The 72,089-nt window shown below is 45.8% G+C and overlaps 1 long non-coding RNA gene across 2 annotated transcripts; it reads right to left on the minus strand.

Annotated features, from left to right (window-relative positions):
* Window positions 1-7,351: 7,351 nt before the first annotated feature.
* LOC125408872 (uncharacterized) lies at window positions 7,352-41,246 on the minus strand. Of its 2 annotated transcripts, XR_015735914.1 has the most exons (4): window positions 41,107-41,246; window positions 40,575-40,695; window positions 21,257-21,460; window positions 7,352-7,564 (listed from the first exon to the last, which is right to left on the minus strand). It is a non-coding gene; the product is annotated as an uncharacterized LOC125408872 (long non-coding RNA). The 2 variants fall into 2 exon arrangements; XR_015735913.1 differs by lacking the exon at window positions 41,107-41,246 and having other exon boundaries at window positions 40,575-40,864.
* Window positions 41,247-72,089: the final 30,843 nt, after the last annotated feature.

Genomic DNA, 72,089 nt, shown 5'->3' on the forward strand with positions numbered 1-72,089 from the left:
AAAGTCGAAGTCTGCAGAGCAGTGTGTGTTTAAAGAAAGCCAGCTTCTAACTAGGCAGTGGTGGCACACGCCTTTAATCCCAGCACTTGGGAGGAAGTGAGTACAAGGTCTCAAGATCTGTGAGTACAAGGTCAGCCTGGTCTACAAAGTGAGTTCCAGGACAGCCATGATTGTAATACAAAGAAACCATCTTGGAAAAAAAGAAAGAAAGAAAGGAAGGAAGGAAGGAAAGAAGGAAGGAAGGAAGGAAGGAAGGAAGGAAGGAAGGAAGGAAGGAAGGAAGAAGGATGTAAGAGGGAGGAGAGAGAGAGAGAGAGAGAGCGCCAACTTTTGTTCATCCCCATGTGGTTCCCTCTTTGCTCACCTCTGTCTTTCACCCTCTGTAGTTTTAGGTACCCAAGCTTTGTGAAGGACAATTCCATGTACAACCAGGATCATGATGAACGCTGAAGCTTGAGGCTTGCATCCCTAACTAAAGACGTTGTCTAGGCCTGTTACATGGCACTGAGGGGCTGAGGATATGACTCGCATTTAGAGCCTGTCTGGTATGTCCAAAGCCCAGGATCCCATCCCAGCACTGCGAAAACTGAGCACATGGCTGCACACCTGTAGTCCTAATCCCAGAGGTATGGGCAGGAGGACCAGAAGGCCGGCGCCATCCTCAGCTACAAAGTGAGCTTGAGTCCAGTCTGGACACATGAGACCTAATCTCAAGAAAAAAAGTGTCCGTGAGCACATAGCCCGTGTCTTCTGTCTACATCCTGGCTATTTGAAGTCTATCATAACTGATAAACGAAGGGACCCCATATTATGCAATATCCCGAGTTTGATTTTGTAAAAGCAGAGCCTGAGATAAGCACTCTTTTCACTTGAAAGAAATATTTGGAAAGTTATTCCCAGAAGAGAGGAAGAGAGAGGAGGGGAGGGAAGGGAAGAGAAGAAAAAAGGAGGGAAGGAGAAAAGAGGGAAAAGGAGGAGAGGGGAGAGGAGAAGAAGGTAGGATTGGAAAGGAAGCAAAGAAAGGAGGAGAGGTGAGGGAGGCAGGAGAGGCACTGGGGGAGCTAACATGGAAGCCATCCTAAGGACCACCAGTCTCTAGACACTGACATCCTTGGCCATTGAACGCTACTAGAGTGGAGCTTGTTTGAGGATAACGGTACAGTGTCCTTCCCTGCGGTCACTGAGCGAGTTTGTGAAGGTGGGGACAGATACCACGGCCAGCGCCTGGGCTGAAAGAGCTGGGGGAAGCACAGGAAACCGTCAGCAGCCACCCATCGGCACGTGTCACAGTGACCCAGGGAGGTGCCAAGTCAGCAGCCACCCATCGGCACCTGTCACAGTGACCCAGGGAGGCGCCAAGGCATCTCCACTGCTTTTCTCAGTGAATCTTAGTGGAAAGATGACAGGGGCCACTGTCCCCTGAGCAGGAGTCTATACCTACGTTCAGGTACGTTTTACTTCCTGTGACTCTCCCCTGAGGAGCCCCAACGTATTCCCTGAGCCCAGACACAGAAATCTGGGACTTAAGTGGAAAACGGGGGTCAGTTGACAGCCTGAACCAAGCCAAAGCACATCTCCGTCCTCTCCAAAAGAGGTTTTAAAAAGTGCTAAAGTAAATTTCACTCTGCAAATGTGTTTTAAAGATTGCATGTTGACCGTGGAAGGGAAATTGGGCGACGGCACAAGTTTGAAGTGTCATGTGAAATTGTAGCAATTTCCCATTAACTAAAAAAACATTTATTCGCCCCCATCTCAACTGCCCTTGCTTTCCCGTTAGAACCGGAGTATACAGGCCAGAGCTGTTCACTGCCCTCCTGCATACCGCCATCGCAGCCTGGAACATCCCCAGCCATCCTTTCTACAACTGAAGTATTAACAGTCTTCTATACTTAGGTAAATACAGCATAGGGCGTTAATGGACAGTCTGGGTGAAGATGGAAATTAGCTACAGAGCGACGGTGTATGCATAGAGGCTGGAGGTGTCATCACTGAACATCATTTTTCTGTAATTCTCAGCTGTACTTCAGCTTGCAAAAGAGTCGGAGAGTGAAAGGCAACTCCACCATACTCCTGGGTTCCCTGACTGAGCTACAAATTAAATTCACATAAAACCAAATTCACGAGAGAAAAATAAATAAATAAAAAAGGCTCAGTCAGGGTCAAGTTAAAGCTTACGCAGCATCCTGCACCAGAGAAAGGAATGGGGCTTGGGGCTGCCGCGAGGGGCCTGTGGGGACAGTTCCTCTGGGGCGGAGCGGAAGGCAGTCTCGCTATGCAGACACCGCCCTTCAAGCAGGGAAGTTGTCTAGAGCAGCTCCTGGAAAAAGAGGTGACAGTCCGTCTCAGTATGGGGTCAGCCTCCAGTTTCCCCCTTCTGGTACCCTGAGGTTGAGGGTCCAGGGAGCAGGTCAAGATAACTTTTGGAGGGTCGGTCTCAAGGCAGATTGGAGGGGCTAAGGGAAAGCAGCTGTCTGAATCCTGACCAGTGACCTCAGTTCAAAGGAACCCATGAGACCCAACTAGGCCCTTTGCATGTGGGAGACAGCTATGTAGCTTAGTCTATCTGAGGGGCACCTGGCAGTGGGAGCAGGGTCTATCCCTGGCTAGCTTGTTGGAGCCCACTCTCTATGGTAGGATGCCACGTTCAATCCTAATACAGTGGGGGAGGGATTTGCTGTTGCCCCACATTAATGTGTCAGGCTTTGTTGACTCCCCATGGGAGGCCTGACCCTTTAGGAGAAGTGGATGGGATTGGGTGCATGGGGGAGGCGAAGGGGAGCAGGAGGAGGGATGGGAGGGAGAACTATGGCTGGAATGTAAAATGAAATTTAAAAAAAATAAAACAATGATGTTATAAAGAAGTTTTATAAAAGGTACCCATGCACTGAAGTGTCTGGAGTGGCACTGCTCCAACTCCATCAACATTTTAATAGATTTGAATAATGAATGGGGAGACCATTAGGGAGTGGCACTCTTTGAGAGGGATTAGGAGGTGTGGCCTTGTTGGAGCAAGTGTGTCACCGAGAACGGGTTCTGGAGTTTCAAAAGCCCACACCAGGCCCAGTGGCTTTCTCTTCTTGCTGCCTGCTGATCTAGATCTAGAACTCTCAGTTTCTCCAGCACCACGTGTGCCTGCATGTGTTACTAGGTTCTCCACCATCATGACAATGAACTAAACCTCTGAAACTGTAAGCAAGCCCTAATGGTCATGGCGTCTCTTCATAGTAATAGAACACTAAGGCTATTATTATTGTTACTATTATTATATTTGACTGGTTTTGTTCTTGTTTGTTTTTTAAGACAAGGTTTCATTATGTACTTCTACCTGTCATTATGTGCTCTATGCACCAGGCTGACTCTGAACTCACAGAGATCCACTGCCTCTGCCTCCCAAGTTCTGGGATTAAAGAAAGGTGTGTGCCACCACACCCAGCTTCCTTTAATGTTTTAAATTGGCTGGAACTAGCTCTTGACGTCTTCCTTTTCCTGTCGATTTAAGACAACTCATTATCTAACAGTAGACACCTGGTACTTTATTTACTTACATTTTTAAAAACTTTTTTCACTTTTGAGACAGGGTTTATTGTAGTTCAGGCTGACCTCAAACTTAGCTACACAGTTGAGCTACACCTTGAAATTTTGACCCTCCCAATTCTACTTTCACAGAGCTAATATTGCTAAGCTCTGCTACCACAAGTGGCTTTTTAAAACATTTATTATTATCATTATTATTATTATCAATTACTATTATTTTGTGTGATGCATATATGAAGTATGCACATGCCATGATCCCTATGTGGAGTTCAGAGACCAGCTTTGTACAATTTTCTTCTTCTATCTTTACATGGGTTCTGGGGGATTGAATTCAGATCATCAGACTTTTGTGGCAAACTCCTTTACTACTGAATTATCTTGTTGGTCCCATGTCTGGGTTTTTCAATAACTGTTTTAGTGTTTCTACTGCTGTAAAGAGACACCACGACCATGGCAACTCTTATAAAGGAAAACATTTAATTGAGGCTTGCTTTCAATTAGGAGGTTTAGTGGTGGGAAGCATGGCAGCTTGCAAGCAAATATGGTATTGAAGAGGTTACATCTCTGTCTACATCTCTATCTACAGGCAATGGGAAGTGAGCAGTGTATGGGACATGTCTTGAACATATGAGACCTCAAAGCCCGCCCCTCAGTGACCCACTTCATTCAACAAAACCACACCTCCTAATAATCCCATTCCCCTATGGGCCAGCACTCAAACCATCACAACAATTGATTTAGAAGTTTTTCCTATAACAATACGGTGATTCCTTAAACAATAAAAACAGCTGTGACTATTGACCCTAGCTTGCCCCATTTGTGGGGTCGAAATCCAAAGAAAGTAAATCAGCATATCAAAGAGATGCTTATGTGTCCAGGTCCATTGTCTTTCTATTCATGATAGCAAAAAAAAAAAAAATGTGGAATCAACCTCAGTGTCCACAGGTGCATAAAGAAAATGTGCCGTGCACCCACAATGGAGTATGGCTCAGCAATTGAAGAGAACACACATGTTGAAACAGCACGCTGGACTCCAGAAATACGCGCAACAACTACATGTTACAGTTTTGAAGTTTAAGAAGACAGTATTCGGGATGTGTCACAAGCTCGAGAGAAAGAGGTAAGAGCATAGGAGTTCAGAGCCGGCCTCGGCCACATAGCAAGTTTGAGGCCAGCTTGGGCAAAATGAGACCCTGACTCAAACAAAAACGTTTAAGGCAGTAGTAGTGTTAACTAACCTGACTTGATCATTAAATACAGGCATGCACTTATCACACAGTACTCTAAAAACAATTTAAATATTTGAGGAGAGCAGCAAGATGGCTCAGTGGGGAAGAAGCACTTGCCACCAAGTCTGATGATCTAACTTTAATCCCCAGAACCCACACAATAGAGAGAACCAATCCCCACAGCAGTTCTCTCTCCCTCCCTCTCTCTCCCCCTCTGTCTCTCTCTCCCTCTCTCTCTCTATTTCTCTCTCTCTCTGTCTCTGTCTCTCTCTCTCTCTCTCACATACACACACACACACACACAAAAGAAATGCATAAAAATTAAGAACAAGCTTTTTAAACTATTTCAGAAGGCTGGGGAGCTAGCTCTGAGAGGAGGAGTGCTCCCTATGCAAGCATGAAGCTCTGGGTTCAAATCCCCAGCACCAGTGTAAAAAGCCTGTTGTTACCTCACGTGTAGTGTGGCCCCACCACTCAAAGGAATAAGGACTCTTGACCTCTATGAACATGTGTAGGTGCATGTACCCAAACACACATGTGCACATACACCGTCCATATACACATAAAAATATTTTTAAAAATAAAGATATGTTCCTAAAAGATTGATGCATAATACAGATGTGTAACTTTTATGTTAAACCCAAGAGGCTGCAGAGAAGGCTCAACAGTTAGGAAAACCAAGCTGCTCACAGAGAACCAGTGTTCAGTTCCCAGCTCCCATGTGGATCGGCTCACATTCCTATAACTCCAGCTCCCGGAGATCCAACGCCTTCTTCTGGATTCCACAGGTACCTATACGCAGCATGGGCATATACAACACACACATATATAACAAAACTAAAATAAACCTTGTTTAAAAATTTTTAAATTAGAGCAAAAATATGATAAGTGTCTCACTTTAATAAAGATAGAAATTAAATTTAAAAGCCCTCCCCGCATCATTGTTTATGTGTGTTTTTGTGTTTGTGGCTAAATGTTTAGGACTTTGATTATATATTTTGGACGGCTCTACGCACATGTATGCATGTTTGCAGTGCATTGTAAATGCATTCATCCACTCTGACACCCCCCCAGTCTTAAGGTCCCCTCCCTCTTCCTAACCCCACCTCTTACTTGCATGTCATTTCCATGCAGATGGCCACTGTTGCTGTGTGCAACCTTCTTGTTTTTCTCCACACGTCCTTTCTAAGCGTCTATTCCTTCCTCTGCATACTTTAGTCTGTCCTCCATGCTGGTGCCCAGCGACAAACCCATGGTAAACACACTTCACTGAGATGACTGTTCCTGTTTCTGTTTGGACTAGAGAATGAGAATGGGGGCATAAATTTCCCAGTTTCCCATCGCTGGGGGAGAGTTGTGTTGCATTGACGAGGTCAGGGTCTCCGTGATACTTTTTAAGTGTCGTTTCCTTTGAATAGGGCGAAGTCCCAGGTGCCTCTGTGTCCCTTGGGTTGGGCCTGACCAATACATTCCTGCCATTCTCGTTCTCCTTTCGGTGAGATCAGCACCACATCTGCTCCCAGACCTTGCGACTTTGGCACTACTTAACCAGAGGCAGAAAATGGAGACCAAGGGGCTATCCCAGGCACCTCAGACTTCCCTCAGCCAGGGCCAGCCATGGTCACTGGCTTCCTGCTGGTCATTCTTCGGTCCAGGTGTACAGTGGCTGGTTCAATGTCTTTTACTGGTGAATAGAAGAGAGATGCTTCTGTGTGGCACTTAAGTGAACATTCCTTCCTGTCAATTACTAAGACATTCAAAATGGATACTTGGTGAGATGTTTCTGTCATTTACTCATAACTATTATTTTGTCATTATTTTGGAGTACTTATCTCTATTAGGAATATTTGTAATATTATTCTTTGCAAAGAAAATTTACCAAAAGTAGTCACAAGCAATGATTCAATCCAACCCAGAAGTCACTCAGAAGAGACAAGGAGGGCCTCTGTATGGAGATGCATCTGAATATATATATAAATATATATATGGTAAGAAATATATATATATATATATGTGTATATATATATATGGTAAGAAATCACTCCAATCATTTACGTCTAAAAGTCAGTAAGAGCAGTTTTATAAACCGCAGGCAAAGGCACTTAACAGATGGCCTTAGGAATGTTACCTGTCCCCACAGAATAGCTTGTCAAGATTTGGGAAACACAGACTGTTGCTACTGTCGAGAAAATTGGGATTTCCACACAGGATGAGACTGTCAGCATCCTTCTGTGACATCAGGTAATGAGGGAAACAAAGGGGCTGGCACTATATTAGGCATCCCGGGAAGCAGAGGGTCAAAGACCTGGCTCTCTAATTCTTCTGGTGTGGAAAAACAACTTCCTTCCCCCTTCCCGTTCTATTCCTTTTCATTTCCTTCCCTCCCCCCCCTCTTTTCATCCCCATGCCTCCCTCCCTCTTCCTATTTAATGTGGCCCAGCTATGGAGCCCAGGCTGACCTTTGACCTGAGATCTAGGATTGCCACCATGCACCACCACTCTCGGTTTAGAAAGTCAGGTTCCCTTCTGGAAACGAAAGCAGGGGTCTACTGTCCCACCAAGAGAAACGGGGTCCGTGGAGGAGGAGACCGTGTGACAGAAGCAGTTTATTCAGTCAGCGAGGTGGGGAGACTCAGCAGGACTTCAGAGAGACCCCTCTCTGGATTCCCGCAGTGGCTGTGACAGCTCACAGCCCGTCAGCAGCACATAGAGGTTCCTTCTGTTTAAAGAAGCCACCAAGTAAGTAGTGTAGATCCGCTGCAGCAGGCCGGTTTAACATCTCCGAGTCAGGGCCCTCTGGCCTGAAAAGCAAATCACAGGGTGAGACAATTCAGGAGCAGAAGAGGCCAGGAGAGTCTGAGAGAGTAGGCCAGGGCGATAGTTGCTGCAGTTCCTCCCCAAGTCCAGCAGATAAGACAAGTAAAACGAAAATGGCTTTTTATGGACCGAGGGGCTCTGCCAACCTCCTTTTGTGGATGTGTTATGCTCTTCCTAAAACTCTCCTGTCCGAGACCCTCTGTGTTATCATCACGGAAACAGACGTAAAGGAGGCTTTAGTCACTTGTCTCGTTGCCATGACAACAGCAACTGGGTTTGGGGTCTGACAAAAGCAGACGGGTTGTTTTGGCTCACAGTCCGAGGGTGCAGGTCTGCCATGATGGGGCAGGCATGGGAGCAGGTTAAGCGACAACAGGGCACAGAGAGGAGGGTGTCGGTACCCAGCTTGCTCTCTCCTTTATATTCAGACTGGGACTCTACCCCCTAGGAAGGTACCACCCATACTCATGGTGTCTCTTGCAGCTGACTATTTCCTGAAGCATCCTCAAAGACATAACCACACGTTTCCAAGGTGACTAAGTCTTGTCACATTGACCATGAGTGTTAATCATCATGAGTTGGATGGGCTGTCCTGATTGCTGCAATGGTGCCCCAAACTTTTTCCCATGGACTTCTTGATTAAAGAGGCTATATCTTTGAGATCTTTGCGTTGTGTTATGATGTATATGTGTACAAATATGGGCTCACGTGTGCCGCAGCACGTATGTTAATATGGGCTCACGTGTGCTGCAGCACGTATGTTAATATGGGCTCACGTGTGCCACAGCACGTATGTTAAGGCCAGAGGATGACCTCAGGTATCCACGCTCACCTTGCATCTTGGTTGACAGAGTCTCCTGTTCACTGGTTATGGACTCCAAACTAAATGGCCCACCAGCTCCCAGGGATCCTCAGTCTTCCCTTCCTACCTCTCTGTAGGAGAGCTAAGATTATAGACATGTGTTCCATGGGTTCTGGGGATCTAAACTCAGGCCCTTACGCTTGTTTGCTTTGTCACTGAGCCATCTCCCCAGCTCATCAACGAGTTTTTGATAAAGCTTTCACCCTAAGAGGGTGCGTTGCCCGATGAGCTGGTAAGACACAGCAATCCTTGGGTCGGGTGGGTGTTCGCAGGGACACTTTTGCAGAGAAGTAATGAAAGTTGAGTATTCCCTAAGAATGACAAGACGGTCATGAGCAATGGAGATGAAGGCAGCATGCGATAAACCTTCACTAGAATTTAGCAGAGCAGGAAAGTATGTCACTATAGAACGGTTGCCATGGTTTCCTGTGTCCTCTCAACAGTCCAAATTTCTGTTATCTGCTGAGAGAGAATGTCATAATATTGGTATAGAGAACAGAATAATAATTGCACCAGTTCAAAACAAGGGGAAACAAGAGAAGTTTCCATCAGGCCGCCCAGCTTGAGGCTCCTGGCTCAGGCCTCCTCAGTGGTGAGGGGGCGGCTCAGCAGCTCACCTGCTCCTGGCCTCCCTCGTCTTCCCAGAGGGCCTCTCTGACCACCCAGGCTGTGAGCTCTGTTCTGCTTGGGAGGGAATGCCTCTGGGAACCGTCTGTGGCCACCTACATGGAGAGAAATGCCTGGCTTCTCTAGCAGCTTTCGTTAGGCTTGGGGACTGCTGAGAAGCCAGGGGAAGAACAGGGTCCTTATTTTTATTTTTCATTTAAGAAAAATATTCTTTTATCTTCCCCTGCATTCTTTGAAGGCTTGTCCTCTGTAAATGCAATAGAAATTCAGGCCCCCCAAACAGCCATTCCCTAAGTCCGCAGCCCATTCTCTTCTGGCAGTAATTGTATCAGAGAGGTTGAGCCAAAAGCAATATGGCAGAAGCCAGGCTAGGAGGAGTGAGGGTGTGACAGTTTCTTAGGATGCCTAAGGAGGTTCCTCACTGGGTCAGAGGAGGTACCCAGACAACTGAAATGCATTGAGAATTGGATAAACCCCAGGGACTCTTCCGATGTTAGAGGAAGGAGAGGAAGTGCTACGGACCGGCTCAAGGGCACCACTCAGACCGTAAGGGAATCAGGGCGAAGGCACAGGAGAAATCAGGATATGGCGAGGAAAAGTGACACACAGACACTCTCAATGTTTTTGAGACATGCTGTTGCGATTTACTTACTTCAATGCAGGATTATATATTATTACAAACAAAGAACTTGGCAAAGGCATACATCATCAGATCATAAAATAGAAAAGAACAGCATAAAACAGTTTTACAAAGAGAATCTTTAAAGATGCTTTGGCATGAGTACAAGGACTTTTGCTTCCTTACATTTGTAAAGTTACCCCTTCTTTTTTCTTGTTATTAGAGAGACCATTGTTCTTGAGTTAGCCCACCTTTATCAGCTTGTACCAGGTGGCTGACTTGGGCTCAGCTAAGTGACCTTGTGTGTCTGGGTGAGAAAGAAGAAGAAGGCTACTATCTTCCTGGAAAAACTTTCTGAGACTCATTTTGTACCATTAATCTCAACTCCTTTCCCTTCCCGACTCTCAGGGTCAGATGTTGTAATTAGCCTAGGTTTTCTGGCCATAAGGAAGGTTGCATAGGCCTCCTGTTAAGTTGCACATAAATGCCTAATGCTGTTTTCCTGTAGAAGGCTTCAAAGGTTTTTTCTGCTAAGATTAACTCCTTTTATTCCACATCATCAAGGGATTATCCTAATGATGATTTTGGCAATTCCCAGAACTGGCTACTTTTTTAAGGCTTTAATTAATAGTGGAGCAGAATTCAAAAATGTCCTCAGCAGTCTTGTTTATATCCACAACTGCCTGGAATAGTCTGATCTGTTAGCAATATGTAAGGATCACAAAGAACACACAGACAAGGGAAAAGACACACATATGGCTCCAAGGACAGCCAGGTCGAGTCAGTACTAATGGCGACTCAGGCAGCATTACACCACAACTGGTTGCCAAGGGACCACCTGGAACACACAGCTCCTAGAAGCACAAATCCCAATCCTTCCGGCAATATTTTCCCATCCAGTCAGCATTTCTGCTACACTGGCGAGACAGCCGTGGATGTAGCAAGGAAGAAGGCAGGAGAATATTTATTTTAAACAATGCTCAAGTATCTGATATGAGGAAGCCTGTGTTTAGAATTCCTAACACATTCAAATATATTTTCAATATAGAGGAGAGACTGGATGTAAGTGAATAGTATTTCTCTTTTCAACACATTCATTTTTCCTCAATCCAAGGGACGACGTGCTTGCACTTAGGTTTTGTTCTCCTTATATAGCATAGCTGACGACTAAGGATGGATAGAGTCCTTCCCTCTTATTAGTCTTCTGTAACCATGAGTGACAGGTGAAGGAGGCATGGAATCAAGGGGCTGGAGCCTGCAGGCTGAGCAAACCTAAGCAGAGTTATGTGGCTATAAGAACCTTTTCGCGCAGAACTACTGAACAGTGAAGCACAGGCAGGTCTCTCTTGGTGTGGGACAATTCTGTATTCTGTCAATTATGCTTTAAATAAACACTGATTGGCCAGTAGCCAGGCAGGAAGTATAGGTAGGACAACCAGATAGGAAGTAGAGGCGGGTCAAGAAGAACAGGAGAATTTTGGGAAGGAAGAAGCCCATTCCTTCTCAGTCTTGTCCAGACACCAAAGAAGCAGGATGTGACCTGCCCTGCTGAAAACGGTACTGAGCCATGTGGTTAACATAGATAAGAATAATGGGTTAATATAAGTTATAAGAGTTAATAAGAAGCCTGAGCTAAGGGGCCAATCAGTATATAACTAATGCAGACTCTCTGTGTGATTTTCTTTGGGATTTATAGGCTGTGGGAACTAGGCAGGACAGAAACCCCCAACAAGCAGGCCCTCATGTTACACTCTGTCCCTGTCAGTTCCCCATGTGCTAGTTTAATTCCACATCTGCCATGCTGTGTGGATAAACACGTTAGCACAACCCCAACTCCCACCAAAATGAAAGCAAATGTGTGAGACTTGAAGGTGGCTGGATTGCTTCTAAATAACAGTTACATCAGAATGAAACTTGGAAACCAAATTCTCTCTGTCTATCTGTCTCTTGGACACTCACTCTCTCTCCTTACCATGGGATTTATAGTACTACCCAGAGACCCAGAAATTATAGCATGCAGGAAGAAAATCACAAAATCTGAATTTCAGCAGATAATATTTTTGACACCTGATATTTTTTTTATTTTGCTTGTTTTTTTGCTTTGGTTTTGCTTTCCAGATGCTCACCATATAGCCCAGGCTAGCCCTGAACTCATGATCCTCAGCTCAGGCTCTGGGTAAAGTATTGGAGGCATGGCCCAGCAGAGGTACCGGATCCTGGTTTTTACAAACTCCTCTCTAGCATGTACCTCACACTGACACCACTTGCAGATTGAACCACTGGAGTGGAGCAGTGGAGCATTCCAGAACATTCCTGTGACCTGCCAAGGACCACAGAGCTGTGAGGGTCTCCAGCAATCTCTCCTTATACATCAGAAGTCTGTATAAGATAGCTCAGAGGTTCCTGAATTTGGTTCCCCAACAGCCTGTCAAGTGGTTTTAGGCACCCGGAGTTCCAGACCCAGGTATTCTTTTTTGGCCTCTGGGCAGCTGCACACGCACAAACCCAAACACAGGGACAACACGAACACAACTAAAAATAAATCTTTTTTTTTCTTTTTGTAGAAGAAGCATTTCTGATTTGTCTGATTATTACCCTCAAAATAAACCTGAGGGCTTGGGAAGTGATATAGTCTTAAAGTGCTGCCTCATAAGCAAGTAGAAACCCTAAAGCCCACGTTAACGATAAGCCAGGAGCTGTGGTAACACCCATGCTGGTAATCTCTGCACCATGAAGGCGACTGACTGGCCAGCTGCAGGACAGCGAGACCCTGTCTCAGAAAAGGCAGTGGGAGCTGGGAAGCTGGCTCCACAGAGAAGAGTGCTTCCCTGAGCCCGAGCTCAGATTCCAAAAGCTCATGTAAAAGGCAGGCATGACAGTGAGTGACTGGTTCACACCCATGTGTGCATAACATACACATTTAACATGTGGCAGAAGCCACCCCCACACACAATTTATAAAGGAAGAAACAGTCCTCAATTCTACTGAATTCCACAAAATCTGTATTATTTCCATGTACCTTCCAGATCTTGTCTACAATTTAGTCATAATACATAGTGTGTGTGTGTTTGTGTGTGTGTGTGTGTGTGTGTGTATTTTGATTTTTCAAGACAGGACTTCTCTGTGTAGCCCTGGCTGTCCTAGAACTCTCTTTGTAGACCAGGCTGGCCTCGAACTCACAGAGATCCACCTGCCTCTGCCTCCCAAGTGCTGGGATTAAAGGCGTGCGCCACCACTGCCCGGCCCACATATATTTTACTTTAAAAAAAACAGTTATATCACACTTTCTATAGTCCTACCTTGTCTAAACAATGGATATATATATATATATATATATATATATATATATCATTTTCCCTCTTGTTGATACACTAGAATTTAATTCTAAATTCTCTTACTTATTGTATATTTTTCCTGTGTCAGTTTCACTTCCTACTATAGATAGAAACATCTATTCCACATTTCCATAGCTAGAAAGTTCTGTCAAAGTATTTCCTTAGTATGAATTCTCTGGAGCAGTAGTGCTTGGTCAAAGACCTCGATATCTTCATAGCTCTACTATATGTTGCCTGCTGCCTTTAGAAGGTGGCGCTGTGGATTTGAAATGTCATTGACTATGTATCTAAGCCCAAGCTTGCCTCTGCCTCATAAGCTGTCAGTTCCTTTGTAAGCAAAGACGCCCTTCCTTCAATTGAACTGGGCTCTAATTCTCACACTGTTCTTCTGTAATTATTTGCTTTGTTGCTGTCATTTGGAGAGACAGGATCTTGCCATGTAGCCCAGGCTGGCCTCAAGCTCACACTCTTCCTTCCCTTCCCTGCTGAGCACAGGCATGGGCTATGACACCCAGCTTTGCCTTGCTTTTTGAGTCTTTTGCAAAGCTTAGTGTGGAACGGTAGCTGGTGAGCTTATTGCTCCCTTTGCGTTCAATGTTGAGTTAAAATGAGAGGAAAGCATTAAAAAAAATGAAAAAGCAGTGTTCACTATTCGTATAGGGTTAATTTTCCTAAGTTCCTCCTATGTTGAAAAGAAAAATCTTTCCAATATGTTGTAAAAGGCCTCTATAATAAGTTAATGTTATTTGAGGTTACACAAAACAGAACTTTACTCCAGTTACCCAGTGAGGAAAAAGAATACATTTTAAAAAGTATTCTGATGAGCTGGGCAGTGATGGTGTACACTTTTAATCTCAGCACAAGGGAGGCAGAGGCAGGTGAATATCTGAGTTCAAAGCCAGCCTCATCTACAGAGTGAGCTCCAGAATAGCCAGGGCTTTGCAAAGCCTACCTCAAACACACACACACACACACACACACACACACACACACACACACAAGTATATTGATGAGCTCTGTGTCACACATCCATAATTCTAGCTCCTATATTCTAGTTCCTAGAGCTAGAATCAGTGGGATGATGAATTCCAGGCCAACCTGGCCTCCATAGCTGGCCCCTGTCTCAGTGCCCTAAACACACAATGTTGACTCCAATAGAAAATTGCGCAAAATGTCTAGGCCATCTGCTCCATCATTAGGGATTTTTTTTTTGTAGTGCCAAAATCCAAAAATCTAATGCCTTTAAAAGCAAAAGATTTTTCTTCTGTGCCAAAATAATATGGAAAATATTCCCAAGACTGATGAGACCCCCACCCCCCCACACACACACACTCCTGGAGGGTCTGTGGGCAGCTGATGGTTGCTGGGGAGAGGAAAGACATTTTCTTCACTGGTGTAAACACAGGTAAGGTGCCAATGCTCCTGCCAGTGGCCTGCCTTAGTCACTTTTCTTCCGAGGTGATAACCACCATAACCAGCAGCTCACAGAAGGGTTTATTTGTGGCTATGGTTTCAGGGGGATAAGTGCAAATGGAGATTATCTTTTGTTTTCCAGTCACCCAGACCCAAATAATCACAGAAAAACTATATTAATTACAACACTGTTTGTCCAATGGCTCAGGCATATTCCTAGCTAACTCTTGCGTCTTAAACCATTTCTATTAATCTGTGTATCGCCAGAAGGCTGTGACTTACCTGAAGGTTCTGGTGTCTTTCTCCTTTGGCAGCTATATGGCATCGCCCTCCCAGAATCCTCCTGCTTTCCTCTCTATCTCTGGCTGGATTTCCCACCTTGCTATAGTCTGCCCTGCCATAGGCCAAAGTAGCTTCTTTATTAACCAATGGTAATAAAACATATTCACAGCATACAGAGGGGAATCCCACATCAGATAAGAATCTATCATCCCTGGGTGGTGCTGGCGCATGCCTTTATTTCCAGCACTGGGAAGACATAGGAAGGCAGATCTCTGTGAGTTCAAGGTCAGCCTCGTCTACAGAATGAGTTCCAGGACAGCCAGGGCTACAAAGAGAAACCCTGTCTCAAAAAACAAGACAGAACAAAGCCAAAAGAGTATACCATCATCACAGCAGGAAGCGTAGGGGCAGTGAACATGGAGTCTGAAACAGCAAGCTGGGATTTCACATCTTAAATAGCAGGGAGGAAACCAGCACAAACTGGGCATAGCAAGAGTCTTTTCAACTCTCAAAGTCCGGCCCTCGGTGACATTGTTCCTCCAGTAAAGACACATGTCCTAAACCTACCCCAACAATAACCAACTTGCTAAATACCAAGTATTTAAACATCCAAGAATCTGAAGGCAATTCCCATTCAAAGTACCACATAACCTAATGAAACCTCTTTTCTCTCTCTCTCCCTCGCTTGCCCTCTGTGTCTCTCCCTGTCTCTCTCTCTCTCTCTCTCTCTCTCTCTCTCTCTCTCTCTCTCCACACACACACACACACACACACACACACACACGCACACGCGCGCGCACACACACACACACACACACACACACACACACACGGTATGAGAGTAGAAAGAGTACTAGAAAAGGAGAGGGACTAAAGAAAGGTAACAGGCAAATATGATGAAAACATATTATATTCAGGTATGGAAACGTAGAAAAACAGCCCCGAAGTTCCTGACCAGTGTTGCTGAGAACCAGACTCGCACCATCCTTTCGTTCAGCCAGGTGCAGTGGGTCAGCCATTCTTTGACTGTCTCATGGCCACAAAATGGCTGCCTTAACTTTAAGGGTGCACTCCATTCGAAGGCAGGGGATGAGAGACGGTGGAGGCCGAAGGAACATCTTCCCTTATGCTTTCATTTGTTAAGGGACAATCGTCTTTCTCAGAAGTCAACAAACTTCCTATCATGTTTCTCCAATAGGACTAAGTTGACAATTATTGTGAGGTAGCACATTGTTGCATAGCTAGAAACAGGCCACAGCTCTGTCAACATCCCTAGACCAGGAGCTGCGGTTGTTTACTAAGCATTTTCACTGGTACCGGGGAAACTCTGATCATGACAATGAGTAAAATCAGAAGCTGGCCCTCTGCTAGGCAGCTACTGTATGTGTCCTACATGTGACCCAGAAAATTCATGAAACGCTTAGTCTTTCATTCATGGGTTGTTGTTTGATTGGGTCATTTGTTTTTTTTGTTTGTTTGTTTTTTGTTTGTTTTTGTTTTTGTTGTTGTTGTTGTTGTTGTTTTTTAGACAGGGTTTCTTTGTGGCTTTGAAGCCTGTCCTGGAACTCGCTCTTGTAGACCAGGCTGGCCTCAAACTCACAGAGACCCACCTGCCTCTGCCTCCCGAGTGCTGGGATTAAAGGCGTGTGCCACCACCGCCCAGCTTGGGTTTTAATTTTTGAAACAGGGTCACAAGTAGCCTAAGTGGGTCTTGAACTCTGAACTCTCCTGACTCCAGTTCCCAGGAGCTGCGATCACAGGTATGCACCACCGTACCAGTCTCACAATGGGTTTTCACGGGCAGGACATTTACATTGCCTTCCTCTCAAGTTCATATTCCAAACGTCTAAAAGCAAGAATCTTTTTCCCCTTGCTCCTGAGGAGAATCCCAAAACAGAGTCCTGGCTCTGGTGGACGGTCTCTGCCAATCTACAGGATGTTTCTTCCAGGAAAAAGACTGTCCATTCCTCAGTGGGGGCTGAGAGAGCAAGAGGCTTCAGCAGGTAAAGGCGCTTGTCACAGAATTGTGGCATTGGGAGTTTGATCCCCGAAATCCATGGAAAGGTAAAAGGAGAGACTTGAATTCATAAAGTCATCTGCTCATCTCTACATGTATATGCCATGACATGTGTGCTCCAACACATACACACACCCCAATCATAATAAATAAAACTTTAAAAGTATTGGTGGGGATTGCCCCAAGGTAGAGACTAGAATCACATATGTGAGTTAAGTAAAGCACCAAAAAGGATGGGTTGGCGTGCTATCGTCACAGCCAGTGCTGACCAGTCCATGGGCTGTCCTCCCCATGAGCAGACACAGACCTAGGAAACACTGAGGTACACGCAGTAAGTGACCTGCCGCTTACAGGCTTGTTCAGACAATATTTCAGACGGAAGAAGTCTCTGGGGAGTTTAGCTCATCCAGTCTTCGCACAGGCAGCTGCACGGCACCTCTCCCGGCGTCACAGCCTCTTCTAACGTCAGCCATCTTCGTGCCGTGGACCATGTGAGCTAAGAGACCGCCTGCAGAGAGCCTCTTCTGGCTTGTGGGCTTTGTTTGTTTTGTTTTTTTAATAAAAAATGTATTTTCATAATTTTCCCTTTAGTTCTTGTATTTTTACTTGTTTGTTTGTTTGTTTGTTTGTTTGTTTGTTTGTTGGAGACAGGGCTTACTTTGTAGCTCTGGTTATACTAGAACTCACTCTGTAGACCAGACTGGCCTGAACTCACAGAGATCCGCCTCCCTCTGCCTCCTGAGAGCGGGGACTAAAGACACGCGCCACTACTGTCCAACTTATATTTTTATTTTGTTCTTGTTGTAGCAGTTAATATTGTTGTTGTTTTGAGACAGGGTTTCTCTGTGTAGTCCTGACTGCCCTGGAACTCACTCTGTAGACCAGGCTGGCTTCAAACTTTGTGATCCGCCTGTCTCTGCCGCCCAAGTGCTGGGATTAAAGGCGTGTGCCATCACCGTCCAACTTATGCTTTTACTTTTTAAAAAGTGCTTTTATTTTATTGCATGTGGAGGTCACAAAACAGCTTATGAGAGTCATTCTTGTCTTCCATTCAAGTAATGAAGAAGGAGCAAACTCAGGTCGCCAGGGTTGGTGGCAATACCTTTACTTGCCTTGTTTTCTCTTGCCTTTTTGCAGGATATTAATTTTGACTTCTTTACTTCCACCCACATGCATTCATTTTCAGTGGCTAATGAAAATTCAATTTTTCAGTTCTCCATGTATGTGCACATGTGTGTGCGTGCCTTGCGCTGTGTGTGTGCACATGTGTGTATGTGTGTGCATGTGTGCTTATGTGTGTGTGTGTGGGTAAGCCAGAGAAGCTGATGTCAGGTGTCTTCCTTAGCTGTTTTCCTCCTTATATTCTGAGCAGGATCTCTCACTAAACCCGGAGCTCACGAGCTCACCTGGAGTGACTGGCCAGTGAACATTGGATCCTGTCTCTGCCTCCACTCCTGGGATTACGGCACACATATCTATGTTTGCCGTTTGCACACCGACGCTGGGATCCAAATTCATAGCCTTGTTCTTGCGCAGCGCTCCACTGAAGGACTCACGTCCCCACAGCCCTCATTTCCAGTCACTAAACAGAGCACAGTGACGCGTCCACCACTGGTCTGCTATTGACTAACAGCAAACTCGGTAAACTTCGGCATGGAAGAAATTACTTAAGAAAAAATAACAGCTAATTTTCCCTGCGTTTGTTTCGCAGTTAGGTTCCTGCTGAAAATTAGTGGGAAATTCCCCCCTAGAAGAATCTGATAGAATTTTAAGGGACTACTTTATGGAAATGAGCTAAGAGATTTGTTGTGTTTTTTTCTCGTCGTGAGAGTTAAAAGCCTTTCTGTTGGAAAATGCAATCACTGAGTTCTATATCATTTCTCTCGGTCATCAGAGAATTCAGTAACAGCAAATATAATTAAGGGTCAGGAAAGTGTTCACACCCCTCAAATGAATTATAGTGGCGGGGCTCAGATCCAATTAGCAAGCTGTTACCATCTGAGGTTGCTCATATGCCAGAAACAAACTGCCAAAGCCCAAACAGAGATTCCCAAAGGCCCTGGGACAGTCTTTGAATTGAAAATTCAGTTAACACTTTTTTTTTCTTTCCTGACTGAAGCGGGAATCTGGACCTTTATTATCACACAGGGCTTTTTGCTTTCTAATCACCAAAGGCTATTCAGGAGTTTCTGCAGGAAGCAGCCCCTTAGTAACAGGAAGGTTTTGTTAAATAAATAAATAAACAAAAACTAAAAACACAGAGGAAGAGGAGCCTCTCCTTTCAGGAAAAAGGAAGAGGCAGACTAGAGAAGGAAGCTCCTCTCGCTGCAGCGCCTGTCTGCAGGCCGCCAAAGACCACCTTTCCAACACATTGCCCTTGGTCCCAACCCCTGTTGAAGACCACCAGCCTGGCCATTTTAATCTCTTCCTAGTATTTATTTAAATGCTTGATATTGTCATTAGCTGTGTAAGCATTAATCTTCCCCATCAAAGTGGTGAGTGTTCTTGGGGGCCATCAGCAGCCCTTGCAAGTTTTCACTCCTCGCCCTCAGGGTCTTGGCTAGTCAGGGTGTTTCTGAATCTTTTTGTTTAGGTTTGGTTTGGTTTTTGGTACTGAGAGTGGTTAAGAGCACTGCCTGCTCTTCCAAAGATCCTGAGTTCAGTTCCCAGCAACCACACGGTGGCTCACAACCGTCTGTAATGAGATCTGGTGCCCTCTTGAGGAAGAGACCTGGTCAGTCGTCCTCATCAACTTAGACCATGAAACCCAATATGCACAGGTTCAACAGAACCGCCATATACGGGCTGTCTATGCATGCTTCAGCATGGCCAGGGCATAAATTTCATTCATTTTCATTTATTGAGGACCCAACGCAAGCAGCCTTGATTCTGTTGGCAAGCGCTCCATCCCAGAGCTGCATCCCCAGTTCTGAAAGACTTCACTGTTCTTCAAGATGGGAAGCTCATCTTCCCCAGCTTGCCAGGCTTTGTGTCGGGGCAGGGGAGGGTAGGCTGGGAGGTTTGGCAGTCTTCTCCTGCTGTGTATGGATGGGTAGGCAGTGTGGTTGAATAAGCACAAACCTTGGCAAGTCGACCTCCCCTGTTGCGAGGGCTTGAGTTGGCCTACGGCTAAATGAGCAGTGCTGGGTTGGTTCAGGAGCAGTGTGTCTCCGGTTGAACAGAAGACACTGTTGACATCAGACACATTGATACTATTCAATAGTGTCAGTTAGGCAGTCTTAGGAGTCTTCACAAGACAAGCAGGTCACAAATGGCCTAGACTAACAGTGCCTCCCTGAGGTATCCACAGCATGAAGTATGGAGAGGAGGAGCCTCCTTCCTCGGATTCCCAAAGTCAATGACATATGTGTGTGTTTAGGAACCTGTGCTTTTGATATGTTCCTAAGGCTAAATGTTTGCTTATTCTAGCATGTGTGTGATCTTCAGCATTCATGACAGGGTCAGTCAGTGCACTGGTCCAGAAAATTAAAACATACAGCCAGAGCACATGACCTTGTTTCAGCATGAATGAGCTGAATGGTAATTTTTTTAAAATCACCTAAATGTGGGGAGAAAATGGGGTTAAGATATACCACCAAGGTAAGATCACAAATATGTCAACTCGGTCATTCATCTCAGGTGATGACCGCCCCACACGCAGGTCTACATGCCTGCCGTCTGCAGACCCCTCCCCTCCACACGCAGGTCTACATGCTTTCTTCAGACCCGCCCACACACGCAGGTCTACATGCCTGCCGTCTGCAGACCCCTCCCCCCCACACGCAGGTCTACATGCCTGCCGTCTGCAGACCCCTCCCCTCCACACGCAGGTCTACATGCTTTCTTCAGACCCGCCCACACACGCAGGTCTACATGCCTACCGTCTGCAGACCCCTCCCCCCCACACGCAGGTCTACATGCCTGCCGTCTGCAGACCCGCCCCACACACACAGGTCTACATGCTTTCTTCAGACCCGCCCACACACGCAGGTCTACATGCTGTCTGCCCCACATACACAGGTCTACATGCTTTCTTCAGACCCGCTCCACACATGCAGGTCTACATGCTGTCCATAGAGATGATTCACTGTTAATTTGGAGAGACTCTGCCTGTACTATGGAAGATAGAAAAGATGACACTTTCCTACACATCTTGGGGTGTTTGGGAGACACAGTAAGCCCAAAGAATACTGTTCCAGTTGCACAAGCCTGGTGAAAGGCAAAAAGACTTGGGGGGGAATACTTGAAGCGCCCCTCCAGGTGGGGATCGACTGGGTCATCTGTCTGTCCGTACAAAACCTGTCAGCATGTATAAAGCCCTAGGTTCAATTCCCAGCTCCACATAAACCGGGCACGATGGCACATGCCAGCAACCCCAAGAGTAGGAAGTCTGAGGCAGGAGGATCGCAGGTTCAAGGCCAGCCCGGCTGTGTTAATCAGGGTTCTCTAGAGGAACAGAACCAATAGGGTGGAAATACATTGAATTAGCTTATGCTAAGACAGTAACAACGGGTGTCTTACCCTGCTGTGTGGTCCTCGAGGCTGGTTCCTCAGTGGTTCAAAGCCGTCCCACGGTGGCTTTTTCATCCCAGAGAGGCTAACAATGCAATAGTTTCTCAGTCCACAAGCCTGGGTGCCCCAGCAGTTCCCGTCTGATGTTGAAGATCATCAAGGATCTGTTGGTCCTTGGTTCACAGTGGAAGCCTGGGGGTGCTGGTTCTGATGCTAGGAAGAACCAGGAGGGAATCAGTCAAAGCGGCAACAGGTTAAATTAGCCCGCTGGCAAGAGGGATGCCCAAGCACACGGAAGGGAATCATCTTCCCTTTGCTACACCTTTCTTTAATCTGTGCCCGCTCTACACACACACACACACACACACACACACACACACACACACACACACAATGAAGGCAGTCGGGGCCATGACTAGGTAGGGCTCCCTTCTTGGTGATTCTAATGTGTGATCAAGATGACATTAAAACCTACCATCCTACTGGACTACATTAAAAAAGAGAGAGCGGAGGGGAGGGAAGTCTGAGATAGACAGAGACAGACAGACAGACGGATGGACAGACAGACAGGCGGATACTGTGCCTGCTGGTAATCCTAGAATTTGGAAGAACAAGACAGGAGCACACGTAGTGAAACTATGTCTCAAACAAAGTGGGTAAGGGAAGAAGACAGCTAACCGACTAAAGTCCAGAAAAATCAAGCGGAGAATGAACTTGGCAAGGACTTTAAAGCAGATATCATACAAATATTTTAGCAATCAAGAGCAAATTCTCTTGAAACAAATAAAAAATTGAAAATCTCAGTAAAGAAACAGAAGACATTAACAAAGGGAAAATATTGACAGAAATGGGGAGAAAGGTGAAATTTGGCAGGGTTGGAGTGAATAGAGAGGAGATGGCAAAGTGTGGACGCTTGGGGGTCCACCTACAGCATCCACATCGCTACAGTTCTGGAAGAATCCACTGCAAAAGCATTTAAAGGGATGATTTTTGTTGTTGTTGTTGTTTTGAGACCCGGTTTCTCTGTAGTTTTGGAGTCTGTCTTAGAACTAGCTCTTGTAGACCAGGCTGGCCTCGAACTCACAGAGATCCACCTTCCTCTGCTTCCCGAGTACTGGGGTTAAAGTTGGGTACCATCACTGCCTGGCAGTGATAATATTTTAAAATCCCCTACTGTGGTGGTTTGAAAGAAAATGGCCCCCAAAGGGAGTGGCACTGTTAGGAGGTATGGCCTCGTTGGAGTAGGTGTGGTCTTGTTGGAGGAAGTGTGTCACTGTGGCGGTGGGCTTTGAGGTCTCATATGCTCAAGCTACTCCCAATGAGACAGTCTACTTCTTGTTGCCTGTGGGCCGTGTAGCACCAAGTCTGCCTGCATAGCATCAAGCTCCCCACCATATCGCAATGAACCAAACCTCTGAACTGTAAGCTGCCACCCCAATTAAATGTTTCTTTATAAGAGTTGTTGTGGTCATGCTATCTCTTCACAGCGATAGACACCTTAACTAAGACACATACATTAGGTAAAAGACTCAAAGGGACATGTAGAAGAGAAATACTCAGAATACAGAGTAAGCTCAGAGTCCTGTCAAGCCATTCATGAAAGGAAACACTGGCAAAGCAAGGTGCAGATGGTGGAAAAAAAAAAAAAAACAAAAACCAAAAAAAAAAAAATCTCTGCAAGACACCTGAAGAGGGGAAATGGCATTGTGCATGACTGTGACAGTTAGGCAGTGTCAGGGCTGCAGAGATGGCTCTGTGGCTAAGAGCGCCTACTGTTCTTGGCTACCACCTCACAGACATTTGTAGGCATGCACATGGTGCACAGATGCACACATTGAGGCAAAATACTCACAAACTAAATCTGAAGAAATAACAGAAGAAAAGATAATAGATTGACTGTCAACTTGACAGGATCTAGAATCATCTACAAAATAAAGCTCCAGTCAGGTCTGTGAGAAAGGCAGGCTGTGAGGTAGGTGGGTTTTGGAGGCCATGTCTTGGTCAGGTTAATACAGGACTCTCCACCCTGAATGTGGGCAGCACCGATTCCAGTAGTTGAGGACCTCAACAGAATAAAATGGAGAAAGCAGACTGATCTTCAGCATTCATCTCTCGGCTTTCTTACTGGATGCCATGTGACAAGTCTGCTCATCACTGTCCCTTTCCTACCATGTTGAAATGAACCAGCCCCCAACTGCAAGCCCAAAGAAAATCTTCCCTCTGTAAGTTGCTTTTGTTGGGTTCTTCATTACAGCCATAAAGAGAGAAACCAATGAAATGTTTGCATGACGCATATTCAGCAGAGGGCTGAGCCTAGGACATCTAGAGAGAACTCTTGGAATGGTTTGAGTGAGAAGGGTCCACATAGGCTCATATGTTTGAATGCTTGATCCCCAGTTGGTGGAACTGTTTGGGAAGGATTAAAAGGTGTGGCCTTGTTGGAGGAGGTGTGTCATTGAGGGTGGTGGGCTTTGGGGGTTTTTTTGTTTGTTTTGTTTTTCGAGACAGGGTTTCTCTGTAGCTTTGGAACCTGTCCTGGAACTAGCTCTTTAAAAAAAAAACAGATTTATTTATTTATTATGTATACAACATTCTCCCTCCATGTATGCCCACACACCAGAGGAGGACTCCAGATCTCATTACAGATGGTTGTGGGCCACCATGTGGTTGCTGGGAATTGAACTCAGGACCTCTGGAAGAGCAGCCAGTGCTCTTAACCACTGAGCCATCTCTCCAGCCCCGGAACTAGCTCTTATAGACCAGGCTGGCCTCAAACTCCCAGAGATCCGCCTACCTCTGCCTCTGGAGTGCTGGGATTAAAGGCACCTGGCACCGCTGCCTGGCTGGCTTTGGGTTTCAAACGCCCACTTCAGACTGAGTCATCTCTCTGTCTGCCACTTACAAATCACATTAGTTCTCAGCTACTGTCCCAACGCCACACCTCCTGCTTACTGTCTGCCCACCTCCCGCCACACTCCCTACCATGATGATCATGGACTAGCTCTCTGGAACTATAAGCAAGCCCCAATTTAAATACTTTTTATAAAAGTTGTCTTGGTCATGGTGTCTTCTCACAGCAGTAGAAGAGTAACTAAGACAACTCTCAAAATTCAACGGAAAAAAAATTCCAAAATGAGCAAAAGATGTGAACAGGCATTTCACAGAAGAGGATTGCCAACATCATTGGTTATTAGGCAGATGTTGATCAAATTGCAGTAAAATACTATTGCATGTCTATGAAGCTAAAATACTATTGCATTCTATGAAGCTAAAATACTATTGCATTCTATGAAGCTAAAATCCTATTGCAAGTCTATGAAGCTGAAACAAGGCCACTGTGTAAGGTGCTTGCTGTAAAGTCTGACGAGTTGCATTTAATGTCAGGAACACACTTAAAGGTAGAAGGAGAGAACTGTTTCCACAAAACTGTCCTCTGACCTTCACATGTATGCTGTAACATACATGTGATCACACACCCATTATTCACAGAACAAGGAGAAGGAGAAAAGGAGAAGGAAGAAAAGAATTTGTTGCTTAAAATAAAAAAAGAAAAACTGAAATTAAATTAGGCGTGGTGTGGGATACAGTTGAGGAAATCCTTGCTTCGCCTTCCAGACACCCAGAGTCGGATAGCAACACCACGGAAACCAGGCTTGATGATACGGGCAGCTAATCCCAACACTTGGAACCTGGAGGCAGGTGGTTTGGAAGTTCAAGGTCAGTCTTGTCTACACAACAAGTTCTAGCTCAGTTTGGGCTACATCAGATCCTGTCTCAAATAAATGAAGAAACGTGAGAATAGTGACAATAGGAAGCTGTCTGTGCTGCTTAGTGGTTAGCGCTTGCTTTGCGTGTACAAGGACCTAACTTTAATCTTCAGCATAACCCCTTCCCCCCAAAATAAAAATTCTTGAAAAAAAAAAAAGAGTGGCAACATGAAATTCTGGTTAGAATGTATCGCTTACATATTTTGTAAACTTTGAAAATACCATTAGCTGTTAATATGTTGATTAAAAGCTCCAGCTGGCTGAAACAGGAAGTCACAATTAGTTTTTTTGCTGATCCTGTCAGCTAAATCAGGAGACAATAAAGTGAAGGCTCCCTCCCCCCGCCCCTTTCCTCTACCAAGCTACGAGCAAGTAGAAAAGACTGCTTAAGTATCCAGGAAATACCTCAAAAGATGAAGACACCAACTTTGAAAAATGTGCAGAATTCATCTGGGGCAAGAGCACAGTATCTAGGTCATAGGTCGTGGAGGTGTGGCCAAGAAGAATGGGGATTTCTCCAGCGTGAGCTTGACAAGCCTCTGGGGTTGGGAGTGGGGGAGGGCAGCCTCGCAGCAAATCGGGAAGGCTGACCCCCAAACTCCAGCCCGTCAGAGAGCGGCAGAAAGTCAGGTTCTCCGTTATTCAATTTCTATGAATCAATTAAAACTCCATAATTTCCCAAGTCTTACAAAAATGTGTGCACACACATGTAACACACGGCCGCGAGCCGTCTTGTACACATCAGTTCTGCACATGCGCTCCTTCCTGTGTGCAACAACGGCTACAGTGAACTGATTCTCATCCTTCTTGCCCACAGCAGCGGAGAGTGCTGGGCGTTGGCTCAGAGCACCGCGCCCCTGCCTGTCATTCCATCTTCCCTTCCTTCCTTGCAAGAGGAGAGCCCTGATGGTGTCTGTGCCCCACGTGAGCCCAGGAGAACTGGAAGAAAGAGAATGGGAGGGCACGCAAGGGTGTCCCTCAAATGGCAGAGTGCTCCCTGGCATTCGTGAAACCCTGGGTTCCATCCCAAGCACCATAAGCCAGGCGTGATGGAACCGAGCCTGCCACATCAGTCCTCAAGAGTTAGAGGTAGGAGGATTCTTGGCTACACAGCAAGTTAGCAGCCAGCCTGGGAGAGGTCTATGAGATATTGCCTTAAAAAAAATAAAGAAATAAAGTAAAGAAGCCGGGCAGTGGTGGCACACGTCTTTAATCCCAGCACTCCAGAGGCAGAGGCAGGCCGATCTCTGTGAGTTCAAGGCCAGCCTGTTCTGCAGAGCAAGTTCCAGGACAGGCTCCATAGCTACTGAGAAACCCTGTCTCGAAAAACCAAAATAAATAAATAAATAGGAATTTTTAAAAAGCCAGAATGAGTTGTTCCCCTCACAGTCTCCTCCCTGTGATCCTGGCACAGTGGGGTGACTTTCCAGACGTGCCCCTTCCTGGCTTGGTGGGATGGGGGTGGCTTCCCAGCTGCTTCCTTCTGAAGTAACTTCTCAGTCCGAGCCTTCCGTGGGGCTCTTGCCTGGGGCTAGACAGACAAAGAAGAGTCTCCTGGTCTACAGTAACAAATGTTCCAGGCATTTTCTTCTGCCTTTTCCTGCCAGTCCTGTTGTGTGCCAGCTGCATCCCTGACAGTTTTCCGGTTTTCCTCTGTTCTCACTCGGACACAGTCCTCTAGCGGTCGCTTCTCTGATTTCTGACTTGTGAAAACATAAGCAAAGATGTCTTTATGGTACCGTGGGTAACGCGCACTACATGCCTTGTTTTATTTTGTTCTTTTTCAAAGGCAAACTATTGATTTAATTTGCTTTTGTAAAAATCTTTAGGTGGGGGGACATAGCTGAGTACATCCAGTGTCTGCCTAGTATGCAAAGAACACTGTGTTTAGTTTTCCACACTGCACAAACCCAGGCAAACTGCAGACGTCTATAATTCCAGCACTTGGGAGAGGAGGGCAGGAGGGTCAGGGGTTCAAGGCCATTCTCACCTGTGTTTCAAGTTCGAGGCCAGCCTAAACTAAGTGGAAAATTTTTCTTTTTTCTGTTGAGAATTTTCTGTTTAGTTTTTTTTTAATTTTTTGTTTGTTTATAAAAATTTCCACTTCCTCCCCTCCTCCCCTAAGTGGAAAATTTTTTCAGATACATTTGACTTACCAAATTTAAACTAAGATACATAATTTAGATAGATCTATAACAGTCAATGAGACTGAAGAAGTAATAATAATAATAATAATAATAATAATAATAATAATAATAAATCTCCCAACTAAAGATTCACTAAGATTCACTCCTGATTTCTACCAGACTGTAAAGAAACAACATGACTGTTACGAATTTCTTAAGAGGAGCCTCTCTACCGTGACAAATAATTCCAACCAGACCAAATTAGACCGAATAAAAGATGCCCATGTTTAATACAGGGCTCCCGGGTGGCCCGAGAAAGCATGGTGAGGGAAAGAGATGGGGACACCACCCAAAACCCGGAGACCACGTGTTTCTTTTCTAGGTGGCAACCTAAATAGTCTGTATGAGTGGTCCTGACCCTCCCTGGGGAGGGGTCAATGCTTGGCAGGCTTTCCCGGAAGTGGAGTCCGGATCAAGGCGACTCCCAGGGGAAGGTTCTTGAAATGGAGCTTCCTGCTTCATTCCTGCTTCTGTGTCACTCCAAGGATGGGTGCAAGGGGCTGGGGTGAGGTTTCCAACCCAAACAATGGCTTCTCAAACTAGTCCATAAGATGAGAAGGAAGACGCCAGACTCTACTGAATGCTCCCAAACCATCAACACAGATACAAAATTCTCAGTAAAGGACTGGAGAGGTGGTTGGCAGCTGAGAAAAGCCCTGGCCCCTTCTAGAGGAGCAGGATTCCATCCCCAGCATCCACAAGGAACTCACAACCACCTGAAACTCCACTTCTCGGAGTGAATCTGAAGCCCTCTTCTGAATGCAGCAAAGACATGCATGCAGGCAAAAACCCACATACAGGAACAAAAATAAAGTGAATCTTTTTTTTTTTTTAATTCTCAAAAAAAGAAAAAACTTGCAAACAGAATTCAAACACATGTCAAAAAAAGATCACTATGGTCAAATTGTCTTTTTCCCCCCAGAGATGCAGGTATGGTTCAACATACATAAATCAATCAATGCAATTTATCACATAAATTTCTTAAAACAGAAATCACACAGACATTTCAATAGATGAAGAAAGGCTTTTGACAGAATATAGCATGCCTCCTGGATAAAACACCTGAAGAAAGCAGTACGAGAAGGAATGCATGTCAGTATAGTGAAGCTTTTATACTAGAAACCTACAGCCAATGTTATCCTAAATGTGGACAACCTCCAAGCAATCCACTAATGTCAGGAACAAGCTGAGGCGTCTACTCTCTCCTCCTGCATTCAATAAGGTGCTTGACATCTTAGCTAGGTCAATACATCAAGAGAAGGAAAGAAAAGGGATAGAAAGGAATGAGATAGGAAGAGAGGATGGTGTGCTCCTCTACGTAAAGACTCTCAGAATCCAATCAGGAAACTCTTAGTTTTGAGAAACACTTTCAACAAAGTGGAAGGACACAGAGTCAACCTACAAAAAAAAAAAAATCAGTATATGGGGGCCAGAGAGATGGCGCAGTGCTTAAGAACACTGACTGTTCTTCCAGAGGACATGGGTTCAATTCCCAGCACCCACATGATGGCTCGCAGCTGTCTGTAATTCCAGTTCCAGGGGATCTGACATTGTCACAAAAACACACATGTAGGGAAAAGACCAATGCACATAAAATAAAAATAAACAAAAATTTTACAATCAGCATATGATAAGAAAGAAATCAGGGAATCCCATCCACCATTGCCTCAAAACATAAATCAATAAAAACAAAATACCTTGAAATAAACTTACCAAGAAAGTGAAAGACCTTTTAAAGTAAAACACCAAAAAAAAAAAAAAAAGAATACGAAGACGGCACTAGAAAGTAGAAAATGTCCATGCTTGTGGACTGTAAAAGTCAATATTGCAAAAATGCCCATCCTACCACAAGTAATTTACAAACTCAATACAACTGCCATCAAAATGCTAATGTCATTCTTCAAACAAATAGAAAAACACTTAAAATTCATAAGAACACAAAAGGCTCTAAATACCTTCCCTCGTCCAGTCTCGAATAAAAGCAATAGCACCTGAGGCATCACTGTGCCCGATTTCAAGTTATACTCTACATCCACAGGAACAGCATGGCACCGACACAGACAAAGACCTCCAGATACAAGTGGCCCAACCTGTGCGGGCACATGATTTTTATCAAAATTTCAGAAATTGCTGGACACAGTGGCATGAACCTTTAATCCCAGAATTTGGGAAGGCAGAGGCAGGCAGATCTCTGAGTCTGACATCAGTCAAGTCTACATAGAGAATTGCAGACCAGCTAATCCCACATAGTGAGACTCTGTTGTTAAAAAGAAAGAACAAGAGAGTAAGAGAGAGAGATTATCTAACTCTAGAAATATACATTGGTGACAAGACGGTTTCTTCAACAAATGGTGGTAGGAAAACGGGGTGGCTGCATGGAGAAGAGAGAAACTAGAGCACTAGATCCCAACCTGCACAAAAATGCAGGACAAATTAGTGTAAGACCCACAGCTCTGAAACTGCTCGTGGAAAACCAGAGAAAATACTTTACAATACAGGCACAGACTTCTTGGTTGTTCAGGAAGTAAGGCCGGCTGATGAATGGGACCCTGTGGAGCTAAAGGAACCTCTTCATGACGAAGGAGGCACACAGTTGAGTGAAGGGACAGAATAAGCGAAAATCGTTTCTACCGATGTATTCTACAGTGGATTAATATCTTGAATGTACAAAGAGCTTAAAAAACTAAACAAGAAATCAAATAACCCAATCAATAAATGGCCTAAGAAAGTAAATAGACTTCAGGAAATGAAATACCATTGTCTTGTAAATGCATGAAAAGTTCCCAACTTCACAGACATCAGAGAAGCACAGATTCAAACTCTATTGAGATTCTGTCTTATCCAAGTCAGACTGGTAGGGGTTAAGGAAACAACATCAACAAATGTGGATGGCGAGGATGTGGACAAGAGGAACTCTTACACACTGCTGCTGGGAATGAAGACGAGTCTAGCAATGATGGAAAACAGAATGGAGGTTCCTCAAAAACTAAAATTAGACCTACCATATGATGCGCTACTCCCCTCCCGGGCATTTACCAAACGATGCCCAAGTGACAGAACACAGAAGTGCGTGCTCATTGGTGCTTTCTGCAGCACTGTCAAGAATTGCAAACTCATGCAACCAGCCTATGTCCAATGACAGGGAAATGGTAAAGAACAAAACTTGGAGATGTACACAATGGAATATTCTTCAACGTGAAGGATGAAGTTACATCATTTACAGAAAATGGAGCAGCTACAGATAATCCTAATTGCAGACCAGTTAAATCAGTCTCAGAAAGACAAACAACATGTTCTCTCAATTGTTGTCCTGGTTTTTGTATAAATACATAAAAGCATGTATGCACACACAGCAAAAAAAACAAAACAAAACTGCAGAAGTGAAACTGTGCAGGATAAAGGAACTAACAAGAGAAGAGAGGAAGAAGACAGGGGAGCTGGGGAGGAAGAAGTACACTCCATACCCAAAAAGTACTTGTACAAAATGTCTTTAAGTAACCCAGAGTCATGCACAATAAATATACAAAATGGAATTGTTTAAAATTCAAAAAAGAATAAACAATTAAAATTTAAAACTAGCCAAGTATGGTGGTACATGCTTTTAATTATAGCACTTGGCAGGCAGAGGCAGGTGGATATCTATGAGTTTAAGGCCAGCCTGATCTACAACCTAGGCCAGATAGGGTAAAACAGGGAGACTCACACCAGGCAGTAGTGGCACACACCTTTAATCCCAGCAGTCAGGAGGTAGATCTCAGTGAGTTTGAGGTCAGCATGGTCTACAGAGCGAGTTCCAGGACAGGCTCCAAAGCAGCACAGAGAAACCCTGTTTCAGGGGGAAAAAATTAGTGAGACTCTGTTTCAAAATAAAACAGGAGTAACAGAGACAAGATTTCTGGAAAATGAAGTTTCCAGAGCAATCAAGGCAAGTGATGTCCAGAAAGTAAGAAAGAATGAGGTTGTAGGTGGGGCAAGCCATGTGGAGAGTTTATCCAGCACACAGGGCCCTGGGCTTGATCCCGAATGTTAACAGAAGGGAAAAGGAAATTCAATTACAGTTTATCAATGGTACCTGAGATCACAGGGCAGAAAGAATGGCAGACAGAGAGGAAGTCAGAGAGAATACTTCAGCACAATGCAGTCCCTTACAGCGCCATCAGAGTTCTGATGAGCAGATGGATATAAGGGGAAACCAGCCATGTCCGAGGAAGAACAACCAGAGAGATGGCAGGGACAGTCCCAAGTCACAGGACGGAACTTACTGAGTGGCTCCTACCTGGCAGGCACATTAGCACACACACCAGATCTCCGCGGTCACCTGCAGCGAAGGTAATATCTTCACTTCTCAGAAAGGAGACTGGGGTTCTCTGTGGAAACCTGTTTTCCAATCAACATCTGCATCAGGACTGAAGGTTCTCTCTCCTGACCCAGAAAGCACATCTTTTACAGATCACAGTGCTGTGTCCTTACAACAGAGCCTGTGACTGGCAAACTCAAGACCAAAAGAAATGGAAAGACAACCACAGACAGGGCTTGGAAGATTTAGCGTACAGATGCCTGCATGGCTCAAAGCAATACACAGAGTCGGCGGAGTCGCTGTGAAAACCCTACGAACACGCAGTCCACACTCAAGGTGTGAGTTCCCTTCCTGCGGCTCTGATAAAGCGCAGCTACTTACAAAAAGCAAGACCTTATTTGTCTTGCGCCTCCAGCGGGATAAGAACCTGCCAGAAGGAAAAAGCATGGCAGCAAGCAGCAGACATAGTGGTTGGAGCAGAAGCTACGGGCTCACGTCTGGAACTCCAAGCATCTCAAGAGAGCACGCTGAAAAGGGCATGTGTTTGTGAAACTTCAAGTAACACACTTCCTCCAGCGAGATCACATCTTCTCAATCTCCCCCAAACAGTGCCACCAAATGGGACCAAGTATTTAAACATCTGCGCCTATGGGAGTCATTCTCATACAAACCACCATACCCAGTAAAACCCGATCCATGATTTTTTTTTTCCTCTCTGACATTCGGGATCAAACACACAATCTTTTGCATGCTAGGCAAGCCCTCTTCTACCCATGAGCTACAGCTTAGCCCATCTCAAAACTGTCCTGACAAAGAAAAACAAACCTGGAGACCTGATGTGCCCTGCTTTTAAAAGGTATAACCTACAAAGTTACAGTAATTAGATCAGTGTGGTGCTGGCATGGAAGCAGGCACACTGCACACACAGTGGAGAACCCAGAAACAAACCCACGCGTGGACAACCAACTGATCTTTGTCCAAGAACTCAGACTGGAGGAAAAGGTAGTTTACTGAAAGCATGCCCTCTGCTTCTACAATACTGAAAAACCACTTCAAAACGGGTAAAACTCTCAGAAGAAAACAGGGAGAAATTTCATGGTCCAGGCCTGGGAAATCAATGATCTCTTGGATGTCACTCCCAAAATGCCAGAAATAAAAACAAAACAAAACACACAAAAAAGTCAAATAACTTTACGTTTAAAAGTTTCTATTGAAGAACCAGCAATCTGTGGAGATGTTTCAAATTATACATCTGATAGGCATTTAGTATGCAAAATAAATACATATGGAAATTGTACAATTCAATGGCATTTTTTTGTTTTATTTGTTATGTTTTTTGGGACAGGGTTTCTCTGTGTAGGTTTGGAGTCTGTACTGGAACTCACTCTGTAATCCAGGCTAGCCTCCAACTCACAGAGTTCGCCTGCCTCTGCCTCCCAAGTGCTGGGGTTAAAGGCATGCTCCACCACCACCGGCACAATGACAAAATTTTAATAACCTTATTTAAAGTGGACAAAGTCTAGGACAAGCACTTATTCAACCCAGACATATGAATAGCATCGGGCGGTGGGAAACACTACACATCATCAGGAAGACACCCACTAAAACCATCAGGGAACATCACCTCACACCTCATAAACTGGCAACCAACAAAACCAAGAGATAAGAGTTGAGGAGGAGGTGGAGAAACTGGAACCCTCAGGCAGCGGTAATGAAGTTGCACCCTTATCAGGGTGCCTAAGTCTGCGTTACAGCCTAGCGTTTGTAGCCTTTACACAGCTATGGGTTCTGTGCAATCCTGTAGGTGGGGAAGTAGGAAATGCTCCAGCCTTACTTGGCTAAGAAGTTGGGACAAAACTGTGTGTATGACTTTTGTTTCTGGGGGTGATTGTTTGGTTTTGTGTGTGTGTGTGTGTGTGTGTGTGTGTGTGTGTGTGTGTGTGTGTGCAAGAGAGAGAGAGAGAGAGAGAGAGAGAGAGAGAGAGAGGGAGAGAGCTTGGCACAGCACTCAAGCGGAGCTCAAAGACAGTTTGCAGGAGTCAGTTCTCCCATCACATGAGTCCTGAAGACCCAAACGAGGTTAGCAGGCTTAGCAGTAACTTCCTGACTCCTCTCTTGGACCCTGTTGTGTTTTGAGACAGGGTCTCAGATCCGCAGCCTGGCCTTGGGTTTCTGGTCTCTCTGATCTCCCTCCCAAGGGCTGGGATGACAGGGACGCCCTACCACTCAGGACTAGGGCTCAGACCCAGGGCTTGATGCAAGACAAACAAGTGTTCTTCCAACTGAGCCACATCTCTGCCCCCTGTGTGTGTTTTACTAGGCGCTGCGGATGATTCTGGTAGCCCCTCTGTCTGTACTTAGCCATGGCTTGTCCCAGAACACAGGTAGTCTTTATCTGTCTGAGGGGAAAAACTAAAGGCTCCTTTTATTTCCTTAGAGAAATTTCTTTTTACGGCTTGTCTAAATTCATCTCTACTAGCCACAGAAAGCTTTCCCAGCCTGGAAGAAGTGGTTTGAGTCTCTCCCACCATCTCAAAAGATCCACGTCTCCCAGCTCTCACCCTAGAATCTCAGCACAGGACATTCACATTGTTAAAGGACAAATAAATAAATACAGAAAACCCCAAAGCATGACTTCAAACCAACCGCAGAAACACTTGGTGTGTGTTTGGACAGCATGTGGATAAATATTTGACATGTTTGTTTTACTGTTTTAAAGCTCAGATTCTGCACTAAAGAAACCATGATCATACAGTTTGCAAACAAAGATGTCAAACACAGCTTGAAGTGCTGGGAAAGAGTAAAGAGTCTCCCACGCCCTCATCCAGCTCATCAGCCACTGTAGATGGGTTGGGATTAATTGGTGTTGGTGCCATTGCTTCCCTTTACAGCTGACATCAGACCCCAGGTCCCCGACGGTCCTTTCGACTTTGCGTGGAAGGGCTGAAAGCTGTGACCCACATTCCCATGGCCATTTCCCAGTGGCACTCTATGCTTCTGGCTTAGCTTTCTCTGGGAAGAAAAACTGGGAAGAACTTTCTTGGTACTGAGCCATGCTCCCATCTGGGATAAAGATTAAGAAAGAGGAAGGAGCTTTTGTTCTGATTATAAATGCCAGATGCCGCCACATGCATGGCCCTATGGATCCCTGGTGCTTACTTCAAATGTTTGCTTTGAAAACATCCTCTCTGAGGAATGCTCTGGTAACCATCAGGAGTCAGAGGAGTGGCCCGCTGCCCTTGCCAGAACTTGCTAAAAGATTGCCACCGATAGATTAAAGGGAATCCCTTGGCCTTGGGGTGGTTTATCAACTTTCACAGAGAACAGATTTTCCCACATGGAAGATGTCCACAGCCGTGAAAGCCATGGGAATCACTAGAGGCCATCACGTGGGCTTCAGGCCAGCAGCATAGAAACTCCCAACAACGAAAGGCATTTCACTGCCAGTATTGACTTTCGGGAAACCAATGTTACTGTAAGTCGGATAGCTCTTTGGTCATTTTTGATTACAGAGTAAACCAAATAACTCTTTGATCATTTTTTATTACCAAATTTGAAGGAGAGCAAATAGTTCAAAACTGAGAGAAATGAGTGAGGGGCAAGGGATGTAGTTTAATTAGTAGGATACATGATGTCCTGGGTTCAGTCCCTAGCACCTCATATCGCGAGTGTGGTAGTCCATGCTTAGACTCCTAGCACTGTGGCTGTAGAGGCCGAAGGCTCAGATGCGTAAGTTTGTCCTTGGTTACACAGTAAGCTTGAAGTCAGCTTGGACTATGTGAGAACTTATCTCCGAGTAGGTGGGGAGATGAGTAATAACAGAAGACAAAGGAGAAGAGATGGGCAAGTGTAGAGGAAGAAAGAAAGAAGGGTAAGCGATAACAAGGAACAAACTTTGCCACAGAGCCGGCTCAGCTGCCCCACCATGTTCTCGTTGCTCTGCTATGCTGAGGCAAGCATCCAAGGGAGAAACACCAAGGAAGAGTCTGAATCTGCTTAAGATCTACTAGGTCAGCACTGTTGAGTCTTCCTTTGGCCTTAGGAATGGTAGAGTTGGACCAGCACTGTTACTAATCCTATGTCTATCTAAAACTTTGAAATTTTATTCTTTATGGATGACCTAGTATTGCTCTTGGTTTTTGTTGCTGTTTTTGTAATATATATCACTGTCTATAAATATACCTGCTTCAAAATTCATTTTTTCCTAACTTCATCCTTATAACTGTCATGAGCATGCAGTGCCAGAAACATCTCAAATACATTTGTGTCTTTCTACAGCATCAGATTTTACTGAATAAAGATAAATTTGCAAGACTTAGCAATTTCAGTAAGAACAATTTGCCATATAATCTGCATATCTTGATAGCCTGGCTATGGCAAATACAGTCTTTCATTCCAATCTTAATTACTAATATTTGTTTTGTGTTTTGCCTTGCCATGTTTTGTATTCAAGACAGGCTCTCTCTATACAGACCTAGGTGTCCTGGAACTTACTATGTAGACCAAGCTTGCCTCCATTAATTACCAATCTTAACGTCCTTATGGCATAACACAGAATAAAGGTATCCATTTATCTATGGGCATATATGTGGTTTACAGAATGAATAAAGTTAAAGAGGCTGTACCGAGTTCAAAAGGTTTCAGAGGCAGGCAAAGAATCTAAATTGGTAAGATAATGAACCCGGCGGTGCCAAGAGGGAGCTGCATTGGAAGTTGCTAGGATCAGGGTTTGAGAGCAAAGCTGTGACACAAAAGCCTAAGCAAGATTTAAGAGCAGGAAACGATAGGTCAAGTCCAGACTGGCAAACAGGAGGATGGACAAGTGGCCAACTAGGCCTCATCAACAGCAGAGGGTCAAACAGACCCACGGACTGCTTGTCAGTCCTTAGCACAAAGGCCAGGTATCCGATGGCAGGTTGGTGTGGTGCTATGCCATCAAGAGTTAGGTATCTATCACTTTGGGGGGCCTACTGGAGGGAGTTACATGCTTTTCTTGGTCTCACATGTCTAATAAATTCTTGGGAGTGATTTTATTTGATGTACCTCTGTAGTTTTAACTGATTCCCATAGCTTGCTTTCTGTTTTTATTTTGCTTTTTTTTGTTGTTGTTGGTTTTTTTTTTTTTTGTTTTCGTTTTTGTTTTTGAGACAGAGTTTCTCTCTATAGCTTTCGTGCCTGTCCTGGAATTAGCTCTTGTGGATCAGGCTGGCCTCGAACTCACAGAGAGCCGCCTGCCTCTGCCTCCCGAGTGCTGGGATTAAAGGTGTGCACCACCACCACCAGGCCCATAGCTTGTTTTCTATTCCCAGGAATAATTCGTTTATTGGTCTGTCCTGGGTAGGAAAGGGTGGTGTCCTTCAGAGGGTGCCATTTCCTGGTCCCACTCAGGGGTCGAAGCTATTCTTCTGACTCAAAATAAAGTCAAAAGCTGATTACAAAATGGAATCTTCTATGGTGAGGTTCAGCCTGGAAAACACTTAGAGGGACAGCCTCACCATGATAGAAAGTGCGGCAAGCATATTCTCTCCCAGCCACATCAACGTAATGAATTATTAATAACATTCTCCCCATTATCTTCTCTCACCCTTACTGTTACTTTTGATTTGCTACAAACATTTCACTCTATTTACTTTTTACTTTTCTGTGTGATGATTTGCTCACATGTGTATGCCTGAGTGTGGAGGCCAGATGTCAATCTTGGCTTCTTAGGAGATGGCCACTTCATTTTTTTAAGGCACAAGCATTCACTGAGATCTGAGTTCCAGAATAAGTGGTGAAGAAGTGAGAAACAGTGAAATATTGGGTTTCATTTGGACACTTTTGCATGCCCACACAACGGGCTTTGGCCACACTCACTCCCCCCTCACCCTCGCATCTCTAATTGTCTCCCTGATTCCGTTTGTTTCTCTAGCATCCTCCCTTCTACTCTCATGCCTCTCCTCCCCCACAATCCATGAGGAAACATGGATTACTTGTCTTTTTGTAGCTAGCTTATTTCCCTTAATATGAAGATCACTAGCTCTATCAATTTGCCTATAACTGACATGATTTTGTTCTTCTTAATGATTGACTTGTGCTGTTATGTTTTTATATCACACTTTCTTTATCCACTCCTCTGCGGATGGTACATAAGCTTATTCTCTCCCTCGGCTGCTGTGAACCGTGCCTCAGTAAGCACCTCTGTGCAAGCATCGCCATCCATCGCAGGCTGACTTGGGTTCCTCTAGACGTGCCATTCCGATGGAAGTCTAGCTAAGCTGCTGAGTTCAGTTGGGTGAACATTGGTATTCAAGGCAGGACTCTCTCCTGAGAAGCCATTTTCAGAGATCCAGGAGAAAGGTTTGTGCCTTAGAGGCTCTGAAGTGGGGAAGAAACACTTACTCACTCAGGACAGTGTTTCTCTGAGTGCTTACTTACAGTCTCGCCAAGGTCACCAGGTACCACCATCACGACCACTTCTTGCTCTATCCCAAAACAAAACCAAAGAGTCTTCCTTGTCCTACCAGCTCAGAGCTGGAGGGCCAACCTGTAACACAATGCTCAGATATAACCTGCAACTTGAATCTGACCAGTTTCCGCCTGGAGTAATGTAGGAGGGTTCAGGAAAAATGCATTTGGAGTGTGAATTGCTCCATCCACATGGGGCAGGCGATGCAGACCTGAGCTCTGTAGGTGCTTACAGAGACGTGTCTGGGTAAAAATGTTCAGGTGGGAGAAACCAATGGCAGACCCGAGGGAAGTCTGCCTGTGTCACCACTGCAAGTGGGAGTGAGACGTAAACAGCTCACAGAGCTAGTGAGATTTTCATTTAATTTTCTTGTTACAACCTGTTAAAGGAGAGCAAGCACATGTATGTACTACCACTGCCTTTGCTGTGTTTGCATGTGAGGAGTATGTATGTGCTCAGCTGTGCACACAGAGGCCTGAGGTCAACTCCCCTACAGCTCTCTACCTTATCATTTGAGACCAGCGATGTGGGATTCCCCTCTGTATGCTGTGAGTACCATTGGTTAATAAAGAAAGTGTCTTGGGCCTGCACAGGGAATAGAGGTAGGTGGGGAAAACTAAACTGGATGCTGGGAGAAAGGAGGCAGAGTCAGGGAGAAACCATGTAGCCCCACCCCCACTGGACAGACTAGGGAACTTTACCTGGTAAGCCACAACCTCGTGGTGATACACAGATTACTAGAAATGGGTTAAATTAAGATATAAGAGTAGCCAATAAGAAACTAGAGCTAATGGACCAAGTAGTGGTTTAAATAATATAGTTTCTGTGTGATTATTCTGAGAATAATCTGAGAATATTCTGAGAATAGTCTGAGAAGCCAGAAACCAACAAGCGGTCTCCTTGCAACAGACCAAGTCTCTACCTGAATCCAGAACTTGCCAATTGGCTAGACTGCCTGGGCAGAGACCTCTGTGGATCCATCTGTCTCCGCCTACCCTGGCCGTAGGGTTACAGACATGTTACGTGCATGATAGGGATCTGAACTCAGGTCCTCAGGTTTGGACAGCAAGTACTTCACCTACTGAACCGTCCCCCCAGACCAATGTCAGCTTTTTAATTCCCATAATAACCATTCGTGGGAGATTTTGCATCCTCAGTTTCCAAATGAGGGACCTGAAGCTTACAAAGGGGATTCTTCCCCAGGCAAGCTAAGCAATTTGCTAAAGGTTAAGCGGGACCAGATTTTAACCCCAGTCTGCCTGATGCTGATGTCACGGTAGTTTCCTCAGAACCAACAGTCAGAATGTGATAGCCCGAGAGACAAGTCTACTGTGCACTTCATGATCTGCACACGGGAAGGGGGCTTTACATTTTTAAACTGTTGAAAAGAAAAAAAAGAAGAAAACCATTTTGTGCTTTGGGGAAATTACATGAAATCCAAATTTCAGTGTACATAATTAGAGTGTTTTTTTAAAAATTTGTTTCTTATTTGTGTTTTGTGTTTTTGAGACAGTCGCACGTGTCCCAGGCTAGCCTTGAACTATCTATATAGCCAAGGAAGACTCTGAATCCCGATTTACCTGGCCTCCTCATCCTGAGTGCTGGAATTACAGGAGTGTCCCACCACACCCAATTTGTGTAGTACTGGGATTAAATACAGGACATTATGCATGCTAGGCAAGCACTATACCAACTGAGCTACATCCCTGGCCCCATAAATAAAGTTTTATTGGCACACAGCCCATCTGTATTGTCTGCAGCTGCTTTCATACTGTGTGAGGGTTTAGTAGTTGCTAAAGAGACCAAGTGGTTAATAAGCAAATGCATTTACTGCTTGACCCTTTAGAAATACGCTTGCCGGCCTCTAGCACGTAATACTCGGCCTCATAATTGGTGGTGGCAATTTTTGAAAACTTTAATAGACACTACTCTTACTGACTACCATGCTAATCAATATTCTTGAACATCTCTTTGGTCTTCCCTATAAAGGTTCCATTTGTAGTTGGGTAGATGGCTCAGTCAGTAAAGCGTCTGCATGGCAAGTATCCAAACATGAGCTTGGATCCCCAGCACACACATGAAAAGGCAGGTACGGTGCTGCCCTTAAGTGGCAGAAACATTTGGATCCCTGAAGCTCATTAGGCAGCCAGCCTAGTCAAATCAGTGAGCTCCAGGTTTAGTGAGGGATTTTGTCTCAAAAATAAAAGATGGTGGTCAATTGAGAAAAGAAACCCAGCCAGGGATGGTGGCACACACCGTTAACTCTAGCACTTGGGAGGCAGAGTCACACAGTTCAAGTCTAGTCTGGTCTACAGAGTGAGTTTTGGGACAACCAGGGCATCACAGAGAAACCTTGTCTTGGAAAGGTGAGAGATAGAGAGGGAGAGAGCTAGCAAATGAGAGAGAGGGAGAGAGAGAGACAGAGACAGAGACAGACAGAGAGACAGAGAGAGACAGAGAGACAGAGACTGTATCTTGGAAAGAAGAGGAAGCGAGGGGGAACACCAACATTGACCTCTGACCTTTACATGCACATATATACACATGTGTACACACTTAGATACAAACAAGCACACTCATACGCACGCAATGAATTCTCCATTTTGTCCCTTAAAGATCTCACTCCTACCTTAATGTGCTAGCAACCAGGTCATGTGTTTCTTTTTTACTTCCTTCCATTCCTCCACTCGCAGAACCAAAGTCCAGGGAGCTTAGATGCAACTGCTGGCTTCTCAACACTCTTGGGGTTTCTGCCATCCCCGAGAAGAGGGAACAGGAAGTTAGGACGAGAAAGCACACTGAGGAGCAGTAAAGAGCATTTTGCAGGCGGACACCACCACACCACACCACAGACAGAACAGCAGAGTGCGTGCAGAACTCTGTTTGAAGAGCTCATTTCTGATGCCCCCTCCCCCAGGACTTTCTGCTGCCTGCTTCTCTTCCACAGTCACTCTGCTGGCCTGGCAACCCAGCATCATTATGTAAAACGTTCTGGGAATCTCACAGCCAGTTCCCAGCTTCCCGAGTCTAGCCCCCAAGCATTATTCATAATGCTAATGTCATCACTCTGAGCCAATTGCACTCCCATAATGCCCTTCAAGCAGAGAAGAAAAAAAAAGTCTAGAGAAACATCTGTCCCACAGAACTCAAAGGTTGACAACCTTATCGCAGCTCCCAGCTGCGTAGCTTCAGAGGTGTCACCTCTTCATTGGTTCTTTCAGAGTTTCCCAGGCGTGCCTTCCAGCTTGTGATGTTATTAGGACGTTCAGCATCCACTACAGGAATTCATCAAACTGGCGCAATACAGCTGGGGTCAGAATTCAGTAGCTCGGTTGGTATCGCGCTTGCCTAACACGCGTGATGCCCTGGGCTGAATCCCAACACGACACGGACTGGGTGTGGTGGGACACTCCTATAATTCCAGCACTCAGGGTGGATGCAGGTGAATCCGGAGTTCAGAGTCATCCTTGGCTACACAAGTGGTATACATGCTTGCCTCATGCAAAGAGCCCTAGGTTCAAGCCCCAGGACCGAAAACCAGGCATGGTGGCCCACACCTGTGATCCCAGAACTCAGGAAATGGAGGCAGGAGGATTGAAAGTACAGGGTCATCTTCGACTTTATAGCAAGGATAAGGTCAGCCTAGACTATATGAGATTCTGTAAAATGAAGAAAAGAAGGGAAGGAGGGAGAGAGGGAGATAGGAGGGGAGAGAGGAGGGAGGGAATCAGTGGAGAAAGGGTATTATTAACGCAGAGGGCAGAACGCTTGTCTACGGATAGTGAGGTACAGTTTTCTTAGCCAAAAACATTATTTTTTTTCAAGGAAGGATTTCTCTGTATAACAGCGCTGGCTGTCCTTGAACTCATTCTGTAGACCAGGCTAGCCTCAAATTCGTTGAGATTCACCTGCTTCTGCCCCCCAAGTGCTAGGATTAAAGGCGTAAGCCACCACCCAGCTCAAAGTCAATTTTTTATAGCTAGAAATTTTGTGTCTGCTCCTGGTCTTCAGTGGTTGGTTTTCTTTTTCAATCACCAGTTTGGTTAAAAGACCTTCCCATCAGGAAACTATTCCCCACAATCCAAGTGTGTGACCGAATCTAGAAATGTATTCTATGTCTACAGGTTCCCAGCCATCTAATATGGTCAATTATCTGCCAAAGCCAAAGAAATCCTTAGAGTACACTATGCATGATCCTGCTTTTCAGACCGACTGCATGAAATGCACTTGTATTTTGACAAACTTAGCTGGAAGGAAATAACTTAAATCAGAAGGAGGCTTGGTTTAAAACTCTATTGTCTGTGTGGCTAGTACTTTTTTCTAGATGATTCTAGAAACAATAAATATGATTCTTGAGGGTGTCTACTCTGGAAGTTGTTTTTACCCTTCTTCATCAATCACCATGAGACCCCGAGGGTCTACTGAAAAGCATTTCCCTGGAACAGAGCCGGGAAAGGGAACACTAAGAACTTGGGTGAATTGCTCTAACTTCGCATGTGACCGAGCTGTTAGAGCACCTGGTTCTAGGGTCTCAACCCAAGACCAGTGTGGAACATTCTCTCCGAGACTCTTGATAATACACTAGAGATGACTTGTGGTGAGACAGTACAGGATCAAAGTTTCAAAATTCAAACAACTTGGAGATGCAGAGTGCCTGCTTAGCATGGAGGGAGCATGGGTTCAGACTCCACCACCGTATGAACAGAGCATGCTAACACACGCCAGTCATGCCAGCACTTAGGTGACAGAGGCAAGAAAGTCAGGAGTTTAAAGTCATCCCTGCTTACATGGGAAGTTCAGGGCTAGCCTGGGCTGCAGTAGACCATGTCTTTTAAAAAAATAGTATTTGCCACACAAACATCAAGACTTGAATTCAGGTCATCAACATCCACACAAAAGCCATTTATGGTAGCTATAATATCATTGCTGTGCAGACAGGCGGTTCCCTGGTGCTCACTGGCCAGTCAGACTTGCCAGTCATTAAGCTCCAGGTTCAGCTGAGAGACCCTGTGTCAAAAAATAAAGTGGAGAGCAATTGAGGAAGACACTTGAACCTGGGGCCTTCACAAGCAACCAGACATGCCTGTACCACACTCATATTAACATACATACACATCTGGGGGGACACCCTAAGGAAAGGAGAGAAGAAGAGAGGAGAGGGGAAGGGAGGGGAGGGATGGTAGGAGGAGAAGGGGTGAGGAGAGAAGAGGAGGGGGGGAAGGAGAGGGGAAGGAAGGGGAGGGGGAAGGAGTGGAGAAGAGAGGAGAGAAGAGGAAAAAGAAAGGGAGGGGAAGGGAGGGAGGGGAGGAGAGAAGAGGGGAGAGCAGAGGGAAAGGGAGGGATGGTAGGAGGAGAAGGGGAGAGGAGAGGAGGGGAAGGAAGGGGAGGGGAGGAGAAGGAAGGGAGGGGAGGGAGGGGAGGAAAGAAGAGGGGAGAGAGGAGGGGGAGAGGGGGAGGGGAGAGATGGTAGGAGGAGAAGGGGAGAGGAGAGGAGAGGAGAGGAGGAGAGGGAAAAGGAGGGGAGGGGAGAAAAGAATAGGGGAGAGGAGAGGAGGGGGAAAAGAAAGGGAAGGGAGGGGATTTAAAATTTCCCTTTAAAATTCGGGAAAAAGCTGAGTCAGACCTTGTCAAAAGCCTCCCTGAAACCTGAGAGCATGTAGCAACATGAGTTTTTCTTTTAAAAAACGTACACAGCAACTTTTATCCTAAGATCTCAAAGTATTCTGCAAAAGTAAAGTTGCTTAACATCCCTTAGAGGGCCAACCATCCAGTGCTGCCAGAGCCTCCAAATCAGCGCCCTAACCTCTGTACTACTGACACCAGGACCTAGGGAAATGCTTGTCATGTGGGTCACAGTGGCTGTCTGTGCACTGAGGGCTGTCTGGCAGCATTCCAGACTTCTCCCCACTCAGGTTTGTGACGCAGGAAAATGTCTCCACCTACAGCCAAAGATCCTCCGAGATATGGAAGGGACAGAGGGAGTTCCAGCTGAGAGCCACTGTTCTCCATTAGAATCAGCATGTGCGAAGCCATTAGTAGTTCTATACATCATCACCTGGTCAAACTGCAGTCTCAAGATGACAAAAAAAAAGTCATGACTCCCGTGTGTCAATAGAACCGACGCTACACCCTCCCTTCGGGGGACTTCTCTCTGTGACTGTCCCTGAGTCCTCACTCACTCCTGAGACAGGGTAACTCTGAGGTCACAGCCACAAGGACTTGTCAGTCTAGATTCTGCCTCATGCTGCACTGGACAGCCAGGCGAGTTGTGTCCCTCTGATCAGTGTGTTCCCTCAGGGAGGAGTATGAGCATTCTGAGCCTAGATCCTCTCTGATTTGCATGACAGTCTGCCACAGGCTGAGGGATCTAGGAAGGGAGACTTGTTGATTTTGCTGTCTCTTCAACCTGTCAACCACTATGTTTGTTAATCTGTTTATTGATTTACTTGCAGTGCGTCTTTGGAACTAACTTGCAACATGCACGTTAACTGATTGATTTAAGCAGAACGTTCCATTTGCATAGAAACGTTTATTGGATGTGCCCATGCTTGCCTCGCAATGGACTGTAAACTGCCTGCTACTCCCTCTCCTTTGTTCGCATCAGCATGTGAACTTGATGATCCCTTCCCTGAGTCACTTAAAGCAGGTAAAGATTAGCTTGAGCAATAAACCAACTCAAGCATTATGGGAATAGAGACAGGTGTAACCCCCCCCCCCCCCGCCCCCTCCTGACAGAAGAACTAATGCATATTCATTCGGAGACACAGGCAATCAGGGGCTTAAAGGGAAGCAGCTAGTTCGACATTCACAGTTTTTGTTCCCATGATACTTCAAAGAATTAGGTTTTCAACTATACTGTCCCCCAGAGTGTGTGTGTGGGGGGGGGGCGAATGTAGTAGAAGGTGCTCTAAATTTAGGATCAAAATTGAGGCTCAGACAGTAGCATGCTTGCCAAATAAGGATGAGGACCTGAACTTGGATCTCTAGAGCCTACAGAAAAGGCCAGGGGTGATGTCATGTGGCTGTGACCCCAAGACGAAGCCGGTGGAGACAGAAGAGTCTCTGGCACACACCAGGCAGCAAGGCTTTCCAGATAAGTGTGTGAAAGAACCAACCTGTCTCTAAGAAACAATGCTGGAGAGTGACAAAGACACATGCCAACCTCAGCCTTCAACATCCATGTGCATACACACGCACACACACGCACACACGTGCACCCACACACACACACACATGCACACACACATTGGTTGTCCCATGTTCCAGTTGTGTATCTTGGAGTGTGTTACAGCAAGCGGCTGCACGAGGTGACAGGGTTGGTCTGAAGCTGCACAGCCAGCACTTACCCGCTTGTCAACCTTGATTCGAGTCACTGACCTCAAAACCCTCAACAGTTTGCACACCACTTCGCTGCCATCGCTCACCCACAGCCTCTGTTTTATACGAAGAGGGGGCATGAATAAACAAGCTAACAGGCTTCCTCCTGAAATATAGCAATTAATAGGAATACCCAAAGAAAATGGTGTTGATACGCCATGTAACCTAGCAGAATATATACGACTTATAACCAACAAGATTCTTAAGAAAGAGTTAATATAAAATTTGAGACAGGAGCAAGTCTGAGCATGTCTATTGGGGCCTCCCCTTCTTTTTGACTGTTAAATTCCAGGGGCCAAACAGAACAAGGGCTTGTCTGAGGATCTGGTGGGAGACTGTGTTCTGATGGGAAGAAACCAAAAGATCAGACAATGGCTATCCCAGAGTATGGAAGAAGAGAAAGAACTCACTAACTTCACGGGAAATGAAGGTTAGCAGGTGTGGTGGTGCACGCCGTCAGTCCAGCACTTGGGAGGCAGAGGCACGTAGCTCCCTGTGAGTTTGACGCCAGTCTGATTTACACAGTGGAGACCCCGTCTCAAAGAAGGAAAAGAAAAGGAGATGTTTTCTTTTGAGCACTTGATTATTTCAACATATCGGGTGGAAATAATGTTTTTACTTTATGGATTGAAAAGGTTGCTTTTCCAGAAGAGAACGTTGGAGACACAGAGGGAAGTATCCAAGGTCAGCTAAGACTTGCCTGACTGCATCCGACCCCCTCAGAAGCACCAGGCTGTGGGCCAGCAGCATGCAGATGCTTCCTCCCCATGGGATAATGAGGGTCTACAGCACTGAGACACTGGGGTGGCACAGTCAGAACAGAGAAGCTCAGTGGTGCCTCTGCTGTCCACAGCATGTCTCCAGGACTCACTTGTGATGCTTCTTGAGGACCAGCCATCTCTAGTACAGGAAGGTTTCCCTTCTGGTCCCATGTGGGTGACCCCACTAAGCATGCTCTACATTCTCACATCTGTCCCTGTGGTACATAAACTAGCACTGAAGTTTGAAATGACCTCTGTGTCACCATCATTTCTCAGTGACCTGAGAAAGACTTGTACTCCCCTTGACTAGATCACTCCCCCCACCAGTATTCCCCCAACACATAGGCATCCTCCCCAGGAGGTAAGCAAAGAATTAAGAGAAAAATTGATGAGTTAAAAGTATTCATTACAGACTCAAAGCTAAAGAGAAATTCCTTTTTTTCCTGGATTATCTTTTGCTCTCTTCCATGAAAGCAAATAATTGAGGTTAACCTGAATCTCAAGCCTTACAACATCTCTGAAAGCAGGTATTAGTCTATTTTTATAGATGATGAAAAATTTAAGTCTCAGAGGTTAAGTAGCTTGCCTCAGGCTGTGCAACAAGTTGCTGCCAGGATTCGGGCTCCTCGACCTCACTTACCTTATGTATCAGCAACTGGAGATGATGGGAATATACCGTCCCTTTCAAGGCATGAAGTAACCCGTGAGAAATTTGGGCTCAGGCATCCAGCCCACATTTCATCAGCTACCTCTGCTGAAGGTCACACCCTACTCTTCCTTATACCACAGTTTCCCAGCCCCTGTCAATGTATGGACTCATTGCCTTAAGAATAATATTGACATCTGTCCAAACTTCTTGGCATTGCAAAGGCAAAGTAAAAACAGGAAAACGAGATATGAGATTCATTTCATGGTCAACACTTTAGACCCATGCTCGAATCTATGCATTGCCAATAATAAACATTACAAGGCTGGAGAGAGCACTCAGTGTACTTAAGTTGTTTTCTTTGCAAGCACGAGGACCCGTGTCCCATCTATAGAACCCACGGGCAATAAAAGGGAAGGGGGGTGAGAGAGGTCCTTGTCACCAATCCTGAGGGCCTGAGTTCAATCTCTAGGATTCACATAGTAGGAGAAACCCTAGTCCCACAAATTGTCTTCTTACTTCTACAGTAATACCCTTGAATGCATGCTTCAGACACTTTTATGTGTCCACTCGCAGCACACACACACTAATGGTTTGGTTTGGTTTTAAAGAAAAGGGCAGGTATGATGGTATACTCATGTAACATCAGCCCCAAAGAGGCAGGTTCCTTGCACTGGTAGCAAGTCAATTCACCTGACTCAGCAATCCAGGCCCATCAAAGACCCTGTCTCAAGAAAACAAAGTGGATGTCTTCCAAGAATTACAGCCAGGGTGATCCTCAGGCCTCCACACACATGCACAGACTTGTGCACCCACATGTATATGCATACACACACACCACCACAACAACAATAAAGATGACTGGTAAGCTCTGATTTCGTTAGTTCTGATTTAGAAGATAGAAAACTTTATTCCTATTTAGCCCAGAAAGAAGTTGAGAAACCACTAAGCAGCTCGTTCAAGGTTACTGTCCTGGTAAATTCTAGAACCTGGACTCTAACCTCAGACTCTAGCCTTCAGTCATGCTCTGCCTGAGTGTGTATAGTAGAAGACAGCTGTCGTGCATGTTTCTTTATACATATTAGATGTCGATCGGAAAGACACAGACTGCGAAATCCACATGGGTCCAGCACACAGAACCCCCGCCACTGTCCCTAGTGCTCCCACTAGTGTCCCTAGTGCTCAGAACTGTCCCACTTCATGTGTCAGCCGTCCCACCACTGTGACAACAGCTTCGGGGAGAAAGGTTCGTTTGGGCTCACGGTTTCAGAGGGTTCCATTCACAGTCAGCTCCATTTTACTGCCTCAAAGGAGCGAGGGAACATGCTCGCAGATACTGCTTCTACTCACAGCAAGAACAGCTGGCCCAGTCTCCTTTCCCAGAGCCCTGCCCGAGTCCTCCTGGGGAGTCTAAGGCTCCGGGAACGCTTTCATAAAGAGGCAACTTCAGGCTCCTCTCAGTGACGTGGAAAGAAAAACAGTTTACTTCCCTCCTCAGAGGTCCAAGGAAAAGAAAACATCTTTCAGAAGCTCCCTACACACACACACACACACACACACACACACACACACACACACACACACACTTCGGTTTCCTCCGTCCCATTTTATTTTGTTTGTTTGTTTGTTTTATGTGCCCCAGGCTGGCTTTAAACTTACTTTATAACTGAGGATGACCTTGAGGTTCTGACCACCCCTTCTCCCTGCTGAGGCTGATGTTCCAGGTGTACAGCACCCCATGCAGCTGACGTCATGCAGGGGTTACATCAGAGCTTTCTGCAAGCTTGGCAGATGACCTACGGAGCCCCGTCTCCCCCTGCGCTCTCTGTTTGGATGACCTAATTGTTGACCTAACTTTCGGTGGAGAAGTAAGGTCAGATTAAATATGCCCTTCATGAAGATTGCTACATTTTATAAAAAACACTTAGCAGAAAAGTAATAGAATTTACTAAAAGGTTGTGTGGAAACTGTTCATCTTCCCAGAGAATCGTCCACAGAAGTAATCAACACACTGACATGAGCATCTCTCTCTTTCTCTCTCTCTCTCTCTCTCTCTCTCTCTCTCTCTCTCTCTCTCTCTCTCTCTGGAGACTCATGGTTTGAAAGTGCTTTTAACCATGCAAATTAGAGCAGCTAAAGTTAATTCTATCAAACATTTGATGCTTGTTAGAATAACCTTTTTTCTCCCACCTCAAGCGACATCGAACTGAGGGAACAGACACATGGCTACATAAAGTCTTAGGAGTTGCGACACAGAGTATTTTTTTCTTGGAACGTGTCACAGGCTGGAGCCTTTAGGGAAAATGTCCCCAAAGTGATGAATTCTTGTTCCAAGATGCCTTGACTGATGAGCAGAAACTGTCTGAGGAAGAAGGGAAATACAGCATGCCTGGCAGGACCCGGGCAGAGTTCTTTGGAAAGTCAAAAGAAATTTGCCAAGCCCAGAGAAGCCAGGCCTCCTCAGTCACAGCAGGTCCAGTTCCGGGGCCGTGCCCAGGACTGCTCTGGAAAGGCTGTGCTCCAGCTGGCAGCAGACCAAAGGCTGTTTCTCCTTGTGTAGCTCTGGGGCTCCCCTGAGAGAGGCACTCAGCCACTCAGCTTCAGGGCACTGTGGCCGAGCAGAAAATGCCAGCATGAATGGCCCTCCTATGCCCTGCTTTGTAATGTGAGCCGTTATTCCAGAATTCAAAACGAGAACAAAGAGTCAGGCAAGAAACAGAATATTCACGGAAAGCGCTCTTAGCTTCTTGAAACCTCGCTATTGTAAGAGCCATGGCAGCTGCTGCATGGTAGTGTCTTCAGGAGAGGACAAAGTGGTCAGACCCAGGAACTCTCAACATTATGGCCTGCACAGGACCGCACAACCTGCTGACGTGGTGAGGAGAAAGTTCACAAGTCCACAGACTTAGCCGAGTAGCTACAGGCAGTTAAAGGCTTCTGAAGGAGAGAGAATTTGTTTTCTTAGGGATCTTTAGTGGTCACCCCTAAATATAAGCACATACAGTAACACTAATTGGACTGAATAGGTTGCGGTGTGTGTGTGTGTGTGTGTGTGTGTGTGTGTGTGTGAACAATAATTGTAGAAGAAGGAGAGGTCATGAGCTTGACAGGAAGTGACGGGGACATGGCAGGAGCTGGGAGAAAGGGAAGGAGGGAAAGGATACAGATACTGTGTACTCCTGAATGAAATTCTCAAATTAATTTCGAAACAAAACATAGAACACTACATTCTTGGGTTTATTGAGTGGGGTGGTGTTTTAGGGACTGGATCTTATGTAGCCCAAACCGGCCTCCAATTCCATGTGTATAGACCAGCAGTTCTTAACCTGGGGGTCGTGACCCCTTTTGGTGGGGGTCAAACAACCCTTTCGTCGGGGTTGCATTTCAGATCTCCTGCATGTCATATATTTACATTATGATTCTTAACAGCAGCAAAATTGCAGTTCTGAAGTAGCAACAAAACAATATTGTGATTGGGGTTCACGACAACAGGAGGAACTGTATTAATGGTTGAAGGATTAGGAAGATTGAGAACCACTGGTATAGAGGACAATCCTGAATTTCTGGCCCCCTATCTTCTACCTTGTGAGTCATGGTTTTACAGTGTACCCCATCATGCTCAGTTTGTGCAGTGCTGGGATCAGAGCCCCGGTTCTGTGCACGCTAGCAAGCACTCCGCCAACTGCAATACATCCTGGTCCCCTATTGCTATATTTTTTCACATTATCCCTGAAAGACTGGGACTATTGCTTCCTCTGTGTGTGTGTGAGCATATCTGGGGAAGCAAAGCCCTGGACCCAACATCACAGGGCACCAGCAGAGGGCTGGAGCCTGTTGTACTCCAAAATAAGCATCCTTACCAGGTCTCTCTACCTACAGAAAGGCAGTAAGTTCATATCGACACTCCGCTTTGCAGCTCACTGAAGCCCTTCAGTAACCGAGCACCCAAGGAATAGTGTACAGGGATTCTACAGGGTCAAAGGAATTCCCCTCATCAGGGCCTTGAACGGTTTGCAAAAGCAGTGGGTTTGCAAGCTTCCTACCTCCCAGCTAACGCCTGAACCCCGCCTCAGAGCAATTCTCTGAGCTTGCAGTATCCTGGTGCTCCTCTCTGCTACTAAGGTCAGGACTATATGTTTCTGCCAGACTCTTTTCCTCTGTAGAGGAAGAAGAAGAAGCCCAGCCACGTGTGATAGCTCACTCTTTTAAATCTCAGCACTAGGGAGGGAGAGACAGGGAAGTCACTATCAACACAAACAGGTCAAATTGAAAGCATTTAATATTTCCATTTCTTTCACAGAAGAATGAACACTAGCAAACCAATAGAGTTAAAGGCTTACATGACTTGCTCAAATTCTATGTCTAAAGTGTTTATCTTATAAAAGTTTTTATTTAATAAGCTGGATAATAAATACATGCCTGTGGTTCCCAGGGATCAGCTGTAGGGGGATTATGAGGTTGATGCTTGCTATCCTCGGCTAACTATGCATTGTTCATATATAAATGTGTGTGTGTGTGTGTGTGTGTGTGTGTGTGTGTGTGTGAGAGAGAGAGAGAGAGAGAGAGAGAGAGAGAGAGAGAGAGAGAGAGAGAGAGATGGGAGTTCCCTCTGTATTCTGTGGTTACCATTAATAAGTAAAGAAACTGCCTTGGCCTGTTGATAGGGCAGAACTTAGGTAGGCAGGGAAAACTAAGCAGCATGCTGGGAGAAAGGAGGCAGAGTCAGAGAGAAGCCATGTAGCCCTGCCGGAGACTGACGCCAGAACTTTAGCCAGTAAGCCACAGCCACATGGCCATACACAAATTACTAGAAATGGGTTAAGTTAATATGTATGAGTTAGCCAATAACTAATTATTATTATTAGCCAGAACTAATGTGCCGAGTAGTGATTTGATTAATACAGTTTCTGTGTGATTATTTTGGGGATAAGCAGCCAGGAACCAATAAGTGGCCTCCTCCAACATGTATATCTATGCATATATGTCTATATGTATGGAATAAGGCATATATAATTATATATTATGCATTATAAATATTATCTACATATAAGGGTTAGATATACTATATATGAAATCCATATATAGGGTAGAAAATGGAATTTTATATATAATTAAATATAGTATATATATATAATTACTATACATTATATTTGATGCATATATACACCTACATATATCATTAAATTGTATAAGTCAGAAAATCACTTTAACATTTTATAATAGTCAAATGTGTCCTTTGTCCAAACATAGTCCTGAGGAAGGACTGTTAAATAGCTTGTCAATCCTGGGGGCGGGGGGGCGCTTAGCACCCAAATACACTCAGCTAATTTAGCTATGCTACTGAGAAACAGAAGGAAAAATGTTAATTTTCTGAATATGTAGGGCTTTTAAGACAGGGTCTCAACCTATGGTGTGGGATGACCTGGGACTCGCTATGCACCCAAGGCTGGCCTCAGACTCCCAGGCTCTAGGACCATAGCCATGGACCCTCATGCTCAGCTTGAGACACTTTCAAAGCACACATTACATGAAGTGCTCAGAACTTAGTAGTAATGAAAATTGCTCGTGTGTGTTTAAAAACTACTATACTCTTCAAAGCAGAATACAGAGACCCCTTCCCAGTGCAGAAGGCCAAGTTTGCTTCTGGCAACACTTGGAAGAAGAAGGAGACAGGAACCAGAGTAACGGGAAAAGAGAAAAAAAAAAAAGGTGAGGACTCAGAAAGTCCTGGTGTCACCTCACCTGTATCCTTCCCTAATACGGGAGCAGAGGCCACCTACACAGGGGACAGACTTGGCGGCGACGGCAGAAAAGATGATTGTTGCAGAGTCTTGCTCCTCTAGAGCTGTTTCTCAGTCATACCCCTTAACTTTCTTTCCCAAAGCCTCCAAGCTGTTCGGACTTCCAGGCATGGCATACCCAAGCCTCAGCCTCCCCCCACTAGTTGGGCACCATTGTGTCTCAAAGCCAGTTCAGAGCACGACTTTCTTCACACGTCCTTCTGGTCCTTTCTGAAGAACCACGTTCTCCTCACGGGAGGCACCCAGGTACCGCCTTCTTATTGACTAGGTGGGCCCTATGCAACAGGGTCTTGAGCTCTGTGCTTTTCTCTTCCCGTTAGAACTCCCATCACAAAAGGACCCCTGCCTTTCCATACTTCTATCTTTAGCAAGATCTCACAGCATTGGCGCATAGATGTTCAATAAGCGCGTCTCCCATTGGAAGCGAGAAGAAAACTGTAGGCTAGAAAAGAGAACTGATCTTGTTCTATTCATTCTATGCCCTTCTTTCTCTCTTGGAGAATGGGGAAAGGGTAGGTTTTAAATGCTCACTGTCTTCTCAGACTCAGCCCTGCCTTCCTTGGACTATGCAGTGTCTCGTTCTCGGGAGTTCTCTTCCACATATCATGGGCCCAGCCTGATACGGCAATATCCATCCAGAGGGCTGACAGTGAATGTAGGCGTGTCTAGTCTGTGAATCAGGGCCATGTGCAGGCAAAGAGCACTGTGAATGCTGTTTTAAACTCACTTAAAACATTATAGGGCAGGAGTGGTTGATCTGTAGCTCAGATGTATAATTTTGAAGAGTGAACTTGTAGATGGCAACTTCATTCCACAACGACAAAAGGAGGGACACCCTGGTAGGCGGATGCTCTCTGTGCAACAGGCTACCGGAACCGGGCCCCCCAGACTGCTTCCTGCCATGCTAATTTGCTCAGTGGACTTGAAGGATCCATCTCTGCATTAAGTCTTTCTGTCATGTATTGATTATTTTCCTTGTGACTTGCTATCGAATACCTGATGAGAAGCAACTTAGGGAAAGGGGGTTTATCAGGGCTTAGAGTGTGGGGAGATGCAACCCATCAAGGATGCAAGGCATGGGAGCAGGAGATCACTCTTCACATGACTTTCACAGCCAGGAGCAAGTAGCTGGGGGAGGGGGAGAGAGACTTCTCTTATATCTGTAGACTTTGGACCACATAGATCTAAGGCTTGATAGCCCCTTCGGGAAATAAAACAGAATAGCCTATGCTTTTAATCTTGCCCAAAACGTGTCAGGTAGCAACCAGAAAAGATTTTTTTCCCCATGCTATTTTAAATGTTACCCAATCATCCCTGGGGCATTTTACAAAGCAATTTCGTAGTTTGCACTATAGATGGAGTATTTTGCCATTCCCCAGCCTCACCCATTCTTCAGTCAAGGATCATTGTCCATCGGTGTCTAGGAGCCCAGCTTCCTTTGCTCCCGAACAGACTGGACTATTGCTGAGACGTCCCTCTGGGCCGAGGCAGTGCAGTTTCCAGAAGATGTTGGCTCCTTCTAGGGGTGATGTGAGGCTGAGGAAATGATGCCCTTGGCTCCACGATTCGGTCCCGGGCATTCCCAGACACTGTGTTCCGAAGCTGCTACCTCTTCTTTTCCCCACCATCCTGTGTACACAGAGCATCAAGGCTCAGACAGGTGTCTCTCTTGTGCTCCCCAGTCCTAGCGCATAAACTCCAGGGTCCACAGAACAGTCCAGCTTCTTTACCTAGGACCCATCTAGGTGCTGGGGTTTGACTGTGAAAGGCCCTCCATAGCTCGTGTGTTTTCGCCGTCGGTCCCCAGTGGGTGGCACTGCTTTGGAAGGTGGTAGAAACTTTAGGAGCTGTAGTCTCTCTAGTGAAAGTGGGTCGCTGGAGTGGGCTCACTTCCTGCCTGCTCTCTGACTCCCATCTACAGACCCAACGTGACCAAACACTTGGGACACCGGCCGTCCCGCCTTACTTGTCACAATGGACCACATCCCCTCAAACTTCCTGGAAGTCAAGCCAGTGCTTTTTTCTCCACAGTCGTTTCTTGTCGTATCAACAAGAAAAACAACTGACACACTAAAAGCAAAGTCCTGACTACGGCATGTTTCTTTTTCAGCTTCTTCATGTAACGATCTGAGTTTTCGTTGTCCACAACTTCTTGAACTTTTGGGGAACAGGACTGTGGGAAACTCAAGAAGGAGGTGGAGTATGCACAGCACATGCCCGGCATCTGTGAGGTCCTGGGTTCAACCTCTAGTACAGAGAAAGAACCAAAATAAGGGTGACAGTTGGAAGACCCGGCTGACAGGCTCACCGCTTCCGGTAGAAGAGAGCCGATTCTTCTCCAACTCAGAGTTTCCAGATCTCAGAGAGCACGAAGGAGGTCCCTGTATCTCACTAGGTAGCCCTGGCTGACCTCAAACTTGTAATTCTCCTGCTGCAGTGTTCTGAGTGTCGGGATACAGGCACGTGCCATCTGCTCTTCAGCTGCCGTACTTCTGCACATCCCAACTCCACCCCGAATCCACTGTGCCTGCATGTGCACACCTGTATCATATTCCACGCTACCTGTATCATATTCTACACTACCTGTATCATATTCCACGCTTCCCAGCCTCGGGACTTTTCTCTCGTGTTATTCCCTTAGTTACTCGGCACAGCACAGCAGGGACTGCCACTTTCTTACAGAATAATGAGAAAACCCCCACAGTTCCATCTCACTGTGCCATCACCGAACAGAGTACCCAATGCGAAAGAAGGAAAATCAGGGAGGTGGACATGGGAGGGGTAGACATCCATCTCTAATTCCCTTCGGTTGTCTACATTATGTCAGGAGGGAGGTGTTTTGCCAGCACCTCAGTGGGGAAGCAGTTAATTGTTGTGGGATATTTGTACACTGTGAAAGTGTATTACTTTGATTGGTGTAATAAAAAGCTGAATGGCCAATAGCTAGGCAGGAGATATAGGAGGAACTTCCAGGCACAGAGAGGATTCTGGGAAGAAGAAAGGTGGCGACACTAGCCCGTTTTGGAGGGAACAGGAGGTGCAAGATGGAAGAGAGAAAATTCTACACGGAGAAACATAGATTAATGTAAATAGGTTAGAATGAGTTATAAAAGCTAGCTGATGGAAGTCTAAGCTAAAGGCTGAGTTTTCATAATCAATATGTCTCCGTGTAATTATTTGGGAATTGGCTATGGGACAGAGAAAGACTTCTGACGCTAATCTTTGTGGAGGTGTCAATTCCCAGAAGCTCTCAGTAAGGCTTCCTGATAGAAGGAAAAATAGAAGACAAATAGGTCTCTCTCTTGTTTTCTCTCTCTCTCTTTCTCTCTTTTGAGACAGGGTTTCTCTGTGGAACAGCCCTAGGTATCCTGGAACTAACTCTATAGACCAGACTGGCCTCAAACTCATAGAGATCTGCCTGCCTACACCTCCCAAGTGCTAGGATTAAAGGTGTGCACCACCACTGCCTGGCTCTCTTGTTCTCTTTCCTCCTCCTCTTCTTCTGGTTTTTCTACACAGGGTTTCTTTATGTTGCCCTGGCTAATCTGGAACTCCTGCTATAGAGCAGGTTGGCCTTGAACTCAAAGACACCCCTCCCGAGTGCTGGTATTAAATGTGTGCACTACACTGTCTGGGCCCCCCCCACACACACACTTCTTTTTTTTCTCAAAACAGAGCTTTGCCCTGTAGCCCAGGCTGATGGCAATCCTCCATGAACTGCCATGGTTAGCTCTGTGCTGTTTAGTTCTCCAATCTTACTCTATTTGAAGAATTTGTAATCCATGGTTAAGACAGTAATGTCGTCACTGAACGAAGGGCTAAATGTGCAGACAGGCCTAAAAGTCTGAAAGTCTGGGGGCTGGAGGTGGAGCTGAGTTGGTGGAGTGTGTGCCGACTACGCTCAATGTCCCACTATGCACAATGTCCCAGGTTTAATCCTCAGAACCACATAAACTAGCCATAGTGGTAGATACCTGTAAACCCAGCACTTGAAGACAGGCAGAAGAATCCAAAGATTCAAAGTTGTCCTCTACTACATGGCAAGTTCAAGAAGAGCAAGGGACATATGAAAGCCTGTTTAAAACAGAAAAGGTAGTAATAGTGACCAAAAAAACCCCCAATAAATCAATATAGTATCAGGGAAGTCTGGTTCTCACTGAGTACATGGCTGTGAGCGCACCATTACTTCAGCTTTCTCGGTTTTCATGTCCTCAAGGGACTATGTAGACAGCACATGCTTTACTAGTCTCTGGGAAGAGCACACGTGGCCCTGGCTCAGTGATGGCAGCCCACACGGGGTGAGGCCTGAGATCTGCACATATCGCTGTGTGATTGGTGCCCCCTGGTATTGCTCAGCAATGCCTGTGGAGACCTTGGACTCTACGCTGGGAAGAAGTAAAAAGTTCGCACAAAGCAGAGTTAAGTTTTGTTTACTGCTGCCTGACAGAATATTTGGCGAAGAGGAGGAAACTCCATTTCTTTTTTCCTCCACCAAGGGGGTATAATGGCACGTTGCACAATTGACTTCAAAGAAGACTTGCATCTGTAATCTTGAACTTCTAAAGAGAAGACTCTGAAATAGTGAAGTTCTTTACACCGTAAGTTCACATCAGAAAAATGTCAGCTAAGATGCGTGTGTGTGTGCGCGTGCACACGTGCATGCACGTGCTCACGGGAAGGGAGTGAGTGAAGAAGTGTGTATATGTGTGAGTGTGGGGGGGATGGGGTGAGTGAAGAAGTGTATGTGTGTGTGTGTGTGTGTGTGTCTGTCTGTCTGTCTGCCTGTGCCAGAGGTTGACCTTGGGAGTCTTCTTCAATTATTCTCCACTTTATTTTTTGATATAGAGTCTCTCACTGAACTTAGAGCTCCAAAACTTAACTGTCTTGGAGATCCTCCTGTCTCTGCCTTCCCAGCACTGAGGATGAAGGAGCACACTCCCAGCACTGGGGATGAAGGAGCACACTCCCAGCTCTGGGGATGAAGGAGCACAGTCCAAGCTCTGGGGATGAAGGAGCACAGTCCCAGCTCTGGGGATGAAGGAGCACACTCTCAGCTCTGGGGATGAAGAAGCACAGTCCAAACTCTGGGGATGAAGGAGCACACTTTCAGCTCTGGGGATGAAGGAGCACACTCCCACACTAGGGATGAAGGAGCACACTCCCAGCACTGGGGATGAAGGAGCACACTCCCACACTATGGATGAAGGAGCACACTCCCACACTATGGATGAAGGAGCACACTCCCAGCACTGGGGAGGTATAGGCAGGATCAGGGTTCTAGAGCAGGCCCAGCTTCAGCTTCAAGAATTTGAAGCCATTCTGAGCAACATAAGACCATGTCTTCAATCGTTTTCTGAAAAACTAGGTTGTTTACAAGTCAGTTAATTCTGACTTTCTCATACAGGTTTGGATAAAGGGCAAGCTTAGTGCTTGACTTGCTGAGTTTAAAGATAGGCTCTGTCTCTCATTTCTCAGTTGACATGTGAGTTCCTCACAGATTAGTCACAAGACGTGCCAAGCTTTCTGTTTCCCTGGCCTGTTACACCTTGGCTGCTGAGCTCTAGAGTAATTTACAGCCACCCGCTGCAATGACCCCTCCTCTCCGTGTGACTAACAGGAAGGGAAGTTTGGCAGCAACTCTGCTCTAATGAATGAAAAATGCAAACCTTGCAAATCCTTCTGCAGCTCAATCCCCGAGAGACCTGATGCAGACACATTTCCAAGATGCAATTTATGCCTTCAGAGGTTCCTTGTAGACCACCCAAAACACACAGGCCTTATTAAAACAGGTTTATCAGCCAAGCAAACATAGTGATTTTTTTTTCTGAATAGAAGTGAGGAAGGAGCAGCAGGAGCCGCTGGCGGGAAGTGGCTAGGCCTAGATTATCACCCACACTGCGGTGGTACAGGAGGTCAGAGAACTGGCGCTCCTGCCCCTTGCTGCTCTTCCACACGGCCCCACAGGATCTTGAGGAACCGAGACTTCATTCTAGCTGTTTGTTTACACGGTGAGTTCCTGGTGGGGAGAAATCAGACATTCTCCCAGGAAACACTGCCTCTGAATTCACCTGTGTGCTAACTAGCTGTATGGGTTTGTTGTTAAGTTTCTTGTGGGCTTAAACTCAGTAGAGCAGAGAGGGTGGGAAGGTGCTGGATAGAAATCCTTCTGTTCTTAATGTATGGAAAACAAACTTCCCTAGAGCCGAGGGGCTCTACGGGCTCAAGAGTCAGCACTATAGAATGGAACTGTGTTACCTGATGTAGGACAAGGTTATGGCACAAGCCCAGGTTCCATGATTCAAAATCCTTGTGGTCATATCTCTTTCAGAATTTGGAATCTTTTAAGTTTTTGATTGTTTGGAGGGTTTGTTGTTGTTGCTTTTACCCACTTTCATAACGTAGCTCAGGCTGACCGGAACTCCCTAAGTGGGCCATGCTAGTCTTGAACTTGAAGTTCTCTTCCTGCCAAGTGCTAGAGTCACAGGTATGTACTACCATGCTCAACTTCATTCATGTTTTTATTTTTTGAGCTAGAGTCCTGGTAGGTAGTTCAGGCTGGTCTGGAACAGTCTGTGTAGCCCCAGTTGTCCTTGAACTCGCCAGGCTTCTGAGCGCCAGGTCTAAGGCACACATAACCGACATCTGGCTTCTCTCAGGTTTGTAGAAGATTCATACGGAGCATATGTTCTATAGCTAAGAGAAAATGGGCCCAAGCCTGTAATCAAATGGTCTTTCTGTTTGTTACTCATCTTTCTGCTCTTAGGGCAAAATACCCAAAAAATCAACTTAAAAGAGGAAAGACTTATTTTGGTTTAGGGTTTTGAAGGTTTTAGTCCCAAACTCTGCTGTTCTACCCACAGCGGGGTGGAACATGGTGGTGAGCTCACCTGATGACAGCTGGAAAGAACAAGGAGGAGAGAGAGGAAGAATCCAGCATCCCAAAGACCTAACCTCTTCCCATCTTACAGCCTAAATGTTCCCCTACCTCCCAACAACACCACAGACTAAGAACCAAACCTTGGACACATAGGTCTATGGAGGACACTTAGGACACTAACATTACAGTGTTAGCCAAGTATCCTTTATAGTCCCAAGATGAGGGAGGCAGAGCGAGTTCAAGAATACTGTCTTTCTGTAATGACAGTGTGTGAAAGCGGTTATTTCTCATTGAGCTTTCGCAACACAGATCATAATTCCTTCCTAACAGCTCCAACAAGGTTGCATCCAGATTCCACTGCCCAGAACTAGGTCGCAGATATAATCCAATTTGAATTGCGGATGAATTGTGTTCCTTTCACTGGGGAGCAGTAAGGCACAGTAGTAAGGGTCCTGCATCTAGAGTGAGCAAAAGCCAGAGCTCTCTAGAAGACCTGAGGAAGGAGTCACAATGCAGCTGATTGTGAGGAAGGAGTCACAACGCATCGACCGTATCAGAGTCATGACAGGGTCTCATACCTGGAAAAGAAACGGCAGCAGCTATCTAAGGGACCTCTGGTGAGATAGTAACTGTCTAGGATTCTCCGCTGCCTGATCTTCTAAGACATTCTCATGGACACTCAGTATACAAACCCATTTTCATTAGTGCCTCCAATCATTGTTAGAATCCTCTCAGAAAATGAAAATTTGTTCAGGGGGAAAGAGAACTTGTTGTGCAAGTGTGAGTTCAAATCCCTGACACCCCTGTAAAAAGCCAGATAAGGCTGCTGTTGAGTCTGTAGCCCTGGAGCTGTGGAAGGCAGAGGCAAGAAGATTCCTGGGGCTTGCTGGCCTCGAGCCTAGCTCCGGGTTCAATGGGAGAGCCTGTCTCAAGGAACTAGGGCGAAAACTGACCAGGCTAGCAGCCTCCTCTGTTCTGCTTTGCTTACAAGCATTTGCAGCCCCCCCCAACATGTGCACCTATAACACACACACACACACACACACACACACACACACACACACACAGTTCTTTCTTGGGGATTTATATTAAGGCGTGGTATTTTGTTCTCAGCCACACACAGAAAGCAGACGGAAATGGAGGGAGAAAAAGTCAGAAGATGGCAAATGAGCCCGCACAGAAACTGGTTACAAATTAGACCAGAGGCATAGCAAAGCCCAGCCCTGGGGCCAAGTCTAGCCTCCTGCCTATTCCCGCAGTTAACGATACGTGCAATGATGCCCATCATTTTACACTGTCTATTGTTGCTTGAGTACAACTGTTGAGCTGAGTAATTGGAACAATACCTTACAGCTGCAAGCATAAAGGCTTACTGTGCAACCCATGGGGGGGGGCAAATACCAAGATGGACCAACCCGCCCAACCAAGCTGACAGACAAATGACCGAAAGATGGCAAGCTCCATTCCCAGAGGTCAGTTGTCTTAATGCTGCAGCAAGCAAAGGCTAGAACAACTTCAGGCAGCAAAGACTCACTTGGGCTCTGAGCGTGAGGATGCGGGACATCACAGCACTTTTAGGAGATGCTAGGTCTTACCAAGTTGGTCGTAATAGCCATCATACAGATCAAAGAAAGGCCCTAGAGAAATTAGCACATGTATGTGTAAATGTGTGCATGTATGTATATGTATGTGTGCATATGTATGTGCATTGGGCATGTGTGTATGTGGGTTTGTGTGTGTACATGTTTGTATAAGTATGTGTGTTTGTATTGTGTGTATATGTATATATGGACTATATACATATGCATGTATAAATGTTGGGTATGTGTATGTAATTTTGGATGTGTGTATGCATGTGTCTGTATATGTATGTGTGTAGGTAGGGGTGTGTGTGTGTGTGTGTGTGTGTGTGTGTGTGTGTGGTGTGTATGGCAGGGTGTGCACGGATCAATTGAATAAAGGCATTTTAGATGAGCAAATCACGGAACAGAAAATGTGTTCTTCACAGTTGAGTGGCACAGAGCCAGTGTGGAGGTTTTATTTGGAATACACCTGCAAGGTAGCCAAGCAGTTAACACTTTGCTGGTGTGGGGGGAGCCAAGGACAATCAAAATGATTCCTTCCTCCAGTCAGAACTGTGTGGCAAGTAAACAGAACCAAGCCATGTTGGGGAAGATCAGCATCCACCTGAGTCCCTCAGCAGAAACAGGGTGTACACCTAGAGAGGGCTGAGCCGATCTGACAGCTTCATTTGAGACTAGCAACCCAAGACTGGTCATCCAGAGTCACAGTTCTACTGCTGAGATCAGTGGGAAACTGGGGAGACTCTGTTCTTTCCCTGATTTTCCTCCATCTGTCAAAGGAAGGACAACCAGCTACCCCTCCTTCTCCACTCCATTCCTTAATGATGTTGAAACATGATGCAAGATTATATTTTAGGTTTATGTTTCCTGGTGGCTGCTGGAAGACCTCTTAACATCCACCTTTAAAAGGCTTGGAAACAGCTTTGTGAGACAGGCTTCCTGTGGACCCAAATCCACCCCACGGGGAAGGATTCTTAGCGCTCCATCAAAGAGGGTGTTCCCTTCCCGGAGGCAGTGTCCTTGCCTCTTCCTGTGCTTCTGTATCCCACATCACACACAAATGCTTGCATCCCTGTCCTTTGGAGATTTAGGTAAACTTGGCGTGAACTCTGAGTGTGTGAGTACATGGCTCCTGAACACGCTTCCGAGAATTCCTGGCCGTTTAACTGGGTGATACTTTCGGTCTACTCTCTCACATCTGTGTCTGTAGCCTGACTTCTGTCCCATTAAGGGTTGAATTGTGTCCTTCAAGGATAGGTTCAAGTTCTAGTCCCCTGTGCCTCAGAATGTGGCCTTATTTGGAGGGAGTCAAGCTTACAATGTAATCAAATGAAGATGAGGTCATTAAGTTGGGCCCTAATCCAACTTGACTGATGTCCTCCGAAAAAGGGACATTCGGGCACAGAGCGAAGATAAAATGAAGCGGAGCAAGGAAAAGATATCCACATATAACCAGCCTCCAGACAGAACCTTCCCATTGTTCCCAGCCATCTCGTCGCTGACACTTAGGGAAACATTAGGAAGCTAATACACACACTCTGCTGGCCTGGGCTGGAAGCTGCTCCGAATGGGAATCTTAGCTTTCTGTTACTGCTACAAAAATCCCTGAGACGAGGCGCCCTGACCACGTGACAGTGGCCCTGCGGTGGACCATCCTGGCAAGGAGTGTACGATAAAAACAAAGCCGCCTTTAATCCCAGCACTCGGGAGGCAGAGGCAGGAGGATCTCAGTGAGTTTGAGGCCAGCCTGGTCTACAGAGTGAGTTCCAGGATAGCCAGGACTGTTACACAAAGAAATCCTGTCTCACAATGACACTGGGACTTGCTTCCTCTGCATATACTGGATTTTGGCGCTCCAGTCTGTTTGGACTCTCACCTTTCCTGGACCTGGAGGGAGGGGGGAGAAACTTGAACTTCCCACAGGGCAGGAAACCCTGACTGCTCTAGGGGATGGAGAGGGAGGAGGAGAGGGAGTGGGGGGGAGTGGGAGGGTGTTGGGAGGAGGGGCTGAAATGGAAACTTTTATAATTTAATAAAAAAAGAGTTAATAAAAAGCCTTAGCTAATGGGCCCAAAAAAAAAACCAAAAACCAAACCAAACCGAAACAACAACAACAAAACAAAACACAAAAAACAAACAAACAAATAAACAAACAAACTACTCGCCTCAGATAAAGAGGGAGTTGGCAGAAGCTAGAGTCCCAGTGTTCTCTGAGCGGGGGTGGGAGGATGAGGGGTGTGTGGGGGGGTACTCTCCGATGGCCTGGCTTCCTTCTCAGCCTGTGGTAGTGTTAATTGTTGACAGAGTCTAGAGTCACCTGAGAAACCGACCTCTGGGCGTGTCTTAAAGATTCTCTTAATTATATTCCTAGATAGGAGAAGATTTAACCAGATTCAACCAGAAGAGGAACCGCTCCCTAGGTAGGCAATCGTGGCCTGTACAGAATGAAGAGAGTGAGTTGAGCCCTGCGCTAAATCCCCTGCTCTTCTGACTGCTGATCCTTTGTGACCTGTGGTTTCAGGTTCTGACACCTCTGTAGTGATCCATGAGAGACAATTATTGACAACCATGCTGATAAAGCCACTTAAACGTTTTAAGTCCTTCTGATTGATGGCCAGACCAAAAGCAGGCTTATGCTTCTGAAAAGCCTCTTGGTGACCAAGTTCAGGGACACAGAGTTTTTTCAAGGCAAAAACCACAAAGACCATGATTGGCCTCAAAGTTAGAAGAGGGTCAGAGTAGCATGCAGCGTTCATTCCTGGCAGGGCGTGGTGATTGTTTTAGACCTGGCATGCCAGTTATTTTTGTTAATACATCTGGATCACAGTTAAGGCCATGGAAACCTCGAATGTGTTACCAAGGCAGATGTGTGGGCAGAGGGCCGAGACCTGGCGAAGCAAACACACAATGGAGTTAGCACAGGATAGCCTTAACGGAGTCATTTCGCCTCGACTTCCTCACTACGATGGTCTCTACATTGAACGGTGGTCAGGATAAGCCCTTCCTCCCTTATGTTGCATTGGTCACAGCAACAGAAGGGAGACTAAGACAGAGATCACCTGCTAAACATTCCACCAGATCCCACAGTGCCGCAGGCTTGCGGCTGGAACCAGTTCCCAGTGCCCACATCAACACTACACAGATGTGCTAACTCCTGCTCCAGGGGAACTGATGCCCTCTGCTGGCCTCCGCTGGGACCTGCACACACACATATACATACACATACACACACCACACAGGGAGAGAGAGAGAGAGAGAGAGAGAGAGAGAGAGAGAGAGAGAGAGAGAGAAAGGTGAAACAATTTAATTTCTAAGTGGTACAGGCTGGCATCCAAATCTGTAACACCTGAGTCCTTGGGGGAACATTTCAGATCTGGATCAGGGTACTGTGTCTCCCATGTTAACTACTTAGGGTCATCAAGAGTAACAGGTGTGCAGCCCCCATGTGTTGTGAGATATTTGGTCACACTTGGATCAGGGCGTAGAACCAGTGATTATTTGACAGGAATTAGCCATAGAGAAGAAGGAGGACCCAGGAATACAGATAGAGAGATGCACAGGAAGGAGTATGGGGGGGGGGCGTAAAGACTTGCTGTCTCTTTGGTTTGAGACAAGTGGAGAGATGGTCTCTTGCTGGGTCTCTGGCTAAAAGGGAAGTCAGTTGATTGCTTCTCTGACCTAGCAGGCTTTCACCCCAATAGCTGACTCTTGAGTCTTTATTGCTAAATAGAATGATAGTTAAAGTCTACATTTTGTGGCTGTGGCCAAGCTGGTGCAAGACTGAGGACCTTAGATGAAATACAGGTAGATTCAGGTGTGGACGCTAAGCTGACAGAAGAACAGCACCCTGGGCTTGAGCTGCTACAGATTTGTACCCACAACTGTCTCCTCTGAAGCACAGAGAGGCAGCGTGGAGACCGAGGTGTGACAGTCAAAGTGGAAAGAACAGAACAGCAGAACTTTCTTCAGGCCTCGGGACTTCCCTGCCTGTTATTTCTCTATCAGTGTGATAAGACACCATGACCAAGGCAACTTATAAAAGAAAACATTTAATTTAGAGGTTCATGGTTCCAGAGGGTTAGAGTCCATAACCATCATACCATCATGTTGAGGAGCATGACAGCAGGACGGAAGGCATGGTGCTAGAGCAGCAGCTGAGAGCCTCAGGCATGAGACACACACACACACACACACACACAGAGAGAGAGAGAGAGAGAGAGAGAGAGAGAGAGAGAGAGAGAGAGAGAGAGAGGGAGAGGGAGAGGGAGAGGGAGAGGGAGAACTGGGAATAGTGTGTACTTCCAAAACCTCCTCCAACAAAGCCACACCTCTTAATCCTTCCCAAAGAGTTCCACCAACTGGAGACTAAGCATTCAGACCTATGAGCTTATGAGGGGCCCTTGTCATTCAAACACCACACCTTCTGAGCCACAGGCACCGGCTTGGTGGCCACAATAGACCTAGCACTTTTCCTACGGTGAACAACCCAGAATAAAGGAAACATAAATAAGCATAATATTGACATGAAGAGCTGCCCCAGCTGCTGCTCTATTTAATTTGCAAAATGAGATATCGTTGTCAACACACGGGCATACTCTGTAGGCAGAGTTTTCCTGTCCCAACATCCTGCCCCCAAATAACCAACTCAGAGACTGAAGATTTCTTATAAATACTTGCCCGGTAGCTTAGACTTGCTCCTACCAAACTCAGGCTAGGAAAGTTGGATCGATAAGCTGGTCTAAACTCTGGAAGGAGTCCTTGTCCTTTGCAGTTATAATGGATCTGGGGTCTTCGGGTACCAAGAAAAAGAAGGCCCACGCTTTGGCCCAGGGCCTCTTCGTGGGGAGCAGGTCAGTGAAGCGAGGTGAATAGCAGGGTTCACTACTTCAGCGGACAGCAGCAGAACTGGGCTGAGCCTGCTGAGACTGAACTCCCATCACTACATCCTGGATTTCTAGATTCACTTGTAATTCTCTCTAAAACCGGATGCTTCCCTTGCCTTGCAGTTCAGCTGTCTGCAGACTTCTTTCACCAACGACCATCTCCATGTCTCCCAAGAGTTCCTCTTATCTGCTCAGCTGTCGGACCGAAACCCAGATGCTGGCCAAGATCCGACATCCAAAGGGATTCTGCTCACTCACCCAAGATGGTTCAAACAAGCCTAACCATGCAAGCAGGCGAGAGATCCAAGTACTCAAAGTTGAATGACACAATCTAGAAGAATGATGGAGATTTTTAAAGCTCTCAAGAGCGCCGAAGGCTGGTGCCCAGCAACAGAATGGAACCTCACAGGTACACTGAGACAGTTGCTTTGCCTGATTTGAACTTGATCCCACTAATTAATATATACCATAAAAGAATTAGCTTCTAGAGCAAAGTTGTTACTCTGAACTTGTGAGTGTTTCTTTTGTTTTATTTAAAAAACAAAGCAGTCAGGTTTTGTTTTTTTTTAACATAAAATAGTTAAGGCATTCACTTTCAACGCTTTTAATTGACTGGGCAATAGGCAGCATCCAGGTGTTACCCACCCCTGGTAACCTACTCCTTCTAGTTAGGCCCAGTTCTTGAAGGTTCCATGGCCCTTCCAAAATAGCACCACTGGCTGGGGAACAAGCATTCAACACATGAGCATGTTGGAGATACCTCAGATTCAGACTGTGAGATTTCTGTCTTGGTTACATTTCAGTTGCTATGATAAAGCACTCCGACAAGAGCAATGTAAGGAAGAACAGGTATAGCCGGGCAGTGGTGGCGCATGCTTTTAATCCCAGCACTCGGGAGGCAGAGGCAAGTGGATCTGTATGAGTTTGAGGCTAGCCTGGTCTACAAGAGCTAGTTTCGGGATAGGCTGGTGCTACAGAGAAACTCTGTCTCAAAAAAAGGAAAAGGAAAAACAGGTTTCAGGATTCCAGTTTGTGAAAAAATAAAAAAGAAAGAAAAGAAAGAAAGAACAGGTTTATCCTAACTCACAGTTCAAAATACAGCCCTTCATAGTGGTGAAGTCAAGGTGTGAGGTGCATGAGGCAGCTGGGTACATCATGTCTACAATCAGGAGACAGAGACGTCACTGCCGCTAAGTTCCCTTTCTCAGAGAGTCCACTGGGGAAGGTCACCACCTACAACCGGCAGGTCTTGCCACTTTAATTAACACAAGAGGATCTCCCCACAGCTATGCCCAGAGGCCCATCTTCCAGATGATTCTAGGTTCTGCGAACTTGATAGTAAACATTAAACATCACAAACTAATAATATAATCATTAATAGTCACAGGCAACTCAAGGAGTCTGACCAAGCTGGGGAGCTCTGGTTCTCCACAACTCAGGAGTTTCCAGGACAACCATCCAGCCAGCGCAGTGACTCTGTGTGTGGTCCAGGCCTAGACAAGGTGGGTGTGGGATGCGGCTTCAGGCCGCCAGTGAGGTGAGATGCGTAGGTATGCAAGCGAGCTGTTGATCTTCAGTATCCGCTTGAACTCTTCGGTTCCCATAGAGTGCTGGCTTCAAATATTTTGACTGTCCCCCTGGAAACAGGAGTGTCTCACAGAGTCCGAGTTAGAAAGACAACCGAGTGAGCTCAGGGTTGGGGTGGGAAGTGGAGCGGCAGCGGGAAAGTCGGCAGAGGTGTCCCTTTGTCTGTGTGACACGGCTCTCTCCAGACCTTAGTCCGCCTTCCAGAAATGGGTTATCCTTCAGCTCCCGTTCCATATGCCAACAGGATGGATTCTGCCTCATATAAGTGAGAGCCAAGTCATCCGTACAGGCTGGAGTATTCTGGAATAAAATGGCTGCTAGAAAAGGTCCTCAGCTGTTGAGCAGGGAGGTTATCCAGATCATTCTATGGCAAGCAAAGACCCCAAACTTCAACTTCTGGCTATCAAGGTTCCTTTGAGAAGTTAGAGACAGACAGACAGACAGACACACACACATACACATACACACACACACACACAAGACCCTGAATTTGGATCTGTAGCTCTGTAGCTCCATGTGGGTTGGCCGTTGTTACACCTCTAGCCCGATCTTCCCCAGTTCTCCTCCAGTAGATTCTGGTTTCTCTGTGCTCCTTCAGGTCAATGCCCCCTCATGTCTCTCTCATGGCCTGTTCCCGGAGCAGCAGGACCCCTCACACACCACTATGGTCCTTACACATTGGCTTTTCTTCTCGGAGGATTTTGTGTACAGGATTCGGAGACAACAGGCTGTGGCATGCACCCACCTCCAGCCATGTACACACATACACACAAGGATAATAATAATAATAATAATAATAATAATAATAATAATAATAAGAAGAAGAAGAAGAAGAAGAAGAAGAAGAAGAAATGTTCTGCCTTAATGGAGGTTATACTCCATTAAGGAACCATAATAAGCAGGACTATTAGGAAGTACCATGCTTCTATGATACCAGGTGCAGACCCTTTGGTAGAGTTGGATCGCACCTTCCACATGTGCACATGTTCCAGAAATCAACCTCCGGTCCTCTGGCTTTTCCTGTTGGGCAGTAAGCATTTTTCTCCAGTGAGTCGCCTCACTGGCCCTATTTATGGTTTGTTTTTCGGGGGGGGGGGGGTCCAGTGGCTGGGAAATGAGCTGAGCCAATAAAATGCTTGCCTAGCATGATGATCGTCTAGCATGCATTAAGTCCTGGGTTCAATCCCCAGCACCACATAGACTAGGCATGATGCCACCCCACCACTTGGGCGAACCCCAACCCATATGAGGTAAATAAAGGTGGGGGGTACCAGGAGTTCAAAGTCATACTCAGCTAAGAATGAGTTCAAGAACAGCGTGGACTACATGAAACCCTGTCCCAACCCTCCCAAAATAATTAATTAATGTTGGTTTGGTTTGCTTAATGTCAAGCACCAAAAATGGTGCCTGGCTAATAGAAGCACTCCTTGGGTATTTGCTGGAGGATAGAGGAAGGAAGAGAAAGAACGAAGAATCGAAGAAAGGAAAGGGGGGCGGGGAAGAAAACGGACAGCAAAGGAACTTCTAAATGAGGGCAAAGTCTGGCTTGGGTAGCTTGACGTTTACTGCAGATCTCAGATCGGTGCCAATAGGACTCTTGCCTCCTATCAGAATCCGGATTTTGGCTTACTGTGAACCATTTTATTCATTTATTACCTCTGAGACAGGGTCTCACTGTGTTCCCAGGCTGACCTTGAACTCCTTCTGCCTCTTCGTGGCAGCTGGGACTGTAAGCACATAGCCCACTGGTTTCCATCCCTCTCACATTCACCAAGTATCTTAGAGAGTGTCTGGGTGCACAGGAGAAAGACCACTCCAGGTTCGTTCAATCAAAACCACTTTTCAACATGTGCTACCTCCTGGACTGCAAGGGCAAGGCCTCTAATGGGCCCCAAGGAAGCTGAGAGCATGTGGCCTCAGTCTTCCTCATGTTTCATGGGACCTTAGTCCTTCAGCAAACACTTTCCTTTCTGGAGAGTTACAAAATCTCCCAGCTCCAAGGCCATCAGGATCTTATTGGGACCTCTACTCCAATTCCAAATTCTTCCCGAACAAATTTTCCCAGCACAAATATTCAATTGTTCCCCACAACTCACAGCAACATGAGGGAGCAAAACCATGACCAAAGAGTCCCCCCGGGTGGGCTTGGGAAGCGAGATAGTTCCCAGGGAAGAGGCTTGTGGACTTGGCTAGGGCCGAGCGAGGCACCGCCCTCTGGAATCTAACTGTGTTAGCATTCAGAACAATCTAATTGCATCTCCCAAGCAATTTCCTGTCTGGAAGAGGTTGCTGATTTCTTTGAAGTTAAAATAGGCACAGCCCTCACTTATAAAAATAATAAGCAGCGTTCTGAGAAACTTCTGAGGAAGAAGTTCTAGCACCTGCAAAAGCAAAGCAAGTGGCTTCATCTCTGAGACGGGGAGTGGCAGAGGCATCCCCTGAAACGGAGCTGCCTGCCACACAGCAAAATTCCCCACCGTGATGGCAGACGCAAGGACCTTTGTTTTCATTAGAAATAAGCTTTTCAACAGAAAGTGGAACACAAAAACAAAAGACAAAAATGTGCACAGAGAAGAAGCTGCGTGTCTTTCCAAGAGGAAACAAACGCCAAGTATCAGCCCTCGGCTTTAGACTCCAGCTCCTCACGGGCTTTGGCAAGCGCCCAGGCTCCACCCCACAGAAAAGTCCTGGTTAAGCCCTCTACTGGCTTCCCCATTCACTTGTCTGCTCTTGTTTTGTTTGTTCCTTTGTTTGTCAAGGGTAGACATGCCACCACACAGGGTCGGTCGACAGCCTGTCCGGGTAGAAACTCTCATTCCGCCATGTGGGGTCTAAAAAGGTGTGGCAGACACCTTTATCATCTGAGGCAGCCTGTCCCTGGCTTTGTTTGTTAAAACAATGGTGTCCTTGGTATGGAAGAGGATGGGACATGTACCTGTCAGGAAGCCATCACCACACACGACCTCAGCAACTGGAAATGGGAGCTGTAGGATGGAGTGTTCAAGGCTAGCCTGGCCTCACTGGGAGCCTGCCTCAAAAGAGTATGGAGAAGTGAATATATCCGCCATTCCTCAACCCAAGCAACTACTGATGTCCATCTGCCAGAAACTGGTTCATGATTTTCTAGAACCTCAAATGAATGCGACTGCATAGTACGCCTTTATCTTTATCTGCCTTCTTCACAAAGCATAAAGGTTTGAAGCTTCGTCAATCCATCACGTACATCACTAGGTTATTCCGTCTCATCATCCAGCAGTACCTGTTCTGTAAATGCACCAAAGAAGCAATTTCCTTGTCCCTCCTTCCTTCCTCTCTCCCCTTTCCCTCCCTTACTTCCTGTCTCCCTTTCTTTTTGAGACAGGGAATTGTATAGCCCAGGCTAGCCTCTTGTATATGGCTGACCTTGAACCTTGGATACTCCTTTCTTTACTGCTTCAAAGACAGTAATATAACCACATGTCCAGTTTAGTTTTCATTGCTGAAGGTCAAAGCTAGGGTCGAATATATGGAAGACAAACACCCCATTAACTGAAATAACATTCTCCGAATTTCAAACTTTATTTCTCAATCTGTTGGATATTTAGATAGTTTCCATCTTGAAGTTTCTTAAGGTGAAGAACACAGGGCCAATGAGATTCTCAGTAAGTAAAGGCACTTGCCACCAAGCCTGGCAACTTGAGTTTGACACTTGTAACCCACATGACAAGACAGAGAACCAACACTTCAAGTTGTCCTTCAAACTGCACATTCATGGTATGGCATGTGTACATGCATGTGCTCGTGTCTTCATACACACACTAATGCACGGCATGACATGTGTGCAGGTGCTTGTGTGTGCCCCCCACAGACTAAATGGATGTTTATGTATATAAAATATATATAATATATAATCTTTAAAAGGTTTTTAAAGATGAAGGCTATCGACTTCTATGCACAAGTCTTTATGAGCAGTGCTTGGGAGTGACCAGGCCATATGTTTGTAACCTTATAAAAACTGACAAAATGCCTCCCATTTCAAATTCCCACAAGGAGTGATTAAGAGCTTTCAATCTTCAGCCTTCTCGTGAGCACTTACTGTGTGCGTCTTCCCAGACACTCTAACACAGACACATGGTGTCGCATCGTGACTTTGGGGCTTGAGTTTGCATCTTCCTAATGGCTAGTGGTTTGAGACACAGCTTTTAATGTGTTTGTCATCTGTTTCGGGGTCTGTACAAATCTTATCCATTTGAAATTGGTTTGTTTGTGTTCTTGTTATTGAGTTCTTGTAGATCTTTATACATTCTGGGCATGATCTTTTATTAGATGTAATTGTAGATTTATCTTTCCAGTTTGTGGGCTTAACTTTCCATTCCCTCAACAGTGTTTGATGAAGAAAAAAAGGTTTTTAATTTTTAGACATACCAACCTCCCCCCCCCCCCGTGTGTGTGTGTGTGTGTGTGTGTGTGTAATTTAGGGCCCCTAATCTGGGAGATCTTTGCCTAATTCCATATGGTAGAGTTTGAAAGCTGAATCTTCCTCTAGAAGACTGTTTTTCAACCAGGTGTTATACTTCAGATCTGCTGAGAGAACCTTGGTGTATGCACTTCGAGGCCTGGATCGAAGTCTGCACGTTATGGTTAAATTGT

Source organism: Myodes glareolus, chromosome 22 (assembly GCF_982192425.1).
Source record: "Myodes glareolus chromosome 22, mMyoGla1.1, whole genome shotgun sequence".
Taxonomy (NCBI): Eukaryota; Metazoa; Chordata; class Mammalia; order Rodentia; family Cricetidae; genus Myodes; species Myodes glareolus.